This window comes from Pristiophorus japonicus, unplaced genomic scaffold, assembly GCF_044704955.1.
Source record: "Pristiophorus japonicus isolate sPriJap1 unplaced genomic scaffold, sPriJap1.hap1 HAP1_SCAFFOLD_432, whole genome shotgun sequence".
Lineage (NCBI taxonomy): Eukaryota > Metazoa > Chordata > Chondrichthyes > Pristiophoridae > Pristiophorus > Pristiophorus japonicus.
This window is the reverse complement of record NW_027254224.1, coordinates 176,073-245,938: the sequence shown is the minus strand read 5'-3', so window position 1 is coordinate 245,938 and position 69,866 is coordinate 176,073. Positions and strand designations below refer to the sequence as shown.

At 53.6% G+C, this 69,866-nt stretch overlaps 1 protein-coding gene across 1 annotated transcript; it reads right to left on the bottom strand.

Moving 5' to 3' along the window:
* Positions 1–13,915: 13,915 nt before the first annotated feature.
* LOC139251686 (transmembrane and coiled-coil domains protein 1-like) lies at positions 13,916–42,441 on the bottom strand. Its single transcript, XM_070873255.1, has 5 exons — positions 41,782–42,441; positions 37,368–37,646; positions 27,719–28,542; positions 19,384–19,519; positions 13,916–14,281 (listed from the first exon to the last, which is right to left on the bottom strand). The coding sequence occupies exons 1-5, from the start codon at positions 42,439–42,441 to the stop codon at positions 13,916–13,918; spliced, it is 2,265 nt and encodes a 754-aa protein (XP_070729356.1).
* Positions 42,442–69,866: the final 27,425 nt, after the last annotated feature.

Sequence of the window (69,866 nt, the reverse complement as noted above, 5' to 3'; positions counted from 1 at the left end):
CCCGCCCTCTCTCTCCCTCTCCCTCCCCCCGCCCTCTCCCTCCCCCCGCCCTCTCTCTCTCTCCCTCCCCCGCCCTCTCTCTGTGTCTCTCTCTCTCTCTCTCCCTCCCTCTCCCCGCCCTCTCTCTCCCTCTCCCTCCCCCCGCCCTCTCTCTCCCTCTCCCTCCCCCGCCCTCTCTCTCCCCGCCCTCTCTCTCCCCGCTCTCTCTCACCCTCCCCCCGCCCTCTCACCCTCCCCCCGCCCTCTCACCCTCCCCCCGCCCTCTCACCCTCCCCCCGCCCTCTCACCCTCCCCCCGCCCTCTCACCCTCCCCCCGCCCTCTCATCCTCCCCCCGCCCTCTCACCCTCCCCCCGCCCTCTCACCCTCCCCCCGCCCTCTCACCCTCCCCCCGCCCTCTCACCCTCCCCCCGCCCTCTCACCCTCCCCCCGCCCTCTCACCCTCCCCCCGCCCTCTCACCCTCCCCCCGCCCTCTCACCCTCCCCCCGCCCTCTCAGCCTCCCCCCGCCCTCTCAGCCTCCCCCCGCCCTCTCAGCCTCCCCCCGCCCTCTCACCCTCCCCCCGCCCTCTCACCCTCCCCCCGCCCTCTCACCCTCCCCCCGCCCTCTCACCCTCCCCCCGCCCTCTCACCCTCCCCCCGCCCTCTCACCCTCCCCCCGCCCTCTCACCCTCCCCCCGCCCTCTCACCCTCCCCCCGCCCTCTCACCCTCCCCCCGCCCTCTCACCCTCCCCCCGCCCTCTCACCCTCCCCCGCCCTCTCACCCTCCCCCCGCCCTCTCACCCTCCCCCCGCCCTCTCACCCTCCCCCCGCCCTCTCACCCTCCCCCCGCCCTCTCACCCTCCCCCCGCCCTCTCACCCTCCCCCCGCCCTCTCACCCTCCCCCCGCCCTCTCACCCTCCCCCCGCCCTCTCACCCTCCCCCCGCCCTCTCACCCTCCCCCCCCTCTCACCTCCCCCCGCCCTCTCACCCTCCCCCCGCCCTCTCACCCTCCCCCCGCCCTCTCACCCTCCCCCGCCCTCTCACCCTCCCCCCGCCCTCTCACCCTCCCCCGCCCTCTCACCCTCCCCCCGCCCTCTCACCCTCCCCCCGCCCTCTCACCCTCCCCCCGCCCTCTCACCCTCCCCCCGCCCTCTCACCCTCCCCCCGCCCTCTCACCCTCCCCCCGCCCTCTCACCCTCCCCCGCCCTCTCACCCTCCCCCCGCCCTCTCACCCTCCCCCCGCCCTCTCACCCTCCCCCCGCCCTCTCACCCTCCCCCCGCCCTCTCACCCTCCCCCCGCCCTCTCACCCTCCCCCCGCCCTCTCACCCTCCCCCCGCCCTCTCACCCTCCCCCCGCCCTCTCACCCTCCCCCCGCCCTCTCACCCTCCCCCCGCCCTCTCACCCTCCCCCCGCCCTCTCACCCTCCCCCCGCCCTCTCACCCTCCCCCCGCCCTCTCACCCTCCCCCGCCCTCTCACCCTCCCCCCGCCCTCTCACCCTCCCCCCGCCCTCTCACCCTCCCCCGCCCTCTCTCCCTCCCCCCGCCCTCTCTCCCTCCCCCCGCCCTCTCTCCCCGCCGTCTCTCACGCCCTCTCTCTCTCCCCCCGCCCTCTCTCTCTCCCCCGCCCTCTCTCTCTCCCCCCGCCCTCTCTCTCTCCCCCCGCCCTCTCTCTCTCCCCCCGCCCTCTCTCTCTCCCCCCGCCCTCTCTCTCTCCCCCCGCCCTCTCTCTCTCCCCCCGCCCTCTCTCTCTCCCCCCGCCCACTCTCTCTCCCCCCGCCCACTCTCTCTCCCCCCGCCCACTCTCTCTCCCCCCGCCCACTCTCTCTCCCCCCGCCCACTCTCTCTCCCCCGCCCACTCTCTCTCCCCCCGCCCACTCTCTCTCCCCCCGCCCACTCTCTCTCCCCCCGCCCACTCTCTCTCCCCCCGCCCACTCTCTCTCCCCCCGCCCACTCTCTCTCCCCCCGCCCACTCTCTCTCCCCCGCCCACTCTCTCTCCCCCCGCCCACTCTCTCTCCCCCCGCCCACTCTCTCTCCCCCCGCCCACTCTCTCTCCCCCCGCCCACTCTCTCTCCCCCCGCCCACTCTCTCTCCCCCCGCCCACTCTCTCTCCCCCCGCCCACTCTCTCTCCCCCCGCCCACTCTCTCTCCCCCCGCCCACTCTCTCTCCCCCCGCCCACTCTCTCTCCCCCGCCCACTCTCTCTCCCCCCGCCCACTCTCTCTCCCCCCGCCCACTCTCTCTCCCCCCGCCCACTCTCTCTCCCCCCGCCCACTCTCTCTCCCCCCGCCCACTCTCTCTCCCCCCGCCCACTCTCTCTCCCCCCGCCCACTCTCTCTCCCCCCGCCCACTCTCCCTCCCCCCGCCCACTCTCTCTCCCCCCGCCCACTCTCCCTCCCCCCGCCCACTCTCCCTCCCCCCGCCCCCTCTCCCTCCCCCCGCCCCCTCTCCCTCCCCCCGCCCCCTCTCCCTCCCCCCGCCCCCTCTCCCTCCCCCCGCCCCCTCTCCCTCCCCCCGCCCCCTCTCCCTCCCCCGCCCCCTCTCCCTCCCCCCGCCCCCTCTCCCTCCCCCCGCCCCCTCTCCCTCCCCCCGCCCCCTCTCCCTCCCCCCGCCCCCTCTCCCTCCCCCCGCCCCCTCTCCCTCCCCCCGCCCCCTCTCCCTCCCCCCGCCCCCTCTCCCTCCCCCCGCCCCCTCTCCCTCCCCCCGCCCCCTCTCCCTCCCCCCGCCCCCTCTCCCTCCCCCGCCCCCTCTCCCTCCCCCGCCCCCTCTCCCTCCCCCGCCCCCTCTCCCTCCCCCGCCCCCTCTCCCTCCCCCCGCCCCCTCTCCCTCCCCCCGCCCTCTCTCACACTCTCCCCCCGCCCTCTCTCCCTCTCTCCCCCCGCCCTCTCTCCCTCTCTCCCCCCGCCCTCTCTCCCTCTCTCCCCCCGCCCTCTCTCCCTCTGTCCCCCGCCCTCTCTCCCTCTGTCCCCCCGCCCTCTCTCACACTCTCCCCCCGCCCTCTCTCACACTCTCCCCCCGCCCTCTCTCACACTCTCCCCCCGCCCTCTCTCACACTCTCCCCCCGCCCTCTCTCACACTCTCCCCCCGCCCTCTCTCACACTCTCCCCCCGCCCTCTCTCACACTCTCCCCCCGCCCTCTCTCACACTCTCCCCCCGCCCTCTCTCACACTCTCCCCCCGCCCTCTCTCACACTCTCCCCCCGCCCTCTCTCACACTCTCCCCCCGCCCTCTCTCACACTCTCCCCCGCCCTCTCTCACACTCTCCCCCCGCCCTCTCTCACACTCTCCCCCCGCCCTCTCTCCCTCTCTCCCCCCGCCCTCTCTCCCTCTCCCCCCGCCCTCTCTCCCTCCCCCGCCCTCTCTCCCTCCCTCCCCCCGCCCTCTCTCCCTCTCTCCCCCCGCCCTCTCTCCCTCTCTCCCCCCGCCCTCTCTCCCTCTCTCCCCCCGCCCTCTCTCCCTCTCTCCCCCCGCCCTCTCTCACACTCTCCCCCCGCCCTCTCTCACACTCTCCCCCCGCCCTCTCTCACACTCTCCCCCCGCCCTCTCTCACACTCTCCCCCCGCCCTCTCTCACACTCTCCCCCCGCCCTCTCTCACACTCTCCCCCCGCCCTCTCTCACACTCTCCCCCCGCCCTCTCTCACACTCTCCCCCCGCCCTCTCTCACACTCTCCCCCCGCCCTCTCTCACACTCTCCCCCGCCCCCTCTCACACTCTCCCCCCGCCCTCTCTCTCCCTCTCCCCCCGCCCCCTCTCTCCCTCTCCCCCCGCCCTCCCTCTCTCCCTCTCCCCCCGCCCTCCCTCTCTCCCTCTCCCCCCGCCCTCTCTCACACTCTCCCCCCGCCCTCTCTCACACTCTCCCCCCCGCCCTCTCTCCCTCTCCCCCCGCCCTCTCTCACACTCTCCCCCCGCCCTCTCTCACACTCTCCCCCCCGCCCTCTCTCTCCCTCTCCCCCCGCCCTCTCTCTCCCTCTCCCCCCGCCCTCTCTCTCCCTCTCCCCCCGCCCTCTCTCTCCCTCTCCCCCCGCCCTCTCTCTCCCTCTCCCCCCGCCCTCTCTCTCCCTCTCCCCCCGCCCTCTCTCTCCCTCTCCCCCCGCCCTCTCTCTCCCTCTCCCCCCGCCCTCTCTCTCCCCGCCCTCTCTCACACTCTCCCTCTCCTCCCGCCCTCTCTCCCCCTCTCCCCCCGCCCTCTCTCACACTCTCCCCCCGCCCTCTCTCTCCCTCTCCCCCCGCCCTCTCTCTCCCTCTCCCCCGCCCTCTCTCACACTCTCCCCCCGCCCTCTCTCACACTCTCGCTCTCCCCCCGCAGACTCCTGCACTATTTCCGGGGCCGTCACCACCTGGAGGAGATCATGTACAACGAGAACATGCGTCGCTCTGTGCTGCTGATGCTCATCGACAAGTTCCGCAGCGTGCTGGTGGTCCGTAACCACGAGGACCCCATCATCTCCGTCTTCCAGTCGCCCTTCGTCTGAGGGGGCGGGGGGGGCAGGCCGGGGGGGGGGAGGGGCGGGGGAGGGGGGCTGGCCGGGGGTGTGGAGGGGCGGGGGGGGGGGGGAAGAGGCAGGCTGGAGGGGCGGGGCCTCGGGGCAGACCGGGGGCGGGGCCCAGTGTGGAGGGTCCTGGGGGGCTCCGTGCCAACCACCTGCTGCCCCCGTGACATTCCCGACCCCCTCTGCCCCTAGCCGGGACGGTTTGCCCGTCCGGGATTGAGGGCCATCACCTGCACAAATTAAAGTGGCTCATTCGGGGATGCCGCGCTGACAGGCGTGTCTGACCCCCTCTCCGCCCCGCGGCCCCCCCTCTCGGACCCCCGTGATTTCCCCCCCTCTCGGACCCCCGTGATTTCCCCCCTCCCCTCGGACCCCGTGACCCCACACTCGACCCCCGCGACCCCTCCCCTTGGCCCCCGTGACCCCCCCCCCTCAGTCACCACGCCCCCGGTCCCCGTGACCCCCTCGGCCCCTGTGACACCCCCCCCCCCTTGGTCTCTGTGACACCCCCCCCTCGGCTCCCCGTGACCCCCCCCTTAGCCCCCGGTCCCCTCCCCTCGGCCCCCATGCCCTTCCCCTCTGTCCCCTCCCCTCGGCCCACGCGACCCCCTCCTCCGCCCCCGTCACCTCGGGCAAGCGACGACCCTTGGCCTCTGCTGACTTGGGTTAGGATGTAGCCCGGATTGAGGGGTTCCTGGGGACCCTACTTGCTGCTGACTGACAGCTCGCCCCCCCCCCGGGTGAAGTGGATTTAGGACACTTTGAACCCAGTTCCCAGCGGCAGCAAAAAATCCAGGTCCTGGCATGACACTAAATGGGTGGGAGGCTGTTTTCAGTCCTGGAACCGCAGTCAGACATTAATGTTGTACCTCGATATTAAATGGATTTAAATCGTGGATCAGAAAGTACCCGCTCTTCCCTCTCCTGAATGCAGATGTGATGGAAGCGATGTTCCCCTGCTGTTTATTTAGTGTGTGGCACATTCAAATTTTCACACGTTGGTACAGAGTTTGCAGAACATTCAGTGACAGTGTACAGAGAGCTTTACTCTGTATCTAACCCCCTGTACCTGCCCTGGGAGTGTTTGATGGGACAGTGTAGAGGGAGCTTTACTCTGTATCTAACCCCCTGTACCTGCCCTGGGAGTGTTTGATGGGACAGTGTAGAGGGAGCTTTACTCTGTATCTAACCCCCTGTACCTGCCCTGGGAGTGTTTGATGGGACAGTGTAGAGGGAGCATGACTCTGTATCTAACCCCGTGCTGTACCAGCCCTGGGAGTGTTTGATGGGACAGTGTAGAGGGAGCTTTACTCTGTATCTAACCCCGTGCTGTACCTGCCCTGGGAGTGTTTGATGGGACAGTGTAGAGGGAGCTTTACTCTGTATCTAACCCCCTGTACCTGCCCTGGGAGTGTTTGATGGGACAGTGTAGAGGGAGCTTTACTCTGTATCTAACCCCGTGCTGTACCAGCCCTGGGAGTGTTTGATGGGACAGTGTAGAGGGAGCTTTACTCTGTATCTAACCCCCTGTACCTGCCCTGGGAGTGTTTGATGGGACAGTGTAGAGGGAGCTTTACTCTGTATCTAACCCCCTGTACCCACCCTGGGAGTGTTTGATGGGACAGTGTAGAGGGAGCTTTACTCTGTATCTAACCCCCTGTACCTGCCCTGGGAGTGTTTGATGGGACAGTGTAGAGGGAGCTTTACTCTGTATCTAACCCCCTGTACCTGCCCTGGGAGTGTTTGATGCGACAGTGTAGAGGGAGCTTTACTCTGTATCTAACCCCCTGTACCTGCCCTGGGAGTGTTTGATGGGACAGTGTAGAGGGAGCTTTACTCTATATCTAACCCCGTGCTGTACCTGCCCTGGGAGTGTTTGATGGGACAGTGTAGAGGGAGCTTTACACTGTATCTAACCCCGTGCTGTACCTGCCCTGGGAGTGTTTGATGCGACAGTGTAGAGGGAGCTTTACTCTGTATCTAACCCCCTGTACCTGCCCTGGGAGTGTTTGATGGGGACAGTGTAGAGGGAGCTTTACTCTGTATCTAACCCCGTGCTGTACTGCACTAGCTGCAGTAAATCTGTGATCTGCAGTAAAATCGGTGGGAGACCGGATGGATTCTCAGAAGCTGCATAAACAAGTTTGCTGATTCTCTCAACCCCCTCCCTCCCTCCCACCACCCCTTCTATTTACTACCGAGGCTTAAATGGTGCAGTCAGTTATTGATTGGGATACGATGGCTTGACCTGGACTTATGGGCCTGTAACACGGAAAAATGTAAATTAAATAGACTCTAACTGTTACTGGATTCTTGAAAAAAATATGTATTTAACAATCAACAAGGAAAGATGTAAAATCCAAGTTACCATTTATATATATTTGTGTCTCGGCTGATGCTCAGTGGGTCTCCCACTCGCCTCTTGAGTCAGAAGATTGTGCGTCTGCCCCACTGCAGAGACTTGAGCACAGAAATCTAGGCTGTCACTCCAGCGCAGTACTGAGGGAGCACCGCACTGTCGGAGGGGCGGTACTGAGGGAGCACAGCACTGCCGGAGGGACGGTACTGAGGGAGCACAGCACTGTCGGAGGGGCGGTACTGAGGGAGCGCCGCACTGTCGGAGGGGCAGTATTGAGGGAGCCCCGCACTGTCGGAGGGGCAGTACTGAGGGAGCACCGCACTGTCGGAGGGGCAGTACTGAGGGAGCCCCGCACTGCCGGAGAGACGGTACTGAGGGAGCACAGCACTGTCGGAGGGGCGGTACTGAGGGAGCGCCGCACTGTCGGAGGGGCGGTACTGAGGGAGCGCCGCACTGTCGGAGGGGCGGTACTGAGGGAGCGCAGCACTGTCGGAGGGGCGGTACTGAGGGAGCGCCGCACTGTCGGAGGGGCGGTACTGAGGGAGCGCCGCACTGTCGGAGGGGCGGTACTGAGGGAGCGCCGCACTGTCGGAGGGGCGGTACTGAGGGAGCGCCGCACTGTCGGAGGGGCAGTACTGAGGGAGAGCCGCACTGTCGGAGGGGCGGTACTGAGGGAGAGCCGCACTGTCGGAGGGGCAGTACTGAGGGAGAGCCGCACTGTCGGAGGGGCGGTACTGAGGGAGCGCCGCACTGTCGTAGGGGCAGTACTGAGGGAGCCCCGCACTGTCGGAGGGGCGGTACTGAGGGAGCGCCGCACTGTCGGAGGGGCAGTACTGAGGGAGCGCCGCACTGTCGGAGGGGCAGTACTGAGGGAGAGCCGCACTGTCGGAGGGGCGGTACTGAGGGAGCGCCGCACTGTCGGAGGGGCGGTACTGAGGGAGCCCCGCACTGTCGGAGGGGCGGTACTGAGGGAGCGCCGCACTGTCGGAGGGGCAGTACTGAGGGAGAGCCGCACTGTCGGAGGGGCGGTACTGAGGGAGCGCCGCACTGTCGGAGGGGCGGTACTGAGGGAGCACCGCACTGTCGGAGGGGCAGTACTGAGGGAGCGCCGCACTGTCGGAGGAGCAGTACTGAGGGTGCGCCGCACTGTCGGAGAGGCAGTACTGAGGGAGAGCCGCACTGTCGGAGGGGCAGTACTGAGGGAGCGCCGCACTGTCGGAGGAGCAGTACTGAGGGAGCGCCGCACTGTCGGAGGGGCAGTACTGAGGGAGAGCCGCACTGTCGGAGGGGCAGTACTGAGGGAGCGCCGCACTGTCGGAGGGGCAGTACTGAGGGAGCGCCGCACTGTCGGAGGGGCGGTACTGAGGGAGCCCCGCACTGTCGGAGGGGCAGTACTGAGGGAGCACCGCACTGTCGGAGGGGCGGTACTGAGGGAGCCCCGCACTGTCGGAGGGGCAGTACTGAGGGAGCGCCGCACTGTCGGAGGGGCAGTACTGAGGGAGTGCCGCACTGTCAGAGGGGCAACCTAAGATGAGACGTTAAAACAATTTCAGGTGGATGTTGAAGACTCCACAGCACTGCTGGATGAAGAGTAGGGCACGTAGCCCAGTGCCGTAGTCAACTTTGAATCTTTAACCAACACCTAAAGAAAAGACTATCTGGTCAGTTATCTCATTGCTGTTTGTGGGAGCTTGCTGTGCCTGCATAATATTGCGAAGAAGATCGGGGGAGTTCTGTCCGTTGCCTTTGGCAATATTTATACAGCACTTGAAAACAGATGATCCGGGTCATTATCACATCGTTGTGTGTGGGATCTTTCTGTGCGCAAATTGGCTGCCGCGTTTCCCACAATGCAACCGTGAGCGCACTCCGAAAGCACTTCGTTGTCTGTGATGCGCTTTGCGACGTCCGGAGGGGCTAAAAAGGCGAAAGTCCGTTTCTCTCTTTATACCTTTGCAATGTGGATGTGGGTAGCTCATTAATACAGACACATGGAAGGGTGAAAAATGATGGGTTGGAAGAAGATATACCGGATTTTAATTGGGATCTTCTGCAGATCTCGGGCTTGACGATTTACCGTGATGTTGCCGGGACTGGAGAATTATGACTATGAGGAAAGATTGGAGAGGCTGGGGTTGTTTTCTTTGGAACAGAGGAGGCTGAGGGGAGACCTGATTGAGGGGTATAAAATGATGAGGGGCCTGGATAGAGTGGATAGGACGGACCTGTTTCTCTTGGCAGAGGGGTCAACAACCAGGGGGCAGAGATAAGGACGGACTTGCTTCCCTTGGCAGAAGCGTTGCTTAACCGGGAGCCACTGTCAGTCAGCGGGTGAGTGGGACTCGGGGCAGCCCAGTTTTGGATCACCTCGAGTTTACGTGGCGTAGAATGTGGGAGGCCAGCCAGGAGTGCGTTGGAAGAGTCAAGTCAAGTCCGTCCTTAAATAAGGAGAGCAAAAACTGCACGCAGTACTGCAGTACAACCTATTTCAAACACTGGTTAGGCCACAGCTGGAGTACTGCGTGCAGTTCTGGTCACCACATTACAGGAAGGATGTGATCGCACTGGAGAGGGTGCAGAGGAGATTTACCAGGATGTTGCCGGGACGGGAGAATTTTAGCGATGAGGAAAGATTGGATAGGCTGGGGGTTTTCTTTGGAACAGAGGAGGCTGAGGGGAGACCTGATTGAGGTGTATAAAATGATGAGGGGCCTGGATAGAGTGGATAGGACAGACCTGTTTCCCTTGGCAGAGGGCTCAACAACCAGGGGGCAGAGATTGAAAGTAATTGGGGGGGGAGGTTTAGAGGGGATTTGAGGGGAAATGTCTTCACCCAGAGGGTGGTGGGGGTCTGGGGTGGAACTCACGGCCTGAAAGGGCGGTAGAGGCAGAAACCCTCACCACATTTGGATGTGCAGCTTGAAGTGCTGTAACCTACAGGGCTACGGACCCAGAGCGGGAAAGTGGGATGTGGCCGGGTAGCTCTTGGTCGGCCGGCGAGGACACGATGGGCCGGAATGGCCTCCTCCCGCGCTGTAAATGTCTGTGACTGTGCACAGTGTCGGTCTCCTTACCTAAGGAAGGATATACTTGCCATTGAGGGAGTGCAGCGAGGGTTCACCAGACTGATTCCTGGGATGGGGGGATTGTCCTATGAGGAGAGATTGAGCAGACTGGGCCAATATTCTCCGGAGTTGAGAAGAATGAGAGGGGATCTCGTTGAAACAGACACAATTCTTCCAGGGCTTGACAGGGTAGATGCAGGGAGGGTGTTTCCCCCGGGCTGGGGAGCCTAGAACCAAGGGGGGGGTCACAGTCTCGGGATTGGGCTAGTTATGTCGGCCGGCACGGACACAATGGGCCGAAATGGCCTCGTTCCCTGCTGTCAATTTCTACAATTGGCTTCGAGCCACTGAGCAGCAGGTTGGGTTTTTTCGGTGTCGATGAGTTTTGTTGCCTCTTAGGTCAAGACAATTTCTAACGCGAGATTGCCTTGAGCCCGTGAGACAATTAGGTGGCCAGAATGTGTGAGCGCTTAATCCTATTGGAATGCTTTAAGTCGGCAGTCCCTTTTTGGAAATCAGAGCGTCCAGCATCCCTTGGAAGGTTCGGAGGTAAAGATTTTGGTTCATGTTCGACTAAACTGGGCGCACTGGGTCCGTGCAGCAGAGCTGGTCTCCAGTCGTCCTGGTTAACCCTTGCCCCTGGACCCAGACCTCGCTCTGTCAAGCCCGTGTGGTGGCTGGTGTGCAACGGTCACCCCACGTTAAAAAAATCCCCCCACAGGCATCTCCCACCCTTCAGGATGTAGTTCGGGATCTGGAGTATTGGGTCCTTCATTGGAACACCCGTGAACTCATCCCTTTTTGGCGTGGGAGCAAGTGGATCCTCGCTTCGAGGGACCGCCTCTGATGATGTAACTGTGCAGACCGAATGTACCCAGGCCCAGTTTCTGGTGTGATGATCGGTGCGACAATCTGTCTCTCTCAGCGCCTACTGTGTCATAAAGCAGATGAAGGGGTTGTCTTATGAGGAAAGGTTGAGCAGGTTGGGCCTCTGCTCATTGGAGTTTCGAAGAATGAGAGGCGATCTTATCGAAACGTGTAAGATTCCGAGGGTGGCTGGACAGGGTAGATGCAGAGAGGATGTTTCCCCCTTGTGGGGGAATCTAGAACCAGGGGGCACATAGTCTCAGAATAAGGGGTCGCCCATTTAAGACGGAGATGAGGAGGAATTTCTTCTGGTGAATCTGTGGAATTCTCTGCCCCAGAGAGCTGTGGAGGCTGGGTCACTGAATATATTTAAGGCGGAGGTAGAGAGATTTTTGAGCTTGGACAGGTTAGATGCGGGAAGAATGTTCCCGATGTTGGGGAAGTCCAGAACCAGGGGTCACAGTCTAAGGATAAGGGGTAGGCCATTTAGGACTGAGATGAGGAGAAACTTCTTCACTCGGAGAATTGTGAACCTGTGGAATTCTCTACCACAGAAAGTTGTTGAGGCCCAGTTCGTTAGATATATTCAGAAGGGAGTTAGATGTGGCCCTTATAGCTAAAGGGATCAAGGGGTATGGAGAGAAAGCAGGAATGGGGTACTGAAGTTGAATGATCAGCCATGATCATAATGAAGGGCCGAATGGCCTACTCCTGCACCTATTTTCTATGAGCAATAAGGAAGTGAAGGGTTATGGGGAGTGGGCGGGGAAGTGGAGCTGAGTCCATGATCGGATCAGCCATGATCGTATTGAATGGCGGAGCAGGCTCGAGGGGCCGAATGGCCGACTCCTGCTCCTATTTCTTATGTTCTTATGTCCCAAAGGGCTTCACAGCAGGGTTATAAGACAACACAAATTAATTTGACACCCAGCCGCATTAAGTAGAAATTACAGCAGGTGACCCAAAGCTTGGACAAAGTGGTCGGTTTTAAGGAGCGTCTTGAAGGAGGAGAGAGAGGCGGAGAGGTTTAGGGAGGGAGTTCCAGAGCGTGGGGCCCAGGCAACACTCCCTCCTCCGCACATTCCCTCCCCCCACTCCCTCCTCCGCACATTCCCTCCCCCCACTCCCTCCTCCGCACATTCCCTCCCTCCACTCCCTCCTCCGCACATTCCCTCCCTCCACTCCCTCCTCCGCACATTCCCTCCCCCACTCCATACATTCCCTCCTCATTGAATAAATTTAAGACAGAGATAGACAGTTTCTTAACCGATAAGGGGATAAGGGGGCGGGCAGGGAAGTGGAGCTGAGTCCATGATGGGATCAGCCATGATCGTATTGAATGGCGGAGCAGGCTCGAGGGGCCGAATGGCCGACTCCTGCTCCTATTTCTGATGTTGGGTATAAAACCTTGCGACCCTCACCCACATGACCCCATGGAAGAATATGCGGTGGAGCTGGGGGGCTGGGGGGGGGGTGGAAATCAGCCTGGGTCCCTGCTCCCGATCGTTGTCGAGCGACTGCTGTTAGCAAGTGCGCGCGTGATGGGACAAGGCTGGAGGCTCCCTATAATCGCGTTGGCTGGTCGGCGATGGCCATCGGTGGGACTTCGATAATCCGCCGTCTTCCCCTCCCTCCCATAACGGTGGGGGCAAGGTGACTAATTCAGGATAGCGGGGGAGGGTGGGAATGTACCAACGAGCAGCCATCAATCTGTGGCCCCCACTTTGTCGCGCCGTTGAATTTGAAGGGGCCGCTCCCCAAATTCTGGCTGCGCTTCTGTCCCACGCTCCTGATCTTTGGGCACCCTGTGTGGAGGGGGAGCGGGCAGGTCCGAGGGCCTCCTCGTCGGGACTGCTCCTGGGCACGGCCAAGAGGGGGCCCATCAGCCGGTCCGGGCAGCGGGCGGTCGAGTGGGGGGGTTGGGGGGCCATTCAGCCCCGACTGCCTGCCTCTCTTGCGCGCTTACATCCGAGCCAGGGATGTCCCTGGAGACGGAGCGCGCGGTGTCCACCGGTACACTCGCGGCCTTCCGCGGGAGGTGGGCGCCGGAGGGACTGGAGTGCATCATCGCCCCCCCCTCCCGCCCCCCGGGCAACCAAATTCTAATTTCATTTGGCAAAGTTAATTGGTAAATTTGTGGGTTCGAGTCCACTTGCCGAACGGGAGACGCTTGATTGAAAGCGGTTTTTAAAATAGTTGTGGAGCTGTTGAGCGGGGGGAGGGGCTTAGCCGGTCACGTGATGTTCACCAGACTCAATAAAACCCCGGCCAGTTGGGTTCGGGGGATCCACGATGGGGCAGGTGGTTGTGAGCCCGGTGGATGAACCTGGTAATGTGTCGTGTGATCGTTAAAACTTTTGCTAACAAACCAACTGGTACCTCGATAGCGCTGTGTCGCTGTGAGTTCTTGAGCACAGACCCCCAGGAAGCGAATACGTTGGGGTCTGGGGGGGGGGGCGCTGGCTGGCTGGTCGGGGCAGCCCAGGGCGCGGACGACAGCTTTGTGCGTGAGCTCGCGGCTAAAAGCAGCAAAGACACGTCAGTCGAGTTGAATAAGTCGCAAGTCATTTATTCAACATCGTGGATAGGGCTCTGCCAGCTGGTTCCGCGTTTTCCCCCTCTTCCCCCCTCGTAGTTTTGGCACGAGCGATGCGGTTCTCTGCCTGGGGACCTCACCCCCACCAACCCCCTCCCCCCACCCCCCCCCCCCCGATCGCTAGCTGGCGGTCGGAGAGCTCGCTCGCTCACTCGCGGGGGTGGAAACGGGCGTGGCTAGCGAGAGCGGGAAGACTCACCGCCTCGTGGGGGTGGAGCGAGTCACTCCCGGCACCTTGGGGGGGGCGTGTGGCCTGTGCCGGCCCCCAGCACCTGGGCCTTCCTGGGCGTGCCGGGGAACTGGAGAACAACGGCAAGAAAACTCGGGCCAAGCTTTTGCCGCGTCGCCTCGTCCTCGGGCTTCTCCGGTGCGGCGACGCGTGCGTGTTGGCAGCGGGCTCGTGGGATTCGCCGCCTGATTTGCTGCGCTCCCAAGTTGGCATGGCGACCCTCCCTCCCCGGCAACACACGCCCCCCCTCTTTCCCCCCCCCCCCCCCCCCAGCTCAAGTCAAAACCTCGGAGGCCGCACGGGTTGGAAGCCCCAGTCAACGCTCGCCCGTCTACGGCGCACGTCCGATTGGGCCCTCCGTCGGGTAGCTGCCCCGCCTCTCTCGCCCCCCGGAGTCCGCCCCTCCGCTGCCTCGGGCAAAAAGCACCCAGACGAATCCCGAGTCGTACCACGCGACGACCAGCATGCCGAGGGCCAGGGCGCTGGCGACGAGCCGGGCCCGCGTTCTCACGAAGGGCAGGGTCAGGGCGTGGATGGTGGACATCAGCATCAGGACGACGGCGAAGAGCATGAGCAGCACGTTGGCGGACTTGCCCAGGAGCTCCCGCGTCCGGCCGTGGTCCAGCATCTCCCCTTGAACCACTTGCTGCACGTGCTCCAGCCTGCCCATCTTTGTCTGGAACGTCTCCAGCACCTCCTGCGCGGACAGAAAGAAAAAAAAAAACAAACGGCGACGAGGCGTGAGCACCCGAGAATTGGGAGCTTGAAACAGAGAAACATTGAAACATAGAAAATAGGTGCAGGAGTAGCCCATTTGGCCCTTCGAGCCTGCACCGCCATTCAATGAGTTCATGGCTGAACATGCAACTTCAGTACCCCATTCCTGCTTTCTCACCATACCCCTTGATCCCCCGAGTAGTAAGGACCTCATCTAACTCCTTTTTGAATATATTTAGTGAATTGGCCTCAACAACTTTCTGTGGTAGAGAATTCCACAGGTTCACCACTCTCTGGGTGAAGAAGTTTCTCCTCATCTCGGTCCTAAATGGCTTACCCCTTATCCTTAGACTGTGACCCCTGATTCTGGACTTCCCCAACATTGGGAACATTCTTCCTGCATCTAACCTGTCCAGTCCCGTCAGAATTTTAAACGTTTCTATGAGATCCCCTCTCATTCTTCTGAGCTCCAGTGAATACAAGCCCAGTTGATCCAGTCTTTCTTGATAGGTCAGTCCCGCCATCCCGGGAATCAGTCTGGTGAACCTTCGCTGCACTCCCTCAATAGCAAGAATGTCCTTCCTCAGGTTCGGAGACCAAAACTGTACACAATACTCCAGGTGTGGCCTCACCAAGGCCCTGTACAACTGCAGCAACACCTCCCTGCCCCTGTATTCAAATCCCCTCGCTATGAAGGCCAACATGCCATTTGCCTTCTTCACCGCCTGCTGTACCTGCATGCCAACCTTCAATGACTGATGTACCGTGACACCCAGGTCTCGTTGCACCTCCCCTTTTCCTAATCTGTCACCATTCAGATAATAGTCTGTCTCTCTGTTTTTACCACCAAAGTGGATAACCTCACATTTATCCACATTATACTTCATCTGCCATGCATTTGCCCACTCACCGAACCTATCCAAGTCACTCTGCAGCCTCATAGCATCCTCCTCGCAGCTCACACTGCCACCCAACTTAGTGTCATCCGCAAATTTGGAGATACTGCATTTAATCCCCTCGTCTAAATCATTAATGTACAATGTAAACAGCTGGGGCCCAGCACAGAACCTTGCGGCACCCCACTAGTCACTGCCTGCCATTCTGAAAAGTCCCCATTTACTCCTACTCTTTGCTTCCTGTCTGACAACCAGTTCTCAATCCATGTCAGCACACTACCCCCAATCCCATGTGCTTTAACTTTGCACATTAATCTCTTGTGTGGGACCTTGTCGAAAGCCTGCTGAAAGTCCAAATATACCACATCAACTGGTTCTCCCTTGTCCACTCTACTGGAAACATCTTCAAAAAATTCCAGAAGATTTGTCAAGCATGATTTCCCTTTCACAAATCCATGCTGACTTGGACCTATCATGTCACCTCTTTCCAGATGCACTGCTATGACATCCTTAATAATTGATTCCATCATTTTACCCACTACTGATGTCAGGCTGACCGGTCTATAATTCCCTATTTTCTCTCCCTCCTTTTTTAAAAAGTGGGGTTACATTGGCTACCCTCCACTCCATAGGAACTGATTCACGGCAAACTAGCCAAAGGTGGGCAGAGGAAACGTTTCAAGGACACCCTCCCTGATAAAGTGCAGCATCCCCACCGACAAGCCGTGAAAAGCAACGTGTGAGGAGGACATAAAAAATCTGCAAAAGGACACAGACAGGCTCAGTGAGTGGGCAAACATTTGTCAGGTGGAGTATAATGTTGGAAAGTGTGAGGTCATGCAATTTGGCAGAAAAAAAAATCAAAGAGCAAGTTATTATTTAAATGGAGAAAGATTGCAAAGTGCCGCAGTACAGCGGGACCTGGGGGTTACTTGTGCATGAAACACAAAAGGTTAGTATGCAGGTACAGCAAGTGATCAGGAAGGGACAATGGTATCTTGGCCTTTATCGCAAAGGGGATGGAGTATAAAAGCAGAGAATTCTTGCTCCAGTTATACAGGGTATTGGTGAGGCCACACCTGGAGTACTGCGTGCAGTTTTGGTCTCCGTATTTAAGGAAGGATATACTCGCATTGGAGGCAGTTCAGAGAAGGTTCACTCGGTTGATTCCGGGGATGAGGGGGTTGACTTATGAGGAAAGATTGAACAGGTTGGGCCTCTACTCATTGGAGTTTAGAAGAATGAGACGTGATCTTATTGAAACGTATCAGATTCTGAGGGGGCTGGACAGGGGTAGATACAAAGAGGATGTTTCCCCTCGTGGGAGGAATCTAGAACTAGGGGGCACATAGTCTCAGAATAAGGAGTCACCCATTTAAGACGGAGATGGAGGAATTTCTTCTGGTGAATCTGTGGAATTCTCTGCCCCAGAGAGCTGTGGAGGCTGGGTCATTGAACGTGGAGATAGACAGATTTTTGGATATTAAGAGAATCGAGGGATATGCGGATCGGGCGGGAAAGTGGAGTTGAGGTCAAAGATCAGCCGTGTTCTCATTGAATGGTGGAGCAGGCTCGAGGGGCCGAATGGCCGACTGTCGCTCACGAGAAGATAAGAAATAGGAGCAGGAGTAGGTCATTTGGCCCCTCGAACCTGCCCCGCCATTCAATGAGATCATGGCTGATCTGATCATGGACTCAGCTCCACTTCCCCGCCCGCTCCCCATAACCCTTGACTCCCTTATCACTCAAAAATCTATATCCACCCTTTCAGGCAGTGAATTCCAGACCCCCATCACCCTCTGGGTGAAGACATTTCCCCTCAAATCCCCTCTAAACATCCCCCCCCAATTACTTTCAATCTCTGCCCCCTGGTTGTTGACCCCTCTGCCAAGGGAAACAGGTCCGTCCTATCCACTCTATCCAGGCCCCTCATCATTTTATACACCTCAATCAGGTCTCCCCTCAGCCTCCTCTGTTCCAGAGAAAACAACCCCAGCCTATCCAATCTTTCCTCATCGCGAAAGTTCTCCCGTCCTGGCAACATCCCGGTAAATCTCCTCTGTACCCTCTCCAGTGCGGTCACATCCTTCCTGTAATGTGGTGACCAGAACTGCACGCAGTACTCCAGCTGTGGCCTAACCAGTGTGTTATACAGTTCAAGCATAACCTCCCTGCTCTTGTATTCCATGCCTCGGCCAATAAAGGCAAGTATTCCGTGTGCCGCCTTAACCACCTTATCCACCTGGCCTGCTACCTTCAGGGATCTGTGGACCTGCACTCCAAGGTCCCTGTGTTCCTCTACACTTCTCAGTGTCTGACCATTTAACGTGTACTCCCTCGCCTTGTTAGCCCTCCCCAAGCATGTCCAACAATTCCAGTTGGAACTCGGCGTGCAATCATGTTTCTAACCGGTGTGGTTCCCCCAGCTCACCGGGAGCCACACCTATGGGAAGAATAATGGAGCAGTCTGTGCCCGCATACAGCAAGACCTGGACAACATTCAGGCTCGGGCTGATAAGTGGCAAGTAACATTCGTGCCACACAAGTGCCAGGCAATGACTATCTCCAACAAGCGAGAATCTAACCATCGCCCCCTTGACATTCAACGGCATTACCATCACCGAATCCCCCGCCATCAACATCCTGATCGCCATTGACCAGAAACTTCACTGGACCAGCCACATAAATACTGTGGCCACAAGAGCGGGTCAGAGGCTGGGTATTCTGTGGTGAGTGTCTCACCTCCCGACTCCCCAAAGCCTCTCCACCATCTACAACCCACAAGTCAGGAGTGTGATGGAACACTCCCCACTTGCCTGGGTGAGTTGCAGCTCCAACAACACTCGAGAAGCTCGACACCATCCAGGACAAAGCAGCCCCGCTCGATGGGCCACGCTACCCACCACCTTCAACACTCACTCCCTCCACCACCGGCGCACCGTGGCTGCAGTGTGCACCGTCCACAAGATGCACCGCGGCAACTCGCCGAGGCTTCTTCGGCAGCACCTCCCAAACCCGCGACCTCTACCCACCTAGAAGGTCAAGGGCAGCAGGTCCATGGGAACACCACCCCCTCCACATTCCCCTCCCAGTCACACACCATCCTGACTTAAGAACATCAGAAATAGGAGCAGGAGTCAGCCATACGGCCCCTCGAGCCTGCTCCGCCATTTAATAAGATCATGGCTGATCTGATCATGGACTCAGCTCCACTTCCCTGCCCGCTCCCCATAATGCTTCACTCCCTTATCGCTCAAAAATCTGTCCATCTCCACCTTAAATATATTCGATGTCCCGGCTTCCACAGCTCTCTGAGGCAGCGAATTCCACAGATTTACAACCCTCTGAGAGAAGAAATTCCTCCTCATCTCAGTTTTAAATGGACGTCCCCTTATTCTAAGACCATGCCCCCTAGTTCTAGTCTCCCCCATCAGTGGAAACATCCTCTCTGCATCCACTTTGTCAAGCCCCCTCATAATCTTATACGTTTCGATAAGATCACCTCTCATATTTCTGAACTCCAATGAGTAGAGGCCCAACCTACTCAACCTTTCCTCATAAGTCAACCCCCTCATCCCCAGAATCAACCGAGTGAACCTTCTCTGAACTGCCTCCAAAGCAAGTATATCCTTCCGTAAATATGGAAACCAAAACTGCACGCAGTACTCCAGGTGTGGCCTCACCAATACCCTGTATAACTGGAGCAAGACTTCCCTGCTTTTATATTCCATCCCCTTTGCAATAAAGGCCAAGATACCATTGGCCTTCCTGATCACTTGCTGTACCTGCATACTAACCTTTTGTGTTTCATGCCCAATAACCCCCAGGTCCCGCTGTACTGCAGCACTTTGTAATCTTTCTCCATTTAAATAGTAAATTGCTTTTTTATTTTTCCTGCCAAAGTGGATAACCTCACATTTTCCCACATCCTTCACAATCCTGGAACTCCCTCCCCAACAGCACTGTGGGAGCACCTTCACCACACGGACTGCAGCGGTTCAAGAAGGCGGCTCACCACCACCTTCTCAAGGGGCAGTTAGGGACGGGCGATAAATGCCGGCCTTGCCCACGAGCATCCACCGATAAACGTAAAAGGTACACATCTTGTCAGCTCCCCCCCCCCCCCCCCCCACCTGACTGCCCAGGCTGGCTCCCGTACCTATCGGGTCGCCCTGCTCATACTGACCCATATGTCCCGGCTGCTTTCGTACGATTGGTAAGCTATCTTCTCCTCGAGACTGGCGAGTTCACTCTTCAGGTTCAGAATCTCGTTCTGGTGCAGGTCGATGAGGTCGTTCAGTTGGGTCTGCAATTGCTGGGACCTTAAATGAAAGTTAACCAACTCAGTACCGGAACACAAGATAAGGGAGGGGGGGGGTGTGGGGGCAAGGCGTTCCCGAAAGCCCCTCATTGCCCGATTGCCCGCTGCGAAGCACCGCTCGGTCCCGGTGAGTAACGCCGGCGAGAATTTCCATTTTTTTTTTTTAAATCTTTAACGCCACCAAATCGCCCGGCGAGAAAGTGGGCCCTGCCACACTGATTGCCGGCAGTTTTCTCGGCGGCCAAGTGCAAAGTTGGCAACATGGGCGGTCGTCCACCGGAATGGACGGCAAGTCGTTAAAATTTAGGCCGAGTCTGCGGTTGGGCCTAGGGAGGGGTGTAAACTTTCAAAAAAAATTCAATGGAGAAAAAAAAAACATTGCCAAGACACTTTTAAACCTAATCGGCGTTTTAAAAAAAATAATTAAAGTACCTTTAGCTTGCCTTTCTTTGTACGGTACTCGCCGAACGCCCGGTTGAAGCAGCTTTTACAGGGCGGGTCTCGTGGCGGTTGAAGCCAAGCTCACGCCCAGCCTGTGGCTGTTGGCGCTGCACGTGGGCGTCTTCAGGTGTGGGCGAGACCAAGGAAAGGTCACAAACTCTCGGCGGGCGGTGAAACAGCTGTCCCGCCGAGAAAATTGCCGACAACCAGGGCGGAAGTCTAGCCCGTGGGATACTGCACGGGGAGCCGTCAAGGCAACGAGGCAGTGGGCAGCGTTCCCTTCGAGTGGGGGATATTAGCAACTTGGGAAGACCCTCATTAGGGTCCTACAGGACTTCAACTCACCCTCCCATCTCACTCTTCCCTCGATCCCTCCCTCCCTCTCTTGGAACAGGTTTGGAGGCCTCTTGAACCTGGTCAACGGCCTTCCCAAGTAACTCATTGCACAGCCCGGAACCACAGATTCCAACACCTTTTTCAGTAGGACGTACATGCCGTGCTGTTATTTAAAGGGTGATGGCTCGGGAAGTGTCGATGTACAGAGGGACCTGGGTGTCCCCTTGTACACCAGTCATTGAAAGCTAACATGCCGGTGCAGCAAGCGGTTAGGAAGGCCAATGGTCTGTTGGCCTTCATTGCGAGAGGGTTTGAGTACAGGAGCAAGGAGGTCTTACTCCAGTTATACAGGGCCCTGGTGAGACCGCACCTGGAGTATTGTGAGCAGTTTGGGTCTCCTTACCGAAGGAAGGATATACTTGCCATAGAGAGAGTGCAGCGAAGGTTCACCAGACTGATTCCTGGGATGGTAGATTGAGTAGACTGGGTCTTTACTCGTTGGAGTTCAGAAGGACGAGGGGGTGATCTTATGGAAACATTTAAAATAATGAAGGGGATAGACAGGATGGAGGCAGAGAGGTTGTTTCCACTGGTCGGGGAGACTAGAACTAGGGGGCACAGCCTCAAAATACGGGGGAGCCAATTTAAAACCGAGTTGAGAAGAAATTTCTTCTCCCAGAGGGTTGTGAATCTGTGGAATTCTCTGCCCAAGGAAGCAGTTGAGGCTAGCTCATTGAATATATTCAAATCACAGATAGATAGATTTTTAACCAATAAGGGTATTAAGGGTTATGGGGAGCGGGCAGGTAAGTGGAGCTGAGTCCACGGCCAGATCAGCCATGATCTTGTTGAATGGCGGAGCAGGCTCGAGGGGCTAGATGGCCTACTCCTGTTCCTAATTCTTATGTTCTTATGTTCTTATTAATGTTGGGGAAGTCCAGAACCAGGGGTCACAGTCTAAGGATAAGGGGTAAGCCATTTAGGACCGAGATGAGGAGAAATTTCTTCACCCAGAGAGTGGTGAACCTGTGGAATTCTCTACCACAGAAAGTTGTTGAGGCCAATTCACTAAATATATTCAAAAAGGAGTTAGATGAAGTCCTTACTACTAGGGGGATCAAGGGGTATGGCGAGAAAGCAGGAATGGGGTACTGAAGTTGCATGTTCAGCCACGAACTCATTGAATGGCGGTGCAGGCTCGAAGGGCCGAATGGCCTGCTCCTGCACCTATTTTCTATGTTTCTATGGCAGGACTGCCGTATGAGGAGAGATTGGGTCGACTGGGCCTGTATTCTCTGGAGTTTAGAAGAATGAGAGGGGATCTCATTGAAAGGTATAACATTCTGACGGGGTTGGACAGACTGGATACGGGGAGAATGTTTCCCCGGGGCTGGGAAGTCTAGAACAAGGGCGCACAGTCTCAGGATACGAGGTAGGAAATTTAGGAGCGAGATGAGGAGAAATGTTTTCACTCCGAGGGTGGTGAACCTGTGGAATTCTCTACCACAGAAGGCTGTGGAGGCCAAGTCTCTGAATATATTTAAGAGGGAGATAGATCGATTTCTAGACACAAAAGGCATCAAGGGGCATGGGGAGAAAGCGGGAATATGGTGTTGAGATAGAGGATCAGCCATGATCATATTGAATGGTGCAGGCTCGAGGGGCCGAATGGCCGACTCCTGCCCCTAGTTTTGAGGTTTCTATAGCCCAGTAGCCCAATGACAAACGCAGTGCCACCCTGCAACTTCTCCTGAGACTGTGTGACCTCCTGGTTCAAGACTTTCCAGCCCGGGGGGGAAACATCGTCCCAGCCGAGCCCTGTCGGGACTTTGTGCGTTTCAATGGGATCACTGTAGTATATATATATTTCCACCCAGTGGGCTAATGTGGTAATGCAGCCGTTGCTGTTTGCAGCAATAAAGAGGCAACATGTCACCTGACAGGTTCCTGAAGATATCAGCCACCTTAAAGCTGTGTTTATGAGGTCGTAGAGAAGATATCACAATCGCCTCTCATTCTTCTAAACTCGAAAGAATATCGGCCTAGTCTGCTCAATCTTGCCTCATAGGACGATTCCAATCCCTCCCCCAATCCCAGGAATCAGTCTGGTGAACCTTCGTTGCACTCCCTCAATGGCAAGTATATCCTTCCTTGGATAAGGAGACCAAAATTTTTCACACTGGGGCGCAGTTTCACGGGCAACAGCAAACTTTTTGGCCCCTTTCTCCAAATGACTATTCTTCACAGGAGGCTCGACAGCGGGCTATTCAACAGTGGGGGGGCCTTCACTGCATAGCAATCAGGAGCAGGAACCCGGGTTACATAGAAGCATAGAAAATAGGTGCAGGAGTAGGCCATTCGGACCTTCGGCCTGCACCACCATTCAATAAGATCATGGCTGATCATTCCCTCAGTACCCCTTTCCTGCTTTCTCTCCATACCCCTTGATCCCTTTGGCCGTAAGGGCCACATCTAACTCTCTCTTGAGTATATCTAACGAACTGGCCTCAACAACTTTCTGCGGTAGAGAATTCCACAAGTTCACCACTCTCTGAGTGAAGAAGTTTCTCCTCATCTCGGTCCTAAATGGCTTACCCCTTATCCTTAGACTGTGACCCCTGGTTCTGGACTTCCCCAACATCGGGAACATTCTTCCTGCATCTAACCTGTCCAATCCCGTCAGAATTTTATATGTTTCTATGAGATCCCCTCTCATCCTTCTAAACTCCAGTGGATACAAGCCCAGTTGATCCAGTCTCTCCTCATATGTCAGTCCTGCCATCCCGGGAATCAGTCTGGTGAACCTTCGCTGCACTCCCTCAATAGCAAGAAAATCCTTCCTCAGATTAGGAGACCAAAACTAAACACAATATTCCAGGTGTGGCCTCACCAAGGCCCTGTACAACTGCAGTAAGACTTCCCTGCTCCTATACTCAAATCCTCTCACTATGAAGGCCAACATACCATTTGCCTTCTTCACCGCCTGCTGTACCTGCATGCCAACTTTCAATGACTGATGAACCATGACACCCAGGTCTCATTGCACCTCCCCTTTTCCTAATCTGTCACCATTCAGATAATATTCTGTCTTCCTGTTTTTGCCACCAAAGTGGATAACCTCACATTTATCCACATTATACTGCATCTGCCCTGCATTTGCCCACTCACCTAACCTGTCCAAGTCACCCTACAGCTTCTTAGCGTCCCCCTCACAGCTCACACTGCCACACAGCTTAGTGTCATCTGCAAACTTGGAGATATTACATTCAATTCTTTCATCTAAATCATTAATGTATATTGTAAATAGCTGGGATCCCAGCACTGATCCCTGCGGTACCCCACTAGTCACTGCCTGCCATTCTGAAAAGGACCCTTTTATTCCAACCCTCTGCTACCTGTCTGCCAACTAGTTCTCTATCCACGTCAGTACATTACCCCCAATACCATGTGCTTTGATTTTGCACACCAATCTCTTGTGTGGGACCTTGTCAAAAGCCTTTTGAAAGTCCAAATACACCACATCCACTGGTTCTCCCTTGTCCACTCTACTAGTTACATCCTCAAAAAATTCCAGAAGATTTGTCAAGCATGATTTCCCTTTCATAAATCCATGCTGACTTGGACCGATCCTGTCACTGTTTTCCAAATGTGCTGCTATTTCATCTTTAATAATTGATTCCAACATTTTCCCCACTACTGATGTCAGGCTAACCGGTCTATAATTACCCGTTTTCTCTCTCCCTCCTTTTTTAAACAGTGGTGTTACATAAGCTATCCTCCAGTCCATAGGAACCGATCCAGAGTCAATAGAATGTTGGAAAATGATCACCAATGCATCCACTATTTCTAGGGCCACTTCCTTAAGTTCTCTGGGATGCAGCCTATCAGGCCCTGAGGATTTATCAATTCAATCCCATCAATTTCCCGAACACAATTTCCTGACTAATAAGGGCCACATCTAACTCCCTTTTGAATACATCTAACAAACTGGCCTCAACAACTTTCTGTGGTAGAGAATTCCACAGGTTCACCACTCTCTCAGTGAAGAAGTTTCTCCTCATCTCGGTCCGAAATGGCTTACCCCTTATCCTTAGACTGTGTCCCCTGGCTCTGGACTTCCCCAACATCGGGAACATTCTTCCTGCATCTAACCTGTCCAATCCCGTCAGAATTTTATATGTTTCTATGAGATCAACTCTCATCCTTCTAAAGTCCAGCGAATACAGGCCCAGTCGATCTAGTCTCTCTTCATAGGTCAGTCCCGCCATCCCGGGAATCAGTCTGGTGAACCTTCGCTGCACTCCCTCAATAGCAAGAACGTCCTTCCTCAGATGAGGAGACCAAAACTGAACACAATACTCGAGGTGTGGTCTCACCAAGGCTCCCCGGCCCCGCGACACAGAGGCCCATTTCACCGTTCCCTGTGCGATCGGGACCACTCGCTACAGGAAAAATAGCTTTTCTCCCCAAGTCGCCCCTGATTCGTTTGCCAATCACCTTCAGCCCGTGCCCTCTGTCTCTACTTACTTACTCATGATTTTGAACACCTCGATTAAATCTCACCCGTAACCTTCTCTGCTCTAGCCCCAGCCACTCCACGTCGCTGAAGTCCCTCAGCCCCAAGGTCAGTGGAACTGGGCAGGGATTATAACAGCGAGGTCGATTCAGTACTCCGCCCAAAGGCACATTTCTACCCCGTGACTTTGCAGTGGTGCAGTTCCTCACCAAAGCTGTAATGGGCAGGCCATGGGGGTAACTTAAATCGGGGAGTAATGGTTAGGTGATACCAAGAATGGCTGTCAAAAGCCTGTAGATCATTGGGGGACAGGATGGCTGAGGGAGGGGAGGGACCCCGAGACATTGGAGCCCCCGGGGAAATGAGATCGGGTAGGAGACAGCGCATCGAGTCTCGGTCTCAATAGAAACATAGAAAATAGGTGCAGGAGTAGGCCATTCGGCCCTTCGAGCCTGCACCACCATTCAATGAGTTCATGGCTGAACACGCAACTTCAGTACCCCATTCCTGCTTTCTCGCCATATCCCTTGATCCCCCTAGTAGTAAGGACTTCATCTAACTCCTTTTTGAATATATTTAGTGAATTGGCCTCAACAACTTTCTGTGGTAGAGAATTCCACAGGTTCACCACTCTCTGGGTGAAGAAGTTTCTCCTCATCTCGGTCCTAAATGGCTTACCCCTTATCCTCAGACTGTGACCCCTGGTTCTGGACTTCCCCAACATTAATAAGAACATAATGTAGAAAGGTGGTGGGGGGAAGGAGAGGGGCAAGTCCATCAGAGGCGGTCCCTCGAAGCGAGGAAACTTGCTCCCATGCCAAAAAGGGATGAGTTCCGAGGTTTTTCAATCAAGGACCTAATATTCCAGATCCCGAACTACATCCTGAAGGGTGGGAGATGCCGGTGGGTGGATTTTTTTAACGTGGGGTGGCCGTTGCACACCAGCCACCACACGGGGCTTGACAGAGCGAGGTCTGGGTCCAGTGGCAAGGGTCAACCAGGACGGCTGGAGACCAGCTCTGCTGCACGGACCCAGTGCGCCCACATATCGCACACAGTGTGGGCTGGGCCCGTGCTGCCCCTGGGCCCTCGCCTCTCCTGGGCCCTGTGCCCTCATTTGCCGCTCCTCCGCCCCGATCTCTTTTTAACTAAGCTTTTGGTCACCCGCCCTAATTTCTTCTTATAGAAACATAGAAAGTAGGTGCAGGAGCAGGCCATTCGGCCCTTCGAGCCTGCACCACCATTCAATAAGATCATGGCTGATCATTCACCTCAGTACCCCTTTCCTGCTTTCTCTCCATACCCCTTGATCCCTTTAGCCGTAAGGGCCACATCTAACTCCCTTTTGAATATATCTAACGAACTGGCCTCAACAACTTTCTGTGGTAGAGAATTCCACAGGTTCACAACTCTCTGGGTGAAGAAGTTTCTCCTCATCTCGGTCCTAAATGGCTTACCCCTTATCCTCAGACTGTGACCCCTGGTTCTGGACTTCCCCAACATTAATAAGAACATAATGTAGAAAGGTGGTGGGGGGAAGGAGAGGGGCAAGTCCATCAGAGGCGGTCCCTCGAAGCGAGGAAACTTGCTCCCACGCCAAAAAGGGATGAGTTCCGAGGTGTTTCAATCAAGGACCTAATATTCCCGATCCCGAACTACATCCTGAAGGGTGGGAGATGCCTGTGGGTGGATTGTTTTAACATGGGGTGGCCGTTGCACACCAGCCACCACACGGGGCTTGACAGAGCGAGGTCTGGGTCCAGGGGCAAGGGTCAACCAGGACAGCTGGAGACCAGCTCTGCTGCACGGACCCAGTGCGCCCACATATCGCACACAGTGTGTGGGCTGGGCCCCGTGCTGCCCCCTGGGCCCTCCCCCCCCCCCCCCGAACTCTCGCCTCCCCCTGGACCCCGATCACGTCGCTCTACAATCTCTCGCCGCTCCCTCGACCCCCGCGACCTCGCCGCTCCTGCTGTACCGGCCCGCGTTCCATTCACCGACCTGGGACCTTGGCTCTTCGCTGCCGGAGAGCACCGGCGGCAGGCTGGGGCCGCCAAACGGGCGGCGTGCGGCGGCCTGGAGAGCGCGGGGAAAGTCCGGAGGAGCACCGACGGCGGCAAGGGCGATGGAACGGCGGCGGGGCGAGTGAGAGAGACGCCGTGAAAGAAACCAAAGGGGGGTGTGGGGGGGGGGGGGGGGAGAGGGGCGAGCCCAGCCATCACCCGCAGTTTTGGCCTCGCGCGTCAAGGAAGGCAGCTTGGCCTCGAATTGGGGCGCTGCTGTGGCCTGTGGCGTACAATCGCAGCGGTGGTCCTTGCCTTTGTCAGAAGAGTGGAGGAAATTGCCAGAGGAAATAGGACGTAAGAAACAGGAGCAGGAGTCAGCCATTCGGCCCCTCGAGCCTGCTCCGCCATTTAATACGATCGCGGCTGATCCGATCATGGGCCCGGCTCCACTTCCCCGCCCGCCCCTTCACTCCCTTATCGCTCAAAAATCTAGTCTATCTCCGCCTTAAATATATTCAGTGACCCAGCCCCTCCACAGCTCTCTGGGGCAGAGAATTCCACAGATTCACCAGAAGAAATTGCTCCTCATCTCCGTCTTATTCTGAGACTATGTGCCCCCCTAGTTCTCGATTCCCCCCCACGAGGGGGAAACATCCTCTCTGCATCCACCCTGTCCAGCCCCCCCTCCGAATCTGATACGTTTCGATAAGATCGCCTCTCATTCTTCGAAACTCCAATGAGTAGAGGCCCAAACCTGCTCAACCTTTCCTCATGAGACTACCCCCTTCATCTCCGGGATCGGCCGAGTGAACCTTCTCTGAACTGCCAAGTATATCCCTCCTTAAATCGGGAGACCCAAGCTGCACGCTGTACTCCAGCTGTGGCAATAAGTCGCGGATACCTATACTTCTCTTCGTTTAACGATTCTCCAAATGTCCTGTAATCCTGATTGTACTGCTCTGCCATTTGTTTAAACTTTAGCTCCAAGCTGATCTGTGTCTCCTTGATTTCGCTGAGCTCCTCCAGGACAGGCAGAAAGTTCACGTTTTGCCGCTCCAAAGAGTCCCTCCTGGCTTTTGAGTCGCTGAAGCTGAGTCCGATGATCTCCTGCAGGTCCTCCGGGAAGCTTGTGAAGAGCGAGAAGGGGTCGTCGGTGAGCCGGAGCGAGCCCTTGAAGTCGTCTTCGTGCTGGGAGTCGCTGGGCGCCTTGGGGCTGGCGACGTCATGCATATTCGACCTGAGGATGGTGGTGTCGCTGGAAATGACGGAGAGGCCGTCCAGCAGCGCGTCGTTGCCCGCCTGGGAGTACCGCTGAATGGCGAGCGAGGTGAGGTCCCCGGTCTGCAGGAGGCTGATGGCCCGGTCCAGGTCCTGGTGTCGCTTGATGTGCTGCGCCAGCCTGCGCTGGAGCTGGGTGATGACGGAGGCGAGGGCCTGGTTCTTCTTCTCGAAGGCCTGCTTGAAGCGGTGGGCCTGGCCGCGATCGGCGTTGGCCACCAGGCGCAGGTACTGCGAGACGTTGGCGTCGTGGCCCATCTGCTGGACCCGGATCTGCTCCGCCACCCGCAGGACCTTCTGCTGCAGCAGGGCCTGCTCGCCCCTCAGCGTCTCCAGCTGGGCCTCCTCCTCTGCCAGCTCGGGGCCGTCCAGGTCTGGCAGCTCCTCCACGCTGCTGGTCTGCGGGCTGGCCGATCCCAGCGGGTTGGCCCCATCTGGCGGCTCGGCCTGGAAAACACAACAGAACTTTTTAAAAAACACACACACACACACAATGGCCAAAGGAGAGGTTCAACGCTGTTCGGTTCCTGCGGGGGAGGAGGGGGGGGGGCGGAGGGCTGGGGGAGGGGGCGTGGTAGGCCTGGGGGTGGAGGCCGAGGGTTGGGGGGGGGGGCGGTAGGCCAGTGGGGGGAGGCATCAGGTCCGCGCTCCCGGCGATTGCAATCGAGGCCTCGCGCGAGCCCACGCTCCCGTCGAGGGGTGGGAGAACGGAGGGAAGGAGAGAAAAGAAGGGAGGAAGGAAGGAGGGAAGGAAGAAATGACGGAAGGAGGGAGGGAAGGAAGGAAGAAAGGAGGGGGGGGAGGAGGGAAGGAAGAAATGACGGAAGGAGGGAAGGAAGGAAGGAGTGAAGGAGGGAGGGAAGGAAGGAGAGAAGGAAGGAAGAAAGGAGGGGAGGGAGGAGAGAAGGAGGGAAGGAATAAATGACGGAAGGAGGGAAGGAAGGAGGGAAGGAGAGAAGGAAGGAGGAAAATAGGGGAGGGAGGAGAGAAGAAGGGAAGGAATAAATGACAGAAGGAGGTAAGGAATTAAGGAAGGAAGGAAGAAATGACGGAAGGAGGGAAGGAAAGAAGGAGGGAAGGAGAGAAGGAAGGAAGGAGAGAAGGAAGGAAGTTGCATTGTTATAGCGCCTTTCACAACCACGGAAGGAGGGAAGGAAGGAAGGAGTGAAGGAGGGAGGGAAGGAAGGAGAGAAGGAAGGAAGAAAGGAGGGGAAGGAGGAGAGAAGGAGGGAAGGAATAAATGACGGAAGGAGGGAAGGAAGGAAGGAGGGAAGGAGAGAAGGAAGGATCCCAAAGCGCCTCACAGCCAATGAAATACATTTTGAGTGTAGACACTGTTGTATTGTGGGAAACATGGCAGCCAATTTGCGCACAGCAAGCTCCCACACACGGCAAGAAGGGAAGGAAGTGGGGACAGAGGGAGGGAGGGAGGAAAGGAAGCAGAGAAGGAGGGAGAGAAGGAAGGAAGGAGGGAGGGAAGGAAGGAGGGAAGGAGGGAGCGAAGGAAGGAGGGAGGGAAGGAGTGAAGGGAGGAGGGAGGGACGGATGGAGGGAAGGAAGGAAGGGAGGAGGGGGGGAAGGAAGGAAGACAAGAAATAAAGAAGAAAATCTTGAATTTATATAGCGCCTTTCACGACCACCGGATGTCCCAACGTGCTTTACAGTACTTTCAGAGTGTAGTCCCTGTTGTAATGTGGGAAACACGGCAGCCAATTTGCGCACAGCAAGCTCCCACATACATAGCGAGGAGGGAGGGAAGACCTGCACTGGTACAGTGACGTCAGGAAGCACGTCTTCCTTCCTTCCCTCCCTCCCTCCTTCCCTCCCTCCTTCCTTCACTCCTTCCTTCACTCCTTCACACAAAGGGTAGTGGAAATCTCTGGCACTCTCGCCCCCAAAAAGCTGTTGAGACTTGAGGGGGGGATGCGGGGATGGGTCAATTGAAATTGAAAGGCTAAAATGGGCAGATTAATGTTGGGTCAGGGTTACCCAACCAAGGCGGTGGATGGAGATCCTATTTAGGGCCTTTCATGAACTGTGCGTGCCACCAAACGTGGATTGTAACCTGAGCTGTTGGGGGCACGCAAAGTGCCGCAGTACAGCGGGACCTGGGGGTCCTTGTACATGAAACACAAAAGGATAGTATGCAGGTACAGCAAGTGATCAGGAAGGCCAATGGTATCTTGGCCTTTGTTGCAAAGAGGATGGAGTATAAAAGCAGGGAAGTCTTGCTCCAGTTTTTCAGGGGATTGGTGAGGCCACACCTGGAGTACTGCGTGCAGTTTTGGTTTCTATATTTACGAAAGGATATACTTGCTTTGGAGGCAGTTCAGGGAAGGTTCACTCGGTTGATTCCGGGGATGAGGGGGTTGACTTATGAGGAAAGGTTGAGGAGGTTGGGCCTCTACTCATTGGAATTCAGAAGAATGAGAGGTGATCTTATCGAAACGTATCAGATTCTGAGGGGGCTTTGACAGGGTAGATGCAGAGAGGATGTTCCCCCTCGTGGGGGGAATCTAGAACTAGGGGGCACATAGTCTCAGAATAAGGGGCCGCCCGTTTAAGATGGGAGATGAGGAGGAATTTCTTCTGGTGAATCTGTGGAATTCTCTGCCCCAGAGAGCTGTGGAGGCTGGGTCACTGAATATATTTAAGGCGGAGATAGACAGATTTTTGAGCGATAAGGGAGTGAAAGGGCGGGCGGGGAAGTGGAGCTGAGTCCATGATCGGATCAGCCATGATCGTATTAAATGGCGGAGCAGGCTCGAGGGGCCGAATGGCCGACTCCTGCTCCCGTTTCTTGTTGAATCATCTTTTTGGATGCCCTGCTCCTGAACACTGGCTACGTATTCCACAACGAGTTGGGTGAGAAAATTCCCCCCAACTCCCCTTCTTCAAGTTAATCTTCAACGGGTTCCCCGGGTAAGTTTCAACAAGCGTTTGTCGGACGGGAGGAATAAAGTGAGGCAGGATTGGTTCATGTTGTTGTTTGGTGTGGGCGCGCGTGCGAGGGGTGTCACAGTTCGCAGCCCGTACAGATACACCCAGCTCAGGAAACAATGAGTGCAGAAGCAGGCAGCTTTCATCATTGTCACAGCCGTGTTTACACCATCAAAACCACAGCCGCTTCCGTCATCCAGATAAGCCCGTCAGAAACAAAACAACACAAGAAACGGGAGCAGGAGTCGGCCATTCGGCCCCTCGAGCCTGCTCCGCCATTCAATACCATCATGGCTGATCCGATCATGGACTCAGCTCCACTTCCCCGCCCGCCCCTTCACTCCCTTATCGCTCAGAAATCTGTTTTTCTCCACCTTCAATCTCCCGACTTCCACAGCTCTCTGAGGCAGCGAATTCCACAGATTTACAACCCTCTGAGAGAAGAAATTCCTCCTCATCTCAGTTTTAAATGGGCGGCCCCTTGTTCTAAGACCATGCCCCCTAGTTCTAGTCTCCCCCATCAGTGGAAACATCCTCTCTGCATCCACCTTGTCGAGCCCTCCTCATAATCTGATACGTTTCGATAAGATCACCTCTCATTCTTCTGAGCTCCAATGAGTAGAGGCCCAACCTCCTCAACCTTTCCTCATAAGTCAACCCCCTCACCCCCGGGATCGACCGAGTGAACCTGTCTTTGCTCGTTCTAATAACTTCCCGTTGTCCCTCACCTCAACTTAGGTCAAAACAAAGACTCGCATTTATATAGCGACTTTTGCCACTGCAGGACGTCTCAAAGCGCCTTACGGCCAAGGAAGTACTTTTTGGAGTGCGCTCACTGTTGTAATGTGGGAAACGCCAATTTGCGCACAGCAAGCTTCCACACACAGCGATGTGATAACGACCCAGATGTTTTTTTAGTGATGTTGTTCGAGGGAAAAATATTGGGCCCCAGGACACCGGGGAGAACTCGCCCTGCTCTTCTTCCAATAGTGGCCCCGGGATCTTTTACATCCACCCGAGAGGGCAGACAGGACCTCGGTTTAATGTCTCATCCGAAAGACGGCACTTCCGACAGTGCGGGGCTCCCTCAGTACCGCCCCTCCGACAGTGCAGTGCGGCGCTCCCTCAGTACCGCCCCTCCGACAGTGCGGCGCTCCCTCAGTACTGCCCCTCCGACGGTGCGGTGCTCCCTCAGTACCGCCCCTCCGACAGTGCGGCGCTCCCTCAGTACCGCCCCTCCGACAGTACGGCACTCCCTCAGTACTGCCCCTCCGACAGCGCGGCGCTCCCTCAGTACTGCCCCTCCGACAGCGCGGTGCTCCCTCAGTACTGCCCCTCCGACAGTGCGGCGCTCCCTCAGTACCGCCCCTCCGACAGTGCAGTGCTCCCTCAGTACTGCCCCTCCGACAGCGCGGTGCGGCGCTCCCTCAGTACTGCCCCTCCGACAGTGCAGCACTCCCTCAGTACCGCCCCTCCGACAGTGCGGCGCTCCCGCAGTACTGCCCCTCCGACAGTGCGGCGCTCCCTCAGTACTGCCCCTCCGACAGTGCGGCACTCCCTCAGTACCGCCCCTCCGACAGTGCGGTGCTCCCTCAGTACCGCCCCTCCGACACTCCCTCAGTATTGCCCCTCCGACACCGCGGTGCTCCCTCAGTACTGCCCCTCCGACAGTGCGGCACTCCCTCAGTACCGCCCCTCCGACAGTGCGGTGCTCCCTCAGTACCGCCCCTCCGACACTCCCTCAGTACCGCCCATTCGACAGTGCAGTGCTCCCTCAGTACTGCCCCTCCGACAGCGCGGTGCGGCGCTCCCTCAGTACTGCCCCTCCGACAGTGCAGCACTCCCTCAGTACCGCCCCTCCGACAGTGCGGCGCTCCCGCAGTACTGCCCCTCCGACAGTGCGGCGCTCCCTCAGTACTGCCCCTCCGACAGTGCGGCACTCCCTCAGTACCGCCCCTCCGACAGTGCGGTGCTCCCTCAGTACCGCCCCTCCGACACTCCCTCAGTATTGCCCCTCCGACACCGCGGTGCTCCCTCAGTACTGCCCCTCCGACAGTGCGGCACTCCCTCAGTACCGCCCCTCCGACAGCGCGGTGCTCCCTCAGTACTGCCCCTCCGACAGTGCGGCGCTCCCTCAGTACCGCCCCTCCGACAGTGCAGTGCTCCCTCAGTACTGCCCCTCCGACAGCGCGGTGCGGCGCTCCCTCAGTACTGCCCCTCCGACAGTGCAGCACTCCCTCAGTACCGCCCCTCCGACAGTGCGGCGCTCCCGCAGTACTGCCCCTCCGACAGTGCGGCGCTCCCTCAGTACTGCCCCTCCGACAGTGCGGCACTCCCTCAGTACCGCCCCTCCGACAGTGCGGTGCTCCCTCAGTACCGCCCCTCCGACACTCCCTCAGTATTGCCCCTCCGACACCGCGGTGCTCCCTCAGTACTGCCCCTCCGACAGTGCGGCACTCCCTCAGTACCGCCCCTCCGACAGTGCGGTGCTCCCTCAGTACCGCCCCTCCGACACTCCCTCAGTACCGCCCCTCCGACAGCGCGGTGCGGCGCTCCCTCAGTACCACCCCTCCGACAGTGCGGCGCTCCCTCAGTACCGCCCCCCTCCGACAGTGCGGCGCTCCCTCAGTACTGCCCCCCTCCGACACCGCGGTGCTCCCTCAGTACCGCCCCTCCGACAGCGCGGTGCTCCCTCAGTACCGCCCCCCTCCGACACCGCGGTGCTCCCTCAGTACCACCCCTCCGACAGTGCGGCGCTCCCTCAGTACCGCCCCCCTCCGACACCGCGGTGCTCCCTCAGTACCGCCCCTCCGACAGCGCGGTGCGGCGCTCCCTCAGTACCGCCCCTCTGACACCGCGGCGCTCCCTCAGTACCGCCACCTCCGACAGTGCGGCGCTCCCTCAGTACCGCCCCTCCGACACCGCGGCGCTCCCTCAGTACCGCCCCTCCGACACCGCGGCGCTCCCTCAGTACTGCCCCTCCGACAGCGCGGTGCGGCGCTCCCTCAGTACTGCCCCTCCGACAGTTCAGAGAAGGTTCACTTGGTTGATTCCGGGGATGAGGGGGTTGACTTATAAGGAAAGATTGAGCAGGTTGGGCCTCTACTCATTGGAATTCAGAAGAATGAGAGGTGATCTTATCGAAACGTATCAGATTCTGAGGGGGCTTTGACAGGGTAGATGCAGAGAGGATGTTCCCCCTCGTGGGGGGAATCTAGAACTAGGGGACACATAGTCTCAGAATAAGGGGCCGCCCATTTAAGATGGGAGATGAGGAGGAATTTCTTCTGGTGAATCTGGAATTCTCTGCCCCAGAGAGCTGTGGAGGCTGGGTCACTGAATATATTTAAGGCGGAGATAGACAGATTTTTGAGCGATAAGGGAGTGAAGGGGCGGGCGGGGAAGTGGAGCTGAGTCCATGATCGGATCAGCCATGATCGTATTAAATGGCGGAGCAGGCTCGAGGGGCCGAATGGCCGACTCCTGCTCCCGTTTCTTGTTGAATCATCTTTTTGGATGCCCTGCTCCTGAACACTGGCTACGTATTCCACAACGAGTTGGGTGAGAAAATTCCCCCCAACTCCCCTTCTTCAAGTTAATCTTCAACGGGTTCCCCGGGTAAGTTTCAACAAGCGTTTGTCGGACGGGAGGAATAAAGTGAGGCAGGATTGGTTCATGTTGTTGTTTGGTGTGGGCGCGCGTGCGAGGGGTGTCACAGTTCGCAGCCCGTACAGATACACCCAGCTCAGGAAACAATGAGTGCAGAAGCAGGCAGCTTTCATCATTGTCACAGCCGTGTTTACACCATCAAAACCACAGCCGCTTCCGTCATCCAGATAAGCCCGTCAGAAACAAAACAACACAAGAAACGGGAGCAGGAGTCGGCCATTCGGCCCCTCGAGCCTGCTCCGCCATTCAATACCATCATGGCTGATCCGATCATGGACTCAGCTCCACTTCCCCGCCCGCCCCTTCACTCCCTTATCGCTCAGAAATCTGTTTTTCTCCACCTTCAATCTCCCGGCTTCCACAGCTCTCTGAGGCAGCGAATTCCACAGATTTACAACCCTCTGAGAGAAGAAATTCCTCCTCATCTCAGTTTTAAATGGGCGGCCCCTTGTTCTAAGACCATGCCCCCTAGTTCTAGTCTCCCCCATCAGTGGAAACATCCTCTCTGCATCCACCTTGTCGAGCCCTCCTCATAATCTGATACGTTTCGATAAGATCACCTCTCATTCTTCTGAGCTCCAATGAGTAGAGGCCCAACCTCCTCAACCTTTCCTCATAAGTCAACCCCCTCACCCCCGGGATCGACCGAGTGAACCTGTCTTTGCTCGTTCTAATAACTTCCCATTGGCCCTCACCTCAACTTAGGTCAAAACAAAGACTCGCATTTATATAGCGACTTTTGCCACTGCAGGACGTCTCAAAGCGCCTTACGGCCAAGGAAGTACTTTTTGGAGTGCGCTCACTGTTGTAATGTGGGAAACGCCAATTTGCACACAGCAAGCTCCCACACACAGCGATGTGATAACGACCCAGATGTTTTTTTAGTGATGTTGTTCGAGGGAAAAATATTGGGCCCCAGGACACCGGGGAGAACTCGCCCTGCTCTTCTTCCAATAGTGGCCCCGGGATCTTTTACATCCACCCGAGAGGGCAGACAGGACCTCGGTTTAATGTCTCATCCGAAAGACGGCACTTCCGACAGTGCGGGGCTCCCTCAGTACCGCCCCTCCGACAGTGCGGGGCTCCCTCAGTACTGCCCCTCCGACAGTGCGGCGCTCCCTCAGTACTGCCCCTCCGACAGTGCGGCGCTCCCTCAGTACTGCCCCTCCGACAGTGCGGCGCTCCCTCAGTACTGCCCCTCCGACAGTGCGGCGCTCCCTCAGTACTGCCCCTCCGACAGTACGGGGCTCCCTCAGTACCGCCCCTCCGACAGTACGGCACTCCCTCAGTACTGCCCCTCCGACAGCGCGGCGCTCCCTCAGTACTGCCCCTCCGACAGCGCGGTGCTCCCTCAGTACTGCCCCTCCGACAGTGCGGCGCTCCCTCAGTACCACCCCTCCGACAGTGCGGGGCTCCCTCAGTACCGCCCCTCCGACAGTGCGGGGCTCCCTCAGTACTGCCCCTCCGACGGTGCGGCGCTCCCTCAGTACTGCCCCTCCGACAGTACGGCACTCCCTCAGTACTGCCCCTCCGACAGCGCGGCGCTCCCTCAGTACTGCCCCTCCGACAGCGCGGTGCTCCCTCAGTACCGCCCCTCCGACAGTGCGGTGCTCCCTCAGTACCGCCCCTCCGACAGTGCGGCACTCCCTCAGTACTGCCCCTCCGACACCGCGGTGCTCCCTCAGTACTGCCCCTCCGACAGTGCGGCACTCCCTCAGTACTGCCCCTCCGACACCGCGGTGCTCCCTCAGTACTGCCCCTCCGACAGTGCGGCGCTCCCTCAGTACCGCCCCTCCGACAGTGCGGCACTCCCTCAGTACTGCCCCTCCGACAGTGCGGCGCTCCCTCAGTACTGCCCCTCCGACAGTGCGGCGCTCCCTCAGTACTGCCCCTCCGACAGTGCGGCGCTCCCTCAGTACTGCCCCTCCGACAGTGCGGCGCTCCCTCAGTACCGCCCCTCCGACAGTGCGGCACTCCCTCAGTACCGCCCCTCCGACAGTGCTGCGCTCCCTCAGTACCGCCCCTCCGACAGTGCGGCGCTCCCTCAGTACCGCCCCTCCGACAGTGCGGCACTCCCTCAGTACCGCCCCTCCGACAGTGCGGCACTCCCTCAGTACTGCCCCTCCGACAGTGCGGCACTCCCTCAGTACCGCCCCTCCGACAGTGCGGCGCTCCCTCAGTACCGCCCCTCCGACAGTGCAGCACTCCCTCAGTACTGCCCCTCCGACAGTGCAGCACTCCCTCAGTACTGCCCCTCCGACAGTGCGGCTCTCCCTCAGTACCGCCCCTCCGACAGCGCGGTGCAGCACTCCCTCAGTACTGCCCCTCCGACAGCGCGGCACTCCCTCAGTACCGCCCCTCCGACAGTGCAGCACTCCCTCAGTACTGCCCCTCCGACAGTGCGGCGCTCCCTCAGTACCGCCCCTCCGACAGTGCAGCACTCCCTCAGTACCGCCCCTCCGACAGCGCGGTGCGGCGCTCCCTCAGTACCGCCCCTCCGACAGCGCGGTGCGGCGCTCCCTCAGTACGGCGCTCCCACAACACTGCACTGGGGCAGCACCAATCTGGAGTTGGCACTGAGGGGCCGGGAGCGCGCCTATTTCCTCGTGCACCGAGGCGGCTTCGCTGAGGGAGCCTGTTAAACCCACGGCCCGAGCACTCACCCTGTTGCTCATGCACCTCCTCCGCAGGCCGAACCGGTGCACCATGGTGCGGGGAAATCGCAACCTTGGCGAAAGATGAAGCCTTTTTTTGGCGCGGGGGGAGGAAGGGGGCCAGTCTCTGCCCTGAGGTCCCTCCGGGGCGGACGGGAACGTGGCAGGTTGAGCGCGCTTGCTTATTGAGAGCGGCCCGAAGCAGAGTCGGCAAACGCTGCACTGAACACCGAGCAGGATTTCCTCCGCCGTGGCCTGGGCCCTGGCGGTGTGACCTCCCGGTGCACTCTACGCCGATACAGCCAGTCGGCAGTGCTGTTTCCCGAGCCGCTCGCTTGTGTTTGACGATGTGGTTACCCAGCACAGGAAAACAAGAGGCTTCACCGCCCTCCTCCCCTCCCCTCCCCGAGCAGCGTGCTGTGTTGTGTGATGGAATCCATAAAATGTTACAGCGCGGGAGGAGGCCATTCCGGCCCATCGTGTCCTCGCCGGCCGACCAAGAGCTACCCGGCCTCATCCCACTTTCCCGCTCTGGGTCCGTAGCCCTGTCGGTTACGGCACTTCAAGCTGCACATCCAAATGTGGTGAGGGTTTCTGCCTCTACCGCCCTTTCAGGCCGTGAGTCCCACCCCAGACCCCCACCTCCCTCTGGGTGAAGACATTTCCCCTCAAATCCCCTCTAAACCCCCCCCCCCAATTACTTTCAATCTCTGCCCCCTGGTTGTTGACCCCTCTGCCAAGGGGAACAGGTCCGTCCTATCCACTCTATCCAGGCCCCTCATCATTTTATACACCTCAATTAGCTCTCCCCTCAGCCTCCTCTGTTCCAAGGAAAACAACCCCAGCCTATCCAATCTTTCCTCATCGCTAAAATTCTCCCGTCCCCGCAACATCCCGGTGAATCTCCTCTGTACCCTCTCCAGTGCGCTGTCGGAGGGGCAGTACTGAGGGAGCGCCGCACTGTCGGAGGGGCGGTACTGAGGGAGTGCAGCACTGTCGGAGGGGCGGTACTGAGGGAGCGCCGCACTGTCGGAGGGGCGGTACTGAGGGAGCGCCGCACTGTCGGAGGGGCGGTACTGAGGGAGCACCGCACTGTCGGAGGGGCGGTACTGAGGGAGCGCCGCACTGTCGGAGGGGCGGTACTGAGGGAGCGCCGCACTGTCGGAGGGGCGGTACTGAGGGAGTGCAGCACTGTCGGAGGGGTGGTACTGAGGGAGTGCAGCACAGTCGGAGGGGCGGTACTGAGGGAGCGCCGCACTGTCGGAGGGGTGGTACTGAGGGAGCGCCGCACTGTCGGAGGGGCGGTACTGAGGGAGCGCCGCACTGTCGGAGGGGCGGTACTGAGGGAGCTCCGCACTGTCGGAGGGGCGGTACTGAGGGAGCGCCGCACTGTCGGAGGGGCGGTACTGAGGGAGCGCCGCACTGTCGGAGGGGCGGTACTGAGGGAGCGCCGCACTGTCGGAGGGGCGGTACTGAGGGAGCGCCGCACTGTCGGAGGGGCGGTACTGAGGGAGTGCAGCACAGTCAGAGGGGCGGTACTGAGGGAGTGCAGCACTGTCGGAGGGGTGGTACTGAGGGAGTGCAGCACAGTCGGAGGGGCGGTACTGAGGGAGCGCCGCACTGTCGGAGGGGTGGTACTGAGGGAGCGCTGCACTGTCGGAGGGGCGGTACTGAGGGAGCGCCGCATTGTCGGAGGGGCGGTACTGAGGGAGCGCCGCACTGTTGGAGGGGCGGTTCTGAGGGAGCGCCGCACTGTCGGAGGGGCAGTACTGAGGGAGCGCTGCACTGTCGGAGGGTCGGTTCTGAGGGAGCGCCGCACTGTCGGAGGGGCAGTACTGATGGAACGCCGCATTGTCGGAGGGGCGGTACTGAGGGAGCGCCGCACTGTCGGAGGGGCGGTTCTGATGGAACGCCGCACTGTCGGAGGGGCGGTACTGAGGGATGACTGCACTTTCGGAGGGGCAGTACTGAGGGAGTGCCGCACTGTCGGAGGGGCGGTACTGAGGGATGACTGCACTGTCGGAGGGGCGGTTCTGAGGGAGCGCCGCACTGTCGGAGGGGCGTTACTGAGGGATGACTGCACTGTCGGAGGGGCAGTACTGAGGGAACGCCGCACTGTCGGAGGGGCAGTACTGAGGGAGGTGAGCGAGTGTGTGCGTGTGGTGACGTGCGGCCAATGGCGGGTGTGTGGAGGAGGGGACGGGACGGGTGCGAGGGTCAAGCAATGAAATCTCGCGGAGGCATGGGCGCAGGTAGTCTGCGGGGTGTGGGCGGGGTAGCATTGGAGGGGAGATGTGCTGTCCAGAACTGCCGGAGGTTTGGATGGAGGGGGCCAGCGTTGGTGGGCAAGGCGAATCGTCAAAGGGAAGGGTAGGGTGGTGGCGGATTGCCCAAACAATGAGGAGAGGGGTTGTCCTATGAGGAGAGATTGAACAGATACGGCCTGTATCCCTTTGAGTTTAGAAGAATGAGAGGTGATCTCGTTGAAACATTCTGAGGGGGATTGACAGGGTGGATGCAGGGAGGGTGTTTCCCCCCCCCGGGGCTGGGGAGTCTAGAACCAGGGGTCACACAGTCTCCGGATAATGGGTCGGCCATTTAGGACTGAGAGGAGGAGGAATTTCTTCACTCAGAGAGGGGTGAATCTGTGGAATTCTCTGCCCCAGAGGGCTGTGGAGGCTCAGTCTTTGAGCATATTCAAGGCTGAGATCGGTAGATTTTTGGATATTGAGGGAATCGCGGAATATGGGTGCGTTAGAGCCCCATCTGGTGGACGACTGGGTTAATTCGACTACTGATGTAAATACGATCAAAGGGTCACGTGACAAGGTCACGTGATGACAATCTGCGTGTCATATGCTCGTGGTGTTGTAAAAAATATGTCGCAATGGGGAGCGGGCGGGACATGGAGTTGAGGTCAAAGATCAGCCATGATCAAAAGGATAGTCTGCAGGTACAGCAAGTGATCAGGAAGGCCAATGGTGTCTTGGCCTTTATTGCAAAGGGGATGGAGTATAAAAGCAGGGAAGTCTTGCTCCAGTTATACAGGGTATTGGTGAGGCCACACCTGGAGTACTGCGTGCAGTTTTGGTCTCCGTATTTACGAAAGGATACACTTGCTTTGGAGGCGGTTCAGAGAAGGTTCACTCGGTTAATTCCGGAGATGAGGGGGTTGACTTATGAGGAAAGGTTGAGGAGGTTGGGCCTCTACTCATTGGAATTCAGAAGAATGAGAGGTGATCTTATGGAAACGTATCAGATTATGAGGGGGCTCGACAAGGTGGATGCAGAGAGGATGTTTCCACTGGTGGGGGAGACTAGAACTAGGGGGCATGGTCTTAGAATAAGGGGCCGCCCATTTAAAACTGAGATGAGGAGGAATTTCTTCTCTCAGAGGGTTGTAAATCTGTGGAATTCGCTGCCTGAGAGAGCTGTGGAAGCCGGGACATTGAATATATTTAAGACAGAGATAGACAGTTTCTTAACCGATAAGGGGATAAGGGGGCGGGCAGGGAAGTGGAGCTGAGTCTTGGGATTAGACTGTATGATTTTTTCTTGGCCGGTGCAGATATAACAGTAAGTACTGCAGGGAATAGAATACGGCCAGGGTGATCTCCTGGACTGGTTTCGATGGGTCGGACAGGAATTTTCCCAAATTTTTTTCTCCCAAATTGGCCTGGGTTTTTATCTGGTTTTTGCCTCTCCCAGGAGATCACACGGCTCCGGTTGGGGTGGAGTGTAGAATGTTTCAGTGTGAGGGGTGTCGCAGGTGTGTGAGGCGGACTGGTTGGGCCGGGTGCTCTTTGCCTTTCCGCCATTGTTCGTGGGTTTATATGTAACCTTCATGTCTATGTTTCTCTTACCTCAAATGACCCCCCCCACCATAATGTAGGCCGCTTACCCCACGACCCTTACTCCATGTCCCTTACCCCCATGACCCTTACCTCAATGAGCCCCCACCTTTCCCCACGACCCTTAACCCCACGACCCTTAACCCCATGACCCATACCCCCATGACCGTTACCTGAAGGACCCCGCACCTTTCCCCACGACCCTTAACCCCATGACCCTTACCCCTATGACCCCTACCCCCATGACCCTTAGCCCCACGACCCATACCCCCATGACCCATACCCTCATGACTCCTACCCCATGACCCTTAGCCCCACGACCCTTAATCCCATGACCCCTACCCCCATGACCCTTAGCCCCACGACCCTTAACCCCATGACCCTTACCCCTATGACCCCTACCCCATGACCCTTAGCCCCACGACCCGTAACCCCATGACCCATACCCCCATGACCCTGACCTCAATGACCCCCCCCCCCCCCGCCACCTTATGTTCGAGCTCCCCCGGTAAAATGTTAATAAAGCGCCCGGCCTTGGCCCCGGCCCAGTCTGTCCCGGCGCGCGCTCTCACCTTGTCCTTCTTTGCACTCCTGATCTTGGTGAGTTTGCCGTACAGCGAGAAGCGGGGGCCGTCGTCCGCCCTGGGCTTGGCCTTGGCCTTGGCAGCGATGTCCGTGCCGTCGCTGGGTGCCACCTCCATACCCAGGAAGGTGTCGATGGTGGACTTGGAGTGGCTCTTCATGGGCAGCGGCGGCGGGCTGTGGCGTGGCGAGGGGGCCGGCGTGACGCCCGGCGTGACGAGCGGCTCGTGCTCGGCAAAGGGCCGCCGTTGGACCTCGAGCCTGGCCCAGGGGTTGCCCTCCTCGGCCGGCTCCTCGGCCGGCGCCGGGCCCTTCCTGCGCGACTTGGGGATGAAGCGGCGGTGGCGGGAGGGTGGGGCCACGGGCGGCAATCCCGTCGCGTTGGGCGCACCGGCGGGGTGCTCGTCGACCGGCATCTCCGCATAGCTCCGCGGCAGGGAGGCCGACTTGTTGCCGGTCCTGGGTTCTGACGTGCCCTGGGCCCCGTTGTTCTGCGGCCCGGGCTCCTTCTGGTTACCGAAGAACTGCTTGACGCCCTTGGTCAAGGCCTTGGTGTTGACCCGCGAGAGACTGGAGCCTTTCTGTCGCAGCTTGGAGCTGACGTCGTGTATTGATGTTGATGGGCTGACGTCGTCCTTGACCAGATTCATGGCCACATCCCCAGTGCCCTCCGCCTCACCCCTTCTGCCAGGCACACCTCGTTCAGCAGAGTCCTGCGATCGGAACAGAGAAAACTGCGGTCAGTGTCAGAATACTTTATTAAACCTCTTATCAACAAGGGCAGACATTGGCGACAAGGTTCAACACTGCCTTCGGCCACCTGAGGAAAAGAGTGTTCGAAGACCAGGCCCTCAAATCTACCACCAAGCTCATGGTCTACAGGGCTGCAGTAATACCCGCCCTCCTGTGTGGCTCAGAGACGTGGACCATGTACAGTAGACACCTCAAGTCGCTGGAGAAATGCCACCAACGCTGTCTCCGCAAGATCCTGCAAATCCCCCGGGAGGACAGACGCACCAACGTTAGCGTCCTCGACCAGGTCCAACATCCCCAGCATCGAAGCACTGACCACACTCGACCAGCTCCGCTGGGCGGGGCCACATTGTCCGCATGCCCCCCGACACGAGACTCCCAAAGCAAGCGCTCTACTCGGAACTCCTTCACGGCAAGCGAGCCAAAGGTGGGCAGAGGAAACGTTACAAGGGACCACCCTCAAAGCCTCCCTGGTAAAGTGCAACATCCCCACCGACACCTGGGAGTCCCTGGGCCCAAAGACCAGTCCGCCCTCAGTGGAGGAAGTGCATCCGGGAGGGCGCTGAGCACCTCGAGTCTCGTCGCCGAGAGCGTGCAGAAACCAAGCGCAGGCAGCGGAAGGAGCGTGCGGCAAACCAGTCCCACCCTCCCCTTCCCTCAACCACTGTCTGTCCCACCTGTGACAGGGACGGTGGTTCCCGTATTGGACTGTTCAGCCACCTGAGGACTCGTATTAAGAGTGGAAGCAAGTCTTCCTCGATTCCGAAGGACTGCCTATGATGACTTTATTAAACGGTGCGAGATTTTTAAACACAAGTCTAGCAACAATGACGGACAGGTGAAGACCATCTGGCCCACCCAGCCTGTCCCCCCACAATCGCGATACCTCACGTATCAACATACACACTCCCCACCCCACCCGAAACCTTGTGATCTCCTGGGGGAGCGAGGCAAAAAAACAGATTTTTAAATGCCCTGGCCAATTTGGGGGGGAAATCTTGGAGATGGCTCTCCGAAACTAGTCTGGGAGATCACCCTGGCCCCAAATTCTCTGCAGCACCCACCCTGCTGTCTGAGGCAATCCCTGCCGCAGCCAGAAACGAATCCAGCTTTCGCTTGCAGGAATTCAGCGAAGTCTGCATCCACCACATGAAATGGCAGCTTGTTCCAGAGGTTTACTATTCTCTGGGAACAGAACCACTTCCTGACGTCTAACCTCGGTCTAGCCCAAGGCAACTTAAATTTCTGCCCCCTGGTCCTGCCTAACCTGCTTAATTGAAATAAACGGTCAGCCGGAACACCATCTCTTCCCTTCATTATCTTATAAACCTCAATCATATCCCCGCCTAAGTCTACGCTACTCTAAGGTATAAAGACCCAACTCTTTTAATCTATCTGGATAGCTGAGACACAAAGAATCTGAAAGGGTTATAGACAGGCTAAGTGAGTGGGCAAACATTTGGCAGATGGAGTATAATGTGGGAAAGTGTGAGGTCATGCACTTTGGCAGAAATAATAGAAAAGCAAATTATAATTTAAATGGAGAAAGATTGCAAAGTGCCGCAGTACAGCGGGGCCTGGTGCATGAAACACAAAAGGTTAGTATGCAGGTACAGCAAGTGATCAGGAAGGGCCAATGGTATCTTGGCCTTTATTGCAAAGGGGATGGAGTATAAAAGCAGGGAAGTCTTGCTGCAGTTATACAGGGTATTGGTGAGGCCACACCTGGAGTACTGCGTGCAGTTTTGGTCTTCATATTTACGAAAGGATATACTTGCTTTGGAGGCGGTTCAGAGAAGGTTCACTCGGTTGATTGCGGAGGTGAGGGGGTTGACTTATGAGGAAAGGTTGAGCAGGTTGGGCCTCTACTCCTTGGAATTCAGAAGAATGAGAGGTGATCTTATCGAAACGTATAAGATTATGAGGAGGCTTGGCAGGGGGATGGGAACCTGTGCAGGAAGACAGAGGGAAGTAGAATGGGGGCAGAAGCAAAAGATAGAAAGAAGAAAAATAAAAGTGGAGGGCAGAGAAACCCAGGGCAAAAAGCAAAAAGGGTCACATTACAACAAAATTCTAAAGGGGCAAAGTGTGTTAGAAAGACAAGCCTGAAGGCTCTGTGCCTCAATGCGAGGAGTATTCGGAATAAGGTGGATGAATTAACTGCGCAGATAGCAGTTAACGGATACGATGTGATTGACATCACAGAGACATGGCTCCAGGGTGACCAAGGTTGGGAACTCAACATCCAGGGGTATTCGACATTCAGGAAGGATAGACAAAAAGGAAAAGGAGGTGGGGTAGCGTTGCTGGTTAAAGAGGAAATTAATGCAATTGTAAGGAAGGACATTAGCTTGGATGATGTGGAATCAGTATGGGTGGAGCTACGGAATACCAAAGGGCAGAAAACGCTAGTGGGAGTTGTGTACAGACCACCAAACAGTGGTAGTGAGGTTGGGGATGGCATCAAACAAGAAATTAGGGATGCGTGCAAAAAAGGTATAGCAGTTATCATGGGCGACTTTAATCTACATATTGACTGGGCTAACCAAACTGGTAGCAATGCGGTGGAGGAGGATTTCCTGGAGTGTATTAGGGATGGTTTTCTAGACCAATGTGTCGAGGAACCAACTAGAAGGCTGGCCATCCTAGACTGGGTGATCTGTAATGAGAAAGGACTAATTAGCAATCTTGTTGTGCGAGGCTCCTTGGGGAAGAGTGACCATAATATGGTAGAATTCTTTATTAAGATGGAGAGTGACACAGTTAATTCAGAGACTAGGGTCCTGAACTTAAAGAAAGGTAACTTCGATGGTATGAGACGTGAATTGGCTAGAATAGACTGGCAAATGATACTTAAAGGGTTGACGGTGGATAGGCAATGGCAAACATTTAAAGATCACATGGATGAACTTCAACAATTGTACATCCCTGTCTGGAGTAAAAATAAAACGGGGAAGGTAGCTCAACCGTGGCTAACAAGGGAAATGAAGGATAGTGTTAAATCCAAGGAAGAGGCATATAAATTGGCCAGAAAAAGCAGCAAACCTGAGGACTGGGAGAATTTTGAAATACAGCAGAGGAGGACAAAGGGTTTAATTAGGAGGGGGAAGATAGAGTATGAGAGGAAGCTTGCTGGGAACATAAAAACTGACTGCAAAAGCTTCTATAGATATGTGAAGAGAAAAAGATTAGTGAAGACAAACGTAGGTCCCTTGCAGTCAGATTCAGGTGAATTTATAATGGGGAACAAAGAAATGGCGGACCAGTTAAACAAATACTTCGGTTCAGTTTTCATGAAGGAAGACACAAATAACCTTCCGGAAATACTAGGGGTCCGAGGGTCTGGTGAGAAGGAGGAACTGAAGGAAATCCTGATTAGGGAGGAAATTGTGTTCGGGAAATTGATGGGATTGAAGGCCTATAAATCCCCTGGGGCCTGATAGTCTGCATCTCAGAATACTTAAGGAAGTAGCCCTACAAATAGTGGATGCATTGGTGAACATTTTCCAACAGTCTATCGACTCTGGATCAGTTCCTATGGACTGGAGGGTAGCTAATGTAACACCACTGTTTAAAAAAGGAGGGAGAGAGAAAACGGGTAATTATAGACCGGTTAGCCTGACATCAGTAGTAGGGAAAATGTTGAAATCAATTATTAAAGATGAAATAGCAGCGCATTTGGAAAGCAGTGACAGGATCGGTCCAAGTCAGCATGGATTTATGAAAGGGAAATCATGCTTGACAAATCTTCTAGAATTTTTTGAGGATATAACTGGTAGAGTGGACAAGGGAGAACCAGTGGATGTGGTGTATTTGGACTTTCAAAAGGCTTTTGACAAGGTCCCACACAAGAGATTGGTGTGCAAAATCAAAGCACATGGTATTGGGGGTAATGTACTGACGTGGATAGAGAACTGGTTGGCAGACAGGAAGCAGAGAGTTGGAATAAACGGGTCCTTTTCGGAATGGCAGGCAGTGACTAGTGGGGTACCGCAGGGATCAGTGCTGGGACCCCATCTATTTACAATAAACATCAATGATTTAGATGAAGGAATTGAATGTAATATCTCCAAGTTTGCAGATGACACTAAAATGGGTGGCAGTGTGAGCTGTGAGGAGGACGCTAGGAGGCTGCAGGGTGACTTGGACAGGTTAGGTGAGTGGGCAAACGCATGGCAGATGCAGTATAATGTGGATAAATGTGAGGTTATCCACGTTGGTGGCAAAAACACAAAGGCAGAATATTTGAATGGTGGAAGATTAGGAAAAGGGGAGGTGCAACGAGACCTGGGTGTCATGGTACATAAGTCATTGAAAGTTGGCATGCAGGTACAGCAGGCGGTTGTGATATATTCACAGAGCACAGCACACACAGCTTCCAACATGGCAGGCAGCTCTCTCAGAAGTCTCCGGAAATCTGCCTGGTTCTGTTTATTATTAACCCTGCACTTGCAGTACACAATACGTCCACACCCACAGTGTGGAGCTACAAACATTACAAGCTTACAGATATTACACTTCTCCCTCCTTAATGAAGAAGTTATTATAACAAACATCACATATAACTTTCACGTTTATACATAACACAGGATATAATCTTATTTTTTTTCCATATTTACAAATTTAACTTTACCCCTTGTTTTCTGTTTCGAAGAGGATACCTTCGCTCTCGAACAGAACCTTCCAAACATGGTGTTGAATCTAAACTCATTCGAGGCTCATCCTGAGGAATGTTTTCCACCGCGGAATTTCCTTGATTTTCATTTGAACTCACTAACTTCAGGCTCTTTGTTTTCCTGACTCGGACTCAGACTTTCATTCTGATTCTCTCCTGGATTTCTTTCCAGTACATTGGATTTAGGATTTGCTACTGGTGTATCAAAACTATCTGGTGAGTCAGAAATAATTGAATCATTCCCACCTTCAACTCCTTCCATGTCTGTAGGTAAAATATGATCAATATGAACAAACCTAACCTGTCCATTATCAAACATCTTTACCAAATATGTGCGAGGACCACATATCTTCACCACTCTTCCTGGTAACCACTTTAACCATTTATGGTGATGGATCTTCACTCTCACCTTCTGGTTTAATTTCACACTTCTCTCTTTTACTCGACCTCTATCCTGATTCTCTTTCTGTCTTAATTGTGTCTCTTCTACGGACTGTGCCAAATTTGGCTTTAACAACGAGAATCTGGTTCATGGCTGTCGTTTGAGAAACAACTCTGCTGGTGTTCTACCAGTAGTTGTATGAGGAGTATTTCGATATGTAATCAAAAAATTAGCCAATGTGTGATCCAATGACAACTGTCGTTTCCTTGGATTTGGATCTAACATTTGTTTTATGAGGGCACGTTTTACAATTTGTAAAGTGCGCTCTGCTGCACCATTCGAAGCAGGATGGTATGGTGGAACCTTGGTATGTTTCTTCTGAACGAAATTGTGGTCCATTATCCGAAACAATTTCTTCAGGGAGGCCAAATGAAGAAAATAATTTTTGTAAAATGTCCAATGTTTTATTTGTTGTTATTTTCCACATTGGAAACACCTCAACCCACTTCGAATGGCTATCAATCACAATGAACAATTGTTGTCCTTCTAACTCAGCAAAATCGATATGTAGCCTTTGCCACACCCTGGGAGGCCATTTCCATGGCTGTAATGGTACCGATGGTGGTTGCTTGCTTACCGATTGAAATGTCGTACACTGACTCACGATGTACTCTATATCTTTATCAAGACCTGGCCACCATAAATAACTGCGTGCAAAACTCTTGGTCAAGCACATTCCCAGGTGCTGGTCATGGAGGTCTCCTAATAATTTGGACCTGAATTTATTTGGTATAACCACTCTTGCACCCCACATGATACAATCTTTATCGACTGATAGTTCATTCCTACGAATGAAGAATGGATGTGTATCTATGTCTGTTACCTGGTTTGCCATCCATTTGCAATATACTCATACACCTTTGACATCACTGGGTCACATTTGGTTGCTCTACCAATCTCTTCAGCTGTTCATCAATGTATGAAAAATAAAACACTTCTTCCCTATCGGGTGTAACTTGTGATGGTGAAGGCAATCTAGACATAGCATGGTCCAGAACTTAAAGAAGGGTAACTTGAAGGTATGAGGCGTGAATTGGCTAGGATAGATTGGTGAATGATACTTAAGGAGTTGAAAGTGGATGGGCAATGGCAGACATTTAGAGACCGCATGGATGAACTACAACAATTGTACATCCCTGTCTGGCGTAAAAATAAAAAAGGGAAGGTGGCTCAACCGTGGCTATCAAGGGAAATCAGGGATAGTATTAAAGCCAAGGAAGTGGCATACAAATTGGCCAGAAATAGCAGCGAACCCAGGGACTGGGGAAAATTTAGAACTCAGCAGAGGAGGACAAAGGGTTTGATTAGGGCAGGGAAAATAGAGTATGAGAGGAAGCTTGCAGGGAACATTAAGACGGACTGCAAAAGCTTCTATAGATATGTAAAGAGAAAAAGGTTAGTAAAGACAAACATAGGCCCCCTGCAGTCAGAATCAGGGGAAGTCATAACGGGGAACAAAGAAATGGCAGACCAATTGAACAAGTACTTTGGTTCGGTATTCACTAAGGAGGATACAAACAACCTTCCGGATATAAAAGGGGTCAGAGGGTCCAGTAAGAAGGAAGAACTGAGGGAAATCCTTATTAGTCAGAAAATTGTGTTGGGGAAATTGATGGGATTGAAGGCCGATAAATCCCCAGGGCCTGATGGACTGCATCCCAGAGTACTTAAGGAGGTGGCCTTAGAAATAGCGGATGCATTGACAGTCATTTTCCAACATTCCATAGACTCTGGATCAGTTCCTATGGAGTGGAGGGTAGCCAATGTAACCCCACTTTTTAAAAAAAGAGGGAGAGAAAACAGGGAATTATAGACAGGTCAGCCTGACATCGGTAGTGGGTAAAATGATGGAATCAATTATTAAGGATATCATAGCAGCGCATTTGGAAAGAGGTGACATGATAGGTCCAAGTCAGCATGGATTTGTGAAAGGGAAATCATGCTTGACAAATCTTCTGGAATTTTTTGAAGATGTTTCCAGTAGAGTGGACAAGGGAGAACCAGTTAATGTGGTGTATTTGGACTTTTAGAAGGCCTTCGACAAGGTCCCACACAAGAGATTAATGTGCAAAGTTAAAGCACATGGGATTGGGGGTAGTGTGCTGACGTGGATTGAGACCTGGTTGTCAGACAGGAAGCAAAGAGTAGGAGTAAATGGGTACTTTTCAGAATGGCAGGCAGTGACTCGTGGGGCACTGCAAGGTTCTGTGCTGGGGCCCCAGTTGTTTACGTTGTACATTAATGATTTAGACGAGGGGATTAAATGTAGTATCTCCAAATTTGCGGATGACACTAAGTTAGGTGGCAGTGTGAGCTGCGAGGAGGATGCTATGAGGCTGCAGAGTGACTTGGATAGGTTAGGTGAGTGGGCAAATGCATGGCAGATGAAGTATAATGTGGATAAATGTGAGGTTACCCACTTTGGTGGTAAAAACAGAGAGACAGACTATTATCTGAATGGAGACAGATTAGGAAAAGGGGAGGTGCAACGAGACCTTGGTGTCATGGTACATCAGTCATTGAAGGTTGGCATGCAGGTACAGCAGGCGGTTAAGAAAGCAAATGGCATGTTAGCCTTCATAGCAAGGGGATTTAAGTACAGGGGCAGGGAGGTGTTACTACAGTTGTACAGGGCCTTGGTGAGGCCACACCTGGAGTATTGTGTACAGTTTTGGTCTCCTAACTTGAGGAAGGACATTCTTGCTATTGAGGGAGTGCAGCGAAGGTTCACCAGACTGATTCCCGGGATGGCGGGACTGACATATCAAGAAAGACTGGATCTACTGGGCTTGTATTCACTGGAGTTCAGAAGAATGAGAGGGGACCTCATAGAAACGTTTAAAATTCTGACGGGTTTAGACAGGTTAGATGCAGGAAGAATGTTCCCAATGTTGGGGAAGTCCAGAACCAGGGGTCACAGTCTAAGGATAAGGGGTAAGCCATTTAGGACCGAGATGAGGAGAAACTTCTTCACCCAGAGAGTGGTGAACCTGTGGAATTCTCTACCACAGAAAGTTGTTGAGGCCAATTCACTAAATATATTCAAAAAGGAGTTAGATGTAGTCCTTACTACTAGGGGGATCAAGGGGTATGGTGAGAAAGCAGGAAAGGGGTACTGAAGTTGCATATTCAGCCATGATCACATTGAATGGCGGTGCAGGCTCGAAGGGCCGAATGGCCTACTCCTGCACCTATTTTCTATGTTTCTATGTTTCTATCAGCATTAATGTGATCAGCTGATTGTCTGTATTCAATATCATATGTATATGCTGACAAAATCAAAGCCCATCTCTGTATTTGGGCTGTAGCTAATGTTGGAACTGGGGACTTTGGATGGAGGATTGCTGTTTGGGGCTTATGGTCCGTAATGATGGTAAACTTACGATCATACAAGTATTTGTGAAACTTCTTGACCCCAAAAATTAATGCCAAAGCTTCCCTTTCAATTTGCGCATAATTACTCTCACTGGCACTGAGAGTGTGTGAAGCAAAAGCAATTGGTCTCTCCTCCCCACTACTTAATACATGAGAGATTACAGCCCCAACTCCATATGGAGAGGCATCACATGCTAGCTTAATCTCCTTAGATATGTCATAGTGAACTAACATGGTGCTCTCTACCAATTTGCTTTTACACTCCTTGAATGCTGTATCGCATTCTTCTGACCACTTCCAATGGACCTGTTTTTTCAAAAGTTCATTCAGTGGATGTAATACTGTAGCCAAATTTGGTAGGAATGAGAATCTGTATCACTGTAGCCACCAACTTTATATGTATTATCCGTACTAATTTCAAATGTATTAACTCTTTCTAAAATGGCCGCTCATGGTTATTGCTGATTCTTTAGATCTCACTGTAGGGGAAAACAATGAGTGACTTGTCTTTGTTAAACAACCTTGAGGGACCGTCTGATCATGGGAATGTAGCAACAGATGTAGGAATAGTCAGAGAAGCAAAACTATGCATGCCTTCCTTGTCTGCAAAACAAGGATAAGCTGGAGATGACTTAATCTTCTCTCATGATTAGGGACATTGCTTAATTAACTGTGTAAATGACTAATTTAGCTTGTATCTATGCCACGGTAGCTGATGTGATAGGACAATGAAAAGGGGTTGTACCATTCACGAACCGTATAAATGTATTGATTTTGTAATGATCTTTGCTTGCTCTGATAGATTCGACAGACTCATGAAGTCGGTGTCCCTTTATCAGAGCAAGACCTCATCGATGAAGTCTGAACTAAACTTTAAAGTGTTCGAATCAGTGTATTCGCTTAAACAGATTGAGGGAAAAGAATCCGTCTCAACATTAACTTCCCATAATAGTTCAAAAGACCCAAGAATGAACGAAGTTCAGTGACATTCCTGGGAGTGGGTGCATTTCTAATTGCATCCAATTTTTCCATGGTTGGATGTAAACCATCTTTGTCTACTCTGTACCCTAAGTACTCCACTGAGTTTTTAAATAACTCACACTTACGAGCAGACACTCGTACTCTGTGCTTCTCTAGCCGTTTGAGGACTTCATTCAATATGTTATTATGAATTTGCCTATTTGATGCTGAAATGAGTATGTCATCCAAATAACATACTACCCCTTCAATACCTTGCAAAATCTGGTTCATCACCCCTTGGAATATGGCAGGGGTGGAAGACACTCCAAACGGTAGCCTATTAAATTGATGTAGGCCTAGATGAGTATTTATAGTCAAACATGACTTGGACTCCTCATCTAGTTCAAGCTGTAAGTAGGCATTCGTAAGATCCAGTTTTGAGAAGATCTGACCACCTGTCAGTGTTGTGAACAAATCTTCTATATTCGGCAATGTATTGGGGACATTACTTTCTAGATCCTGGTTTACGGTTACTTTATAATCACCACACAATCTTACCTTACTATCGGACTTAGGTACAACAACAATGGGTGTAGCCCAATTACATCGACCTATCTTACAAATAATGTTCTCAGTCTCTAGTCTTTTGAGTTCTTGCTCAACTTTCTCCTTGAGTGCATATGGTATGGAATGTGGCTTATAGTAAACCAATCTAGTGTCCTTCTGTACCCTGATACTCGCCTTGAAGCCTTGGATCGGACTGCCCATTTCGCAGAACACCTTCGGATATTTCTTGATGACCTCATCCGTCGATGAAAATCTCGCTTCCACACAGAAATTCTTACACAGCTTCAGTGAGCTCAACCAATTTCTTCCTAGTAAGGCAGGCTTGTCTCCTTTCAATACTATTAGAGGAAAGTTCTGAAATTGATCTTTATATTTCACCGGTACGGTGATACGACCTACTACAGGAATTTTCTCTCCCGAGTAGCCTCGCAGCTCTATTTTGGATTTCTCCAGTTGAAAATCATGCAATTTGTCGAGGTACAGTGACTCCAGTAATACACTCACGGATGCACCCGTGTCAATTTCCATTGGTATCTTGAATCCCGCAACATCTATGTGGATTTTGATGCTTTCTGAATTGCTGTCTGTTAACCTCGTGCTCCTGATGACGTGTAACTCTAACATCTCCTCGTCCTGTTGTTGTTCTTCCATGCTATGTAGTCTCTTGGGATTTCTACTCATAGCTTTGAATGCTGGACTCATAGCTTAAAAGCTGGTTTACCCTTCAGTCGGCATGCCTTCGCAAGATGCCCAGTCTTTCTGCAGAAGAAACACTCTGCCTTCACGTATGGACAACTTTGAGCAATGTGTTGTCCCAGGCACCTATAGCACGACTTCGACGCTCTGTGAGAATTTCCAGTTTCTGAGACTTTGGGCCCCCACCATCTTTTACTTTGAACCTGCAGGTGATTTACCTCGGTTGACTGACAACCGTAATTATTATTTAATTCTCGGGAATATTGTTCGGCCATGCCCATCGACCTCGCTGTCTGACAAGCAATCTCAAAAGTCAAGTCATCCGTCGTCAATAACTTCCTTCTGATCGCATCATTTTTCGCCCCACAAACAAAACGATCCCGTAATGCTCGGTTTTGAAAGTTTCCAAAATTACAGTGCATCAATAGCTTTTTTAATGCTACGATGTAATCACTGATACTTTCATCAGCCTTTTGATTCCGAATCCCGAAATGATCGCTTTCAGCAATTTCTAACGGTTTGGGGTTATAGTGCTGCTCCAGCTTCGTTAAAATCTCTTTAAGCGTTGTGTCCTTTGGCTAGTCAGGCACAAGCAGATTTACAAGGGTTTCGTATAATGCCGGACCTGCCTCCGATAAGAAGATCGCTTTCTTAGGTTCCAACACAGCCCGGTTCTGGACTGCATTGTCTGGAACTTCGATTATGCTATTTGCAATGAAATACATATTTAGCCGATCCACATACACTTCAAAATGTTCCTGGTCGTGTCTATCTTCCACCAAATGTCCGATTACACCTGCCATTTTAATCTCTAGCTGTTCACACCGCGTGCTGTATTTTACCTTGGATTTTGTAGCTTTTTCCAAAGACAGAAACTTCCAAAGTCTCTCTGTTGGCTGGCTGAATCCTTCACCAATAAAATTTAAGCTTTAAATCATCCGAAAAATTCCATCTCAATCGCCAAATGTGATATATTCACAGTGCATAGCACACACAGCTTCCAACATGGCAGGCAGCTCTCTCGGAAGCCTCCGGAAATCTGCCTGGTTCTGTTTATTATTAACCCTGCACTTGCAGTACACAAAACGTCCACATCCACAGTGTGGAGCTACAAACATTACAAGCTTACAGACATTACAGCGGTGAAGAAGGCAAATGGTACGTTGGCCTTCATAGCTAGGGGATTTGAGTATAGGAGCAGGGAGGTCTTACTGCAGTTGTACAGGGCCTTAGTGAGTCCTCACCTGGAATAGTGTGTGCAGTTTTGGTCTCCTAATCTGAGGAAGGACATTCTTGCTGTTGAAGGAGTGCAGCGAAGGTTCACCAGACTGATTCCAGGAATGGCAGTACTGACATATGAGGAAAGACTGGATCGACTAGGCCTGTATTCACTGGAGTTTAGAAGGATGAGAGGGGATCTCATAGAAACATATAAAATTCTGATGGGATTGGGCAGGTTAGATGCAGGAAGAATGTTCCCGATGTTGGGGAAGTCCAGAACCAAGGATCACAGTCTAAGGATAAGTGGTAAGCCATTTAGGACCGAGATGAGGAGAAACTTCTTCACTCAGAGAATTGTGAACCTGTGGAGTTCTCTACCACAGAAAGTTGTTGAGGCCAGTTCGTTAGATATATTCAAAAGGGAGTTAGATGTGGCCCTTACGGCTAAAGGGATCAAGGGGTATGGAGAGAAAGCAGGAAAGGGGTACTGAGGGAATGATCAGCCATGATCATATTGAATGGTGGTGCAGGCTCGAAGGGCCGAATGGCCTACTCCTGCACCTATTTTCTATGTTTCTATGTTTCTATCCAATTACCTGCTTGAAAGTCACTATTGAATCTGCTCCCACCGCCCTTTCAGGCAGCGCGTTCCTGATCAAAACAACTCGCTATGTAAACACATTCTCCCCATCTCCCCCTTTGGTTCTATCGACGATTATCGTCAATCTGTGTCCCTTTGGTTACCCACCTGTCCCCGGGGACGGTTTCTCCCGATCTATCTATCAAAAGTAGTCAGTGACACAGGGTGCTGGGGGAGAGGGGTTACTGAGTGACAGTGTGAGGGAGCTGGATTAACATCAGTAGAGATACAGTCAGTAACACAGGGCGCTGGGGGAGAGGGATTACTGAGTGACAGTGTGAGGGAGCTGGATTAACATCAGTAGAGATACAGTCAGTAACACAGGGCGCTGGGGGAGAGGGGTTACTGAGTGACAGTGTGAGGGAGCTGGATTAACATCAGTACAGATACAGTCAGTAACACAGGGTGCTGGGGGAGAGGGGTTACTGAGTGACTGTGTGAGGGAGCTGGATTAACATCAGTACAGATACAGTCAGTGACACAGGGTGCTGGGGAGAGGGGTTACTGAGTGACAGTGTGAGGGAGCTGGATTAACATCAGTAGAGATACAGTCAGTAACACAGGGCGCTGGGGGAAAGGGGTTACTGAGTGACAGTGTGAGGGAGCTGGATTAACATCATTAGAGATACAGTCAGTAACACAGGGTGCTGGGGGAGAGGGGTTACTGAGTGACAGTGTGAGTGAGCTGGATTAACATCAGTACAGATACAGTCAGTTGCCACAGGACTCTGGGGGAGAGGGGTTACTGAGTGACAGTGTGAGGGAGCTGGATTAACATCAGTAGAGATACAGTCAGTAACACAGGGTGCTGGGGGAGAGGGGTTACTGAGTGACAGTGTGAGGGAGCTGGATTAACATCAGTACAGATACAGTCAGTAACACAGGGCGCTGGGGGAGAGGGGTTACTGAGTGACAGTGTGAGGGAGCTTGATTAACATCAGTAGAGTCACAGTCAGTAACACAGGGTGCTGGGGGAGAGGGGTTACTGAGTGACAATGTGAGGGAGCTGGATTAACATCAGTACAGATACAGTCAGTAACACAGGGCGCTGGGGGAGAGGGGTTACTGAGTGACAGTGTGAGGGAGCAGGGTTAACATCAGTAGAGATACAGTCAGTAACACAGGGTGCTGGGGGAGAGGGGTTACTGAGTGACAGTGTGAGGGAGCTGGATTAACATCAGTACAGATACAGTCAGTAACACAGGGTGCTGGGGGAGAGAGGTTACTGAGTGACAGTGTGAGGGAGCTGGATTAACATCAGTACAGATACAGTCAGTAACACAGGGTGCTGGGGGAGAGGGGTTACTGAGTGACAGTGTGAGGGAGCTGGATTAACATCAGTACAGATACAGTCAGTAACACAGGGTGCTGGGGGAGAGGGGTTACTGAGTGACAGTGTGAGGGAGCTGGATTAACATCAGTACAGATACAGTCAGTAACACAGGGTGCTGGGGGAGAGAGGTTACTGAGTGACAGTGTGAGGGAGCTGGATTAACATCAGTAGAGATACAGTCAGTAACACAGGGTGCTGGGGGAGAGGGGTTACTGAGTGACAGTGTGAGGGAGCTGGATTAACATCAGTACAGATACAGTCAGTAACACAGGGTGCTGGGGGAGAGAGGTTACTGAGTGACAGTGTGAGGGAGCTGGATTAACATCAGTAGAGATACAGTCAGTAACACAGGGTGCTGGGGGAGAGGGGTTACTGAGTGACAGTGTGAGGGAGCTGGATTAACATCAGTACAGATACAGTCAGTAACACAGGGTGCTGGGGGAGAGGGGTTACTGAGTGACAGTGTGAGGGAGCTGGATTAACATCAGTACAGATACAGTCAGTAACACAGGGCGCTGGGGGAGAGAGGTTACTGAGCACAACACTGGAGGATAAACCACAAATCACAATTCTTAAACCCTGTCCTTCGCAAGAATCAACATGTTTGCCGTCACGTACAGCCGAAGATAGTTTGAGGTACCTTTAGAGGAGGAGTGTGTGTCAGGGTTCAATCTGTCATTGGGTCCAATCCACTTCCCGGTTGGACATTCCCCCGTCACTAACGTTTATCCGGCAACTGTCACTCTAACCGTACCTGAATGTCAGTGACGTCATAAAGGGCGGCTCCTTGTGACATCACAAGAGGCGGAACCAGCAGCTTTTAAAGGGCCGCAGCGTTCCTCCGAATGGTTCCTCAATGGAATTGTCAGCCGTGGCGCAGTGTTTAGCACTCAGTCGCTCGCTCGCCTCCCAGTCAGAAGGTCGTGGGTACAAGTCCCCCGACCCGAGACTTGAGCACAAAATTCTAGGCTGGCACTCCTAGTGCAGTACTGAGGGAGTGCCGCACTGTCGGAGGGGCGGTACTGAGGGAGCGACGCACTGTCGGAGGGGCGGTACTGAGGGAGCGACGCACTGTCGGAGGGGCGGTACTGAGGGAGCGCCGCTTTATCGGAGGGGCGGTACTGAGGGAGCGCCGCATTGTCGGAGCGGGTTACTGAGGGAGTGCCGCATTGTCGGAGGGGGGGTACTGAGGGAGCGCCGCACTGTCGGAGGGGCAGTACTGAGGGAGCCCCGCACTGTCGGAGGGGCAGTACTGAGGGAGCCCCGCACTGTCGGAGGGGCAGTACTGAGGGAGTGCCGCACTGTCGGAGGGGCAGTACTGAGGGAGCCCCGCACTGTCGGAGGGGCAGTACTGAGGGAGCCCCGCACTGTCGGAGGGGCAGTACTGAGGGAGCGCCGCACTGTCAGAGGGGCAGTACTGAGGGAGCGCCGCACTGTCGGAGGGGCGGTACTGAGGGAGCGCGCACTGTCGGAGGGGCAGTACTGAGGGAGCCCCGCACTGTCGGAGGGGCAGTACTGAGGGAGCCCCGCACTGTCGGAGGGGCAGTACTGAGGGAGTGCCGCACTGTCGGAGGGGCAGTACTGAGGGAGCCCCGCACTGTCGGAGGGGCAGTACTGAGGGAGCCCCGCACTGTCGGAGGGGCAGTACTGAGGGAGCGCCGCACTGTCAGAGGGGCAGTACTGAGGGAGCGCCGCACTGTCGGAGGGGCGGTACTGAGGGAGCGCGCACTGTCGGAGGGGCGGTACTGAGGGAGCGCCGCACTGTCGGAGGGGCGGTACTGAGGGAGCGCCGCACTGTCGGAGGGGCGGTACTGAGGGAGCCCCGCACTGTCGGAGGGGCAGTACTGAGGGAGTGCCGCACTTTAAACCCATCGAAGCACACTCCAATCCTATGTCCATTTGATCCGTCCACTGTGAACTTAAAGTCCTGTTTGCCTCTGAAATGGCTTCCTGCATGCACTTTGAATTCAATGTCCTGTCTGCCTGTGAGACGATTTCCTGTATGCCCCAGATGCCTGTGTTGCTACTTAACCCGTTTTTCCTCGACCTATTATTACTTAACCCTCCCTCCCTCTTATTTTATTCACCCCCAAATAAAACTTGTGCTGCTATGTTCACGCTTTCCGAAGTTTACTTCTCAATTGCTTAATTAATGAATGAACAAACGAACTTATTAATTCCTTAACTTATCAGCACCCTTTTTAAATTCCAGACATGCATCTTACGGCCTCACGTCTCTCCAGACCGTGGGCCTTAGGTCTGACTCCTCACAGATACGGGATTAGAATTGCTATCTCCACTTGCTCCCTTGGGGAACTGCAACCTCTGTCCTTGCAATCACTCCCTAATGTCAAATACTCCAGCCATACCTTATTACATTATATTTATTTCTTCACTAATCAATTAATTCAGTGAAAAGTGGATCAATGAATTATTCATTCCGTGTTAGGGTTAGGGGCTGGCATAGGATGTACCACTTGCATTATTCCTACAGTTAGGGTTACCAAGGACCCCGTTCTACTTTTAAGGGTATGGTTTTTTTTGGGGGGTGGAGGGGGGGGAGGCCTGGGATCCGATGTACCTACCCGGATTGTAAAGGGGGTTTAGAGCCAGAATTTAACCATATCTGTGCCCATAACATTAATGATTTTCTGAAAGAGGCAAAAACCAGACGTCCTTTCTTGACCTTATGGGGAAGAGACGCTGGGAAAATTCCTCTCCGACCCCTATCATCGGCGATCAATTTTGCTTCAGAAAATCCCCTTTTTCCCCCAAATAATTCCCTCAAACCCCCATTGTCCCCATTGGGGATCCAACCGGAGTTTGGATTGTAATCGTGCACTACTCCCCTCCCCACCCCCCCCCCTTTTTTTGGCATGTATCTGTCCGTGTGTACTGAGTCCACGTACCTGTGTCTTTTTAATTTCATTTTTATTTTGCTCTTTTTGCTGCTGCTCCTCCTCCTCACCGGACCTATAAACAATTGGATTAAATCATTGAACCCCTCCCCACTGAGTTCCCCCAGCCCACCCACTCGCCCGCCCTCCAACCTTCCCCCCGCCCCTTTTTAAAAAAAAAAACATCATTCCATCCTGCCTCTTAACTTAACGTGCCCCCCTCCCTTCCTCCCCCCCTAGGCTCCACTGTGTCCCTACCTAACATGACCTTCACTTTAATGGAGGGATGATGGTTGTTCAGAACGTGGATGAAATCCCCCAATTCTGCCCGCGAGTGTATCCAAACCCTCCCATATATCGTCCTAAGTATCGATAACAACACAGTGGAAGTAGTCGGCACTTCCGAGAAACCGTCCTCTCCCACCCCGCCATGTAGGTGTTAGCATGGGCCGGAACAAATTTCTTTCCCATAGCCGTCCACTTAACCTGCAGATGATATTCATCGTTTAACCCAAAATCGCTCTTTGTTAAGCCCAGATATAGGAGTTGTAAAATTTCCTTCTCTGGTCTACTTGGGTCTCGATACCTTTCAAAAACATTTTGGACCGCTTGCATTCCCCTCTCCATTTCCATATTCGTGTACAGGCTTGTCCGTCGTAAATAAAATACTCTCCGCTGGAATCAAGAGTTCCCTGACCAGATTGACCAAATGAAATGTGTCCTTGATGTAACGTGGGTGTTTCTGAGCCAAAGGGTTAAGGAACCAATCTATACATTCTGCCACCCTATATGACTCCCTGTCACAATCTGATACAATGGGTCGGCCTGGCAGAATGCTTCCCGGCACCGTCCATGTCTCCGGGGGTTTATGGATCTTGGGGAGCACGTAGAATCTCCTCAGTGCACACCCCCTTACTTCCACACCCAAATAATTTAATTGATCGTCTGATATGTCCCTATTCCTGTAGTTTTGTCAATATCTCAAATATTTCATCCTGTGTGTGCTCAAAGATTGGTTGATCCAACCTAGTGTAGTGTTCCCTATGAGATTAATGCAATAGTTAGGAAAGACATTAGCTTGGATGATGTGGAATCTATATGGGTAGAGCTGCAGAACACTAAAGGGCAAAAATCGTTAGTGGGAGTTGTGTACAGACCTCCAAACAGTAGTAGTGATGTTGGGGAGGGCATCAAACAGGAAATTAGGAGTGCATGCAATAAAGGTGCAGCAGTTATAATGGGTGACTTTAATATGCACATAGATTGGGCTAGCCAAACTGGAAGCAATACGGTGGAGGAGGATTTCCTGGAATGCATAAGGGATGGTTTTCTAGACCAATATGTCGAGGAACCAACTAGGGGGGAGGCCATCTTAGACTGGGTGTTGTGTAATGAGAGAGGATTAATTAGCAATCTCATTGTGCGAGGCCCCTTGGGGAAGAGTGACCATAATATGGTGGAATTCTGCATTAGGATGGAGAATGAAACAGTTAATTCAGAGACCATGGTCCAGAACTTAAAGAAGGGTAACTTTGAAGGTATGAGGCATGAATTGGCTAAGATAGATTGGCTAATGATACTTAAGGGGTTGACTGTGGATGGGCAATGGCAGACATTTAGAGAACGCATGGATGAATTACAACAATTGTACATTCCTGTCTGGCGTAAAAATAAAAAAGGGAAGGTGGCTCAACCGTGGCTATCTAGGGAAATCAGGGATAGTATTAAAGCCAAGGAAGTGGCATACAAATTGGCCAGAAATAGCAGCGAACCTGGGGACTGGGAGAAATTTAGAACTCAGCAGAGGAGGACAAAGGGTTTGATTAGGGTAGGGAAAATGGAGTACGAGAAGAAGCTTGCAGGGAACATTAAGGCGGATTGCAAAAGTTTCTATAGGTATGTAAAGAGAAAGAGGTTAGTAAAGACAAACGTAGGTCCCCTGCAGTCAGAATCAGGGGAAGTCATAACGGGGAACAAAGAAATGGCAGACCAATTGAACAAGTACTTTGGTTCAGTATTCACTAAGGAGGACACAAACAACCTTCCGGATATAAAAATGGTCAGAGGGTCTATTAAGGAGGAGGAACTGAGGGAAATCTTTATTAGTCGGGAAATTGTGTTGGGGAAATTGATGGGATTGAAGGCCGATAAATCCCCAGGGCCTGATGGACTGCATCCCAGAGTACTTAAGGAGGTGGCCTTGGAAATAGCGGATGCATTGACAGTCATTTTCCAACATTCCATTGACTCTGGATCAGTTCCTATCGAGTGGAGGGTAGCCAATGTAACCCCACTTTTTAAAAAAGGAGGGAGAGAGAAAGCAGGGAATTATAGACCGGTCAGCCTGACCTCAGTAGTGGGTAAAATGATGGAATCAATTATTAAGGATGTCATAGCAGCGCATTTGGAAAATGGTGACATGATAGGTCCAAGTCAGCATGGATTTGTAAAAGGGAGATCATGCTTGACAAATCTTCTGGAATTTTTTGAGGATGTTTCCAATAAAGTGGACAAAGGAGTACCAGTTGATGTGGTATATTTGGACTTTCAGAAGGCTTTCGACAAGGTCCCACACAGGAGATTAATGTGCAAAGTTAAAGCACATGGGATTGGGGGTAGTGTGCTGACGTGGATTGAGAACTGGTTGTCAGACAGGAAGCAAAGAGTAGGAGTAAATGGGTACTTTTCGGAATGGCAGGCAGTGACTAGTGGGGTACCGCAAGGTTCTGTGCTGGGGCCCCAGCTGTTTACATTATACATTAATGATTTAGACGAAGGGATTAAATGTAGTATCTCCAAATTTGCGGATGACACTAAGTTGGGTGGCAGTGTGAGCTGCGAGGAGGATGCTATGAGGCTACAGAGTGACTTGGATAGGTTAGGTGAGTGGGCAAATGCGTGGCAGATGAAGTATAATGTGGATAAATGTGAGGTTATCCACTTTGGTGGTAAAAACAGAGAGACAGACTATTATCTGAATGGTGACAGATTAGGAAAAGGGAAGGTGCAACGAGACCTGGGTGTCATGGTACATCAGTCATTGAAGGTTGGCATGCAGGTACAGCAGGCGGTTAAGAAAGCAAATGGCATGTTGGCCTTCATAGCGAGGGGATTTGAGTACAGGGGCAGGGAGGTGTTGCTACAGTTGTACAGGGCCTTGGTGAGGCCACACCTGGAGTATTGTGTACAGTTTTGGTCTCCTAACTTGAGGAAGGACATACTTGCTGTTGAGGGAGTGCAGCGAAGATTCACCAGACTGATTCCCGGGATGGTGGGACTGACCTATCAAGAAAGACTGAATCAACTGGGCTTGTATTCACTGGAGTTCAGAAGAGTGAGAGGGGACCTCATAGAAACGTTTAAAATTCTGACGGGTTTGGACAGGTTGGATGCAGGAAGAATGTTCCCAATGTTGGGGAAGTCCAGAACCAGGGGTCACAGTCTAAGGATAAGGGGTAAGCCATTTAGGACCGAGATAAGGAGAAACTTCTTCACCCAGAGAGTGGTGAACCTGTGGAATTCTCTACCACAGGAAGTAGTTGAGGCCAATTCACTAAATATATTCAAAAGGGAGTTAGATGAAGTCCTTACTACTCGGGGGATCAAGGGGTATGGCGTGAAAGCAGGAAGTGGGTACTGAAGTTTCATGTTCAGCCATGAACTCGTTGAATGGCGGTGCAGGCTAGAAGGGCTGAATGGCCTGCTCCTGCACCTATTTTCTATGTTTCTATGTTTCTATGACTCAACTGACATGGAGCTTCCAGCACATATTGTTCCCTATCCATTATAACAATATTACTCCCCTTATCTGCTGGTTTGATTACAATATCCATATTCTTTTTTAATTCGACCAGGGCCCATTTCTCCCCCCTAGTAAGATTTATGTGTAACCACCGAATCCCCAACCTGCCCTACCCGAGTCCTCATATCCCCCATGAAATCCACAATGTTCTTATCCACTTCCTCATCCCCCGGGATCCAATCTGACCTTGTCCCAAATGGACAACGTGAATTTTTGAAGAAATCAATCAATTTAATTCTCCTAAAAAAAACTATATATCCCCCTGTGTTCGTGATCGATCTTCCCTCAAGAACGGCACAAACGTCAACCCTTTACTAAGAACCCCCTCCTGCGTTGCTGTCGGAATGAAATGTGAAGAAATATTGATTACAATCTTACCCAAGTCCATTTGTTGCCCCCTTGCTTTAGTTTAACCCCACACACGTCAGCCAATGATCCATCATTGCTTATGCAGTATCCCCTGTCTAATGTATCTGATCTACTTTTATTACATGAAAAGGATGTGTCGGTAACACCGGAATATGTTCCCTGGTCCTTGTGTACTTATTTAATTCCTCCAATGTCCTAAGCTGTTGTATGGGAAGTGCAGCACTCGCGTGGAGTTCCGTGATCCATATGTGTGCGTTTGGAAAGGTGTATCTTGCCATTTTTACTGGGCCCGCAACCGTTTGACGGCAGTCAGGGCTTTCTGTGAACGATTATTTATTCCGACCGCTAATAGTACTTTCTTCACCTCCGTTTGCGGCTTCAATTTTAACAATATAGCAGACAGGTGGATATACTTTGCCCCTGGAAAGCTATCCACCTGTACCGTCACGGCTGAGCATTGTTCAATTCTTGCCAAGTTCGAATCCCCTAAAAACACGAGAAGTCGAGCCACCTGCAGTTCCCAGCTGTGTGTATCAACCACACAGTCAATTTTAGTGTTGTCTGCAAACTTCTTAATCATACTCCCTATATTTAAATCTAAATCGTTGATATATACCACAAAAAGCAAGGGACCCAATACTGAGCCCTGCAGAACCCCACTGGAAACATCCTTCCAGTCACAAAAACACCCATCAACCATTACCCTTTGCTTCCTATCTCCAAGCCAATTTTAGATCCAACTTGCCACTTTGCCCTGGATCCCATGGACTTTAACCTTCATGACCAGTCTCCCATGTGGGACCTTATCAAAAGCTTTGCTAAAGTCCATATATACTACATCGTACGCATTACCCTCGTCGACCCTCTTGGTTACCTACTCAAAAATTTCTTGCGAAAGCTGTGGGGATGTGCTATTCTTTTAAACCCATCGTGCTTCGTGGTATATGTCTGTGATCCCGTGCCTAACCTTGTTTTGCTGTCCATCACCCATCCATTACTTCCTTCCGTGTGTTTTCAGTACACCCTCCACCATCGGGCTCGACTTCACCATCTCAACCCCTTCCTTACCTTCCCCTTCTTCCAAAAGTGCGTTAAACACAAAATTTGATTCCAAATGCTTGCGGTTACTCAAATGTTTTTCACCCCCCCCCCCCCACCCCCCCCCCGGCTGTACCAACATCTTCTGCAGGTTGCCCGGGGGTACACGACTCGTGCCGGGACCCGAAAGCATCTTTCTTCCTTCCGTTGTCCTTGATAGAAACTTTCCGCCAACTACTTTCTTCCTGGGGACCCATCCCGAGGTACTAGGTAGATGTTGCTGGAACGCCAGAACACTCCCAAATATGTGCCCCCCAACCTTGCTCGAGATACCCGTCCGACAATAACAAATCACAATTTCAACACACTTTCAATCTTACGATAAATGAACCAAAAAATGCCCCAAAGAGGGAGGGAAGGGAAGAGGACCAGTCGAAAAGGGGAGAGCGGGGAGAGGTTTGTTTTGGGGGAAGCGAGGGAATGGTTTATCATCATCAAAGGCACTCTCTCAGAATCGAGGAAGACTTGCTTCCACTCTTGAAGTGAGTTCTTTGGTGGCTGAACAGTCCAATACGAGAGCCACAGACTCTGTCACAGGTGGGGCAGACAGTGGTTGAGGGAAGGGGTGGGTGGGACTGGTTTGCCGCACGCTCCTTCCGCTGCCTGCGCCTGACCTCTGCGTGCTCTCGGCGTTGAGACTCGAGGTGCTCAGCGCCCTCCCGGATGCACTTCCTCCACTTCGGGCGGACTGGTCTTTGGCCAGGGACTCCCAGGTGTCGGTGGGGATGTCGCACTTTATGAGGGAGGCTTTGAGGGTGGTCCCTTGTAACGTTTCCGCTGCCCACCTTTGGCTCGTTTGCAGTGAAGGAGCTCCGCATAGAGCACTTGCTCTGGGAGTCTCGTGTCGGGGGCATGCGGACAATGTGGCCTGCCCAGTGGAGCTGGTCGAGTGTGGTCAGTGCTTCGATGCTGGGGATGTTGGCCTGGTCGAGGACGCTAACGTTGGTGCGTCTGTCCTCCCAGGGGATTTGCAGAATCTTGCAGAGACATCGTTGGTGGTATTTCTCCAGCGATTTGAGGTGCCTACTGTACATGGTCCATGTCTCTGAGCCATACAGGAGGGCGGGTATCACTACAGCCCTGTAGACCATGGTAGATTTGAGGGCCTGGTCTTCGAACACTCTTTTCCTCAGGCGGCCGAAGGCTGCACTGGCGCACTGGAGGCAGTGTTTGTGGTGTCCCTGCACCTTACTACAAATTCACACGAGGCACGTATAGCAGACACGGTCACTCTGTGACCTTAACCTTTATCCCCAGGACCAAGGAGTGCTGACCCCGGGTGGGACCTCCCCTTTTATACCTGGAAACTCAGGCGAGGAGTGTCTCCCACAAGTTCAGCCCCTGTGGTCAGGGTGTGCAATTCTAGGGTATCAGGGAGGCTTTGAGGGTGTCCTTGTAACGTTTGCATGAAGGTTACGGTTACATGAAGATTACCATTGCAAGATGGTTACATACATGACAGTGTTGGATCAATGTCTGCTTTTGTTGACAAGAGGCTCCCGAGGTATGGGGAATGGTCCATACCAACCTGATCGATCCATTGTCTAGGTGACTGTTGGCTCTAGGCCCAACATTTCACCCTTACTTGGGCTTTATCAGGGGCCATCGAAATCGGGAAAGAGATTTTTTTTTTGTTAGGCGGGGGGGGGGAAGGAGAAGGAGGTAAAAGGACCTGACTCTCTCGAAACCGTGCCAGAGTGTGAAAGCAGACTTGTCTCACCGCTTGACTAAATGAGGCAGCATTGGGCTGCTGTTTGAAAACCTCTTCTTAACACCGCCCCCTAATCCCCAGTCACCGCTCACATTTCACAACCCACTGTTAATTGCTTGTTAAGGTTCAATATAAAACCCCCCCCCATAAACACCACCTCCTTACTTCACTTCCTGTATCCTGTGCTCCCGACCACTCTGTGGGACCTGCCTCTGATTCGAGCTACAAATTTCCTGGGATTGCTTTCACCTTATCCCCAAATCTGGGGAAGGACCCAAGTTTATGTTTTATGGGACTTCTTCATTTTCCTTTTTATTTCTTGCTTCCTAGGCTCCTTTGCCCAAAACTTACCCTACCCCTTATGGCTTTTAGCCTTTCTCATTCCTCCTATGGGTCCCATCCCCCTTTCCCCAAAAAACCTTTTTGAGGGGGTTTGTCAAAACCCTTGCGATTTATTTTAATTAATCCTTTAGACCTTGTCTGAACCAATAACTTTTACTGGTCTATACTGGCTTTTAATGCCCGCCTATCCCAAGAAACCTATCCCTTTCAAGAGGTCCCCAAATTTAAGAAAAAATTGATACAACAAAATCCCACCCCTCCCCCTTTTTTTTAAACTTCAAATTAATCTACACCCCACCCGCTGGTCTTTCCAGCTTATTCTCTGGCTTTCGGCTCAGGGCAGTGAGTCACTTTGAGCGTTAAGGTTTGTTATATGCTTGGGCTGCGGGGTATCACCCCTGTGGAATTCATATTCCCGACTGCCACTTAGATACGGCTCAGGCTGCCCGAAGCCTACTTCTCAGTGTCTCTTGCCTTCATAGACCCTTGCAACTTAGACTTCCCTAACCTCCCTTCCTTAACCTGACGGCCCCAGTCCTTTCTTTTTCTCTTTCTCCCTAGGTACAACTCTCCCTGACTTCCCTCTTACCCCCACGCCCTCAGTCCAAATTACCTGCCTGTCGGGATTAGAGTTCCTAAGCCCATACCACCCTCCTGGGTAGTTTCTGTCTTTACCCATTCCCTCCCACCCTGTAATCTAACGTCCCACTTAAACTAGGGTTAGGGTGAGCGCTGCCTGGTCACCTTGTGGACTTCATATCCCTGACTATCCTTTGTTAACTTACGCTTCAACATAGAAACATAGAAATTTACAGCGCGGAAGGAGGCCATTCCGGCCCATTGTGTCCACGCCGGCCGACAAAGAGCCGCACGGCCCTCGGTCAGCAGCCCTGAAGGTTACATATAAACCCATGAACAATGGTGGAAAGGCAAAGAGCACCCAGCCCAACCAGTCCGCCCCACCTAACTGCAACACCCCTTATACTGAAACATTCTACACTCCACCCCAACCGGAGCCACGCAATCTCCTGGGAGAAGCAAAAATCAGATAAAAACTCAGGCCAATTTAGGGAGAAAAAAATCTGGGAAAATTCCCCTCCGACCCATCCAGGCGATCGACACTAGTCCAGGAGATCACCCTGACCTTATTCTATTCCCTGCAGTATTGACCATTATATCAGCGCCGTCGAACAAAAGGTCATCAGTCTAATCCCAATGACCAGCTCTAGGTCCGTCACCTTGCAGGTTACTGCACTTTAAGTGCCCATCCAACCATCTCTTAAAAGTGGTGAGGGTTTCTGTATCCACCACTCTTCCAGGCAGCGAGTTCCAGATCCCCACAACCCTCTGCGTAAAGAAGCCCCCCCTCAAATCTTCTCTAAACCTTCCACCAACCACCTTAAAACTATGCCCCCTCGTAATAGACCCCTCCACCAATGGAAAATAGGTCCTTACTACCCACTATGTCCAGGCCCCTCACTATTTTGTACACCTCAATGAGGTCTCTTCTCAACCTCCTCTGTTCCAATGAGAACAAACCCAGCCTATCCAATCTGTCCTCATAACTAAGATTCTCCATTCCAGGCAGCATCCTAGTAAATCTCCTCTGCACCCTCTCTAGTGCAATCACGTCCTTCCTATAATACGGCGACCAGAACTACACACAGTACTCCAGCTGTGGCCTAACCAAAGTATTATACAATTTAAGCATAACCTCCCTGCTGTTATATTCTATTCCTTGGCCAATAAAGGCAAGCATCGCGTATGCCTTCTTAACCACCTTATCCACCTGGTCTACTTTCAGGGATCTGTGGACAAGTACTCCAAGGTCCCTTTGCTCATCTACACTATTAAGTGGCCTACCGTTTAATGTGTATACCCTTTTCTTATTAGCCCTCCCAAAGTGCATCACCTCACACTTCTCTGAATTAAATTCCATTTGCCACTGCTCTGCCCACCTGACCAGTAGATTGATATCCTCCTGCAGCCCATGACTTTCCTCTTCATTATCAACCACACAGCCAATTTTAGTGTTGCCTGCAAACTTCTTAATCATACTCCCTATATTTAAATCTAAATCGTTGATATATACCACAAAAAGCAAGGGACCCAATACTGAGCCCTGCAGAACCCCACTGGAAACATCCTTCCAGTCACAAAAACACCCATCAACCATTACCCTTTGCTTCCTACCTCCAAGCCAATTTTAGATCCAACTTGCCACTTTGCCCTGGATCCCATGGGCTTTAACCTTCATGACCAGTCTATCATGTGGGACCTTATCAAAAGCTTTGCTAAAGTCCATATATACTACATCGTACGCATTACCCTCGTCGACCCTCTTGGTTACCTACTCAAAAATTTGTCAAACATGATCTTCCCTTAACAAATCTGTGCTGACTGTCCCTAATTAATCCTTGCCTTTCCAAATGTAGATTTATCCTGTCTTTCAGGATTTTTTCCAATAATTTTCCCACCACTGAGGTTAGGCTGACAGACCTGTAATTACTCGGCCTATCCCTTTCTCCCTTCTTAAACAAAGGTACTACATTAGCAGTCCTCCAGTCCTCCGGCACCATGCCCAGATCCAAAGAGGACTGGAAGATGATGGTCAAGGCCTCTGCTATTTCCTCTCTTACTTCGCTCAATAGCCTAGGATGCATTTCATTCAGACCTGGGGACTTACCTACATTCAAAGCTGCTAAACCCCTTAATACTTCTTCTCTCACTCTTTATTTCATCCAGAATATCACACTCCTCGATAGCAGTATCTGCATTGCCTCTTTCCTTTGTGAAAACAGATGCAAAGTATTCGATAAGAACCTTACCAAAATCTTCCACCTCCACACAAAGATTCCAGTCATGGTCTCTGAAAGGCCCTACCTTTTCTTTAGTTACCCTCTTACTCTTAATATATTCAAAGAACATCTTTCAGTTCTCCTTAATTTTACTAGCCAAAAATTTCTCGTGCTCTCTCTTAGCATTCCTAGTATCCTTTTTAATTTTGCCTCTTAACTTTCTATATTCCTCTAAAGATTCTATAGTATTTAGAAACATAGAAACATAAAAAATAGGTGCAAGAGTAGGCCATTCGGCCCTACGAGCCTGCACCACCATTAATATGATCATGGCTGATCATGCAACTTTAGTACCCCATTCCTGCTTTCTCTCCATACCCCTTGATCCCTTTAGCA

Excerpts from the sequence above, each read along its gene's own strand:
- LOC139251686 (XM_070873255.1), bottom strand. The coding sequence starts at position 42,441 with ATGAATCTGGTCAAGGACGACGTCAGCCCATCAACATCAATACACGAC. Across the intron at positions 37,647-41,781 it reads GGAGTGCAAAGAAGGACAAG|AGTGCACCGGGAGGTCACAC; the intron begins GTGAGAGCGCGC and ends GTATCGGCGTAG. Across the intron at positions 14,282-19,383 it reads AAAGCAGCCGGGACATATGG|GAGGTGCTGGAGACGTTCCA; the intron begins GTCAGTATGAGC and ends CTGTCCGCGCAG.